We start from the raw sequence: 72,089 nt of genomic DNA on the forward strand, positions 1-72,089 counted from the left end.
GCAAGCTTGCTTTAACACATCTCTTAACATCTGAGTGTTCACATGAGAACTTGTACTTGTGAGTGTGCATCATGTTGCCACATTGCCTGGGGAAGAGGCCAACAAATCTCCAGGAGGGGTCCTAATAGGTGGACACCACTGTCATGTGATAAAGCTGCATATGGTAGAGTTCCTAATAAGCCTGATACTATTTTTATTTTTTTAAGATTTATTTATTTATTTGTATAAGCTCTGGGTACAGTCAGAAGTGCGGGAGGATGAGAGAATTCACCAGAGCCAGAGCAGGGAACAGAACAGGCAGACCGACGAAATACATTGCTGAGGGGAGCAGCGGGCGGCAGGAGAGGTCTGCACGCCATGTGGGACCCTTGTCTGGTGGCCAGGGATCAATCTGGTGCTGCAGAGGCTGTGGGCAGCTTCGCAACCCAGTTCTCAACCGCTGCACCACCAGGGAGGACCATAAACCTGATATTCTTAATAAGGAACCCATTCAAGCACATATCTTGTTTCCCTCTTAGAGTCTTTTGACAATCTCATGGATAAAGAATTCAAGTTGTCCTTATTCTAGTGCCCCACGGCAATTTTCACCAATCCACAAGAGACACAAGGTCAGGGTTGATCCAGAAGCCAAGAGGAGACACAATAAGTGATACTGAATTCTGAATGGGGAATTTGCCCAAGGTTAGGGTCATTAACTGGAATGAATGCTAATTTTGTTTCTACAGAGTTATAAATTCCCAATAAGTAACACTAAGTGGGGAAATCCTCTGAGGTTCTGTGAAATTTTTTCTTTTTTTATTATTTTTTACATCATTGTTCATTTTTAAACAGTGTTTGCTTCCCCCACCCCCTTAGGTGCTGTCCCCATAGAGTTTCCTTCACTGATGTGCCCGTGCACCATCACCTCAGTCCCCTGTGCTCCTCCCTCCCTCCCTCTGATCCCTCTCTCTCCTCCTCCCCTGCAGGATGTCTCTGGTTTATTATTGTCTGTTTTTACTTTGTTGTGTTTTGTACTGTTATTATTTTTTTTTACACTGATGTCTTATTTGGTTCCCCTATATTCCTGCTATAAGTGAAACCATCCAATATTTTTCTTTTTCCTTCTGGCTTACTTCTCTGTGAAATCTTTTCAATCATGCTGCTGTCTTACCTGGGAGAGGCACAGTGAACAGTTGTGTGTGGACCTTTCTACTTAGCCCCTTCTCTCAGCAGAGTAAGGACACCTGCTCCACCTGTTTGCTTTCATTATTAATAACATGTTCACATTTCAGATGGATGTTATGCCAAATTAATCTAATTATGTATGGCAGCTAATTTTCTAAGAGACAGCCAAATCTTTAGAGGATTTTTTTTTAATTGTGAATACTTAAATTTCATCTTAGATTTTTGTAGCAGTGGGATGAAGAGTGGTAGCAATCTGGCATGCTTCCAGGAGGAATCTTCTAAAAGAGGGGAGTTACTGTCCTTTTATATGGGAAGCTCATTTGGGGGTTTGAGGTTTGAATGAATATCATGTCAGTTAAAATGTTTTAGGAGAAACCTCCACACAGGATCCTTTTCCAGACTTATTCCTATTTCTTTTCATTGTACCCTCTTTGCTGTACCTCCTAATGACTACCTAAATCAGGTTTTTCCCAAATAGGGGTTTTTTTTTAAAGATCTATCTATCTATCTATCTATCTATCTATCTATCTATCTATCTATCTATCTATCTATCTATCTATCTATCTATCTATCTATTTATACAAGAACCGGGGTATATACCAGAGGCATGGGAGTGAGAGGATTCACCAAGACAGAGTGGGGAACAGAACAGGCAGACTGACGGAAGTACACTGCTGAGGGGAGCAGCGGGTGAGACAGGAGAGGTCTGCTTTGCCATGTGGGATTCTCATCAGCTGGCCAGGATTGAACCTGCACTGCAGAGGCTGTGGACAAGCTTCACAGTGCGGTGCTCAATTGCCTGAGCCACCAGGGAGGCCCCCCAAATAGGTTTAACTCAGTTAATAACTGGAAAAAATTGCTAATGACTGCCAGGCATAGCCTGGTAGTGTTAAGATTCAGAGAGAACATTGCTTTTGCTCCTTACCTCTATGTTAGGATAGCTGAAATTTTCCATCTAGGATAAGGGGAAGAGGAGGAAAAAACATTGACTTTTAACCCTGAAAATTCTGCACTGAGCTTGGAGAGAATGAATTTACCTGAAGGTAACTAGATGAAGTTTATTTATTTATTTTTTTATTATAAATTTTATTTTTATATTCCCCACACAATTGCAACCCCCTTATTTTGACCCCAATCCCTCCCCTCTCCACCCCCCACCCCCCATAGAGTATCTCTGGTTCATAGTTGTTTGTTGATTTTGATTTTTACTTTCTTATAGTTATTCTTTTTCCTGGTCCCTTATTTAAGTTTTCTTACCAGGCAAAATTGGAACTTAAAACAAAAATCAAGTTCAGTTATTGAAAGCTACTTATTTGCACAGTGCTGTAATGGATAATTCATGCAATTATAATTGATGTTAACAACACTTATACTGATGTATACTCTATAGTATTTTACAAAATTATGCCTATATGATCATTACAATGGATCTTTACATCAAGGGTGTGGTTTTGAATCCAGGTATTCTCTGTTAGTTCATATCCTTGTTCTTGGACCCTATGCTGCATCCTGGAGCACTCAGGGAAAATTAGAAATTTTCTAATTAGAATCATGAGGCCTGTCTTCATTGGAATCCTGAACTGGCTACCTGACTGCCAACATGACCTGTTGTGTAGCTTTGTCCAGAAGAGGTGGGTGGAGATTTGAGACATAAAGATGGCATCTCTTGAAGTGTCTTGGGCGGCCAGAAACTTGAGATCTTTCAGTATTCCTCCGTATCTCACTTGGCTGAGTGTCTGTGGGTGGATGGGTTTCCAGCAGCCTTTCTGGAAAGGGAGTTTCAGGCTGGGAGAGGTCCTGTAGCTTGGGCTGAGATTGTGGTGCAAGCATCCCCATGGTGTACCCAGGGATTTGAAGGGACTCAAATCCCTGAAGGGACTCCCCAGTGCCACATGGGGCTAGTTGGAACATCACTCTATTCAGGTAATATTGTGGACTCTTGCTAGACCATGGGGACCTATTAGATTGCTAATTCTTGCGTTGTCATAGCTCTCTCAATGTTGAAGTCGAATGGAGAAATCAATACTAACATTAATGATGATGTCACAAAGAGGAACATTTATTGTACATCTATTATATGCTAGGCACAATGCTAAGCTCTTTCCTGTATTAGATCATTTAATTCTTGTAATAACAATGCAGGAGTTACTATTACTGTTTTCATTTTACTGATGAGGAATTTGAGTCTTGGAGACATTTAGAAATAATGTGTAAAGTCACTTAGCCACACCTTGGTCTGTATGACTCTGGAGTGCAATTTGGAACCACTATGCCACACCTTACAATCATGTCCTGGTTATCAAGGCTGCCACTGTATACCAAGTGCTGAGGTGCTTTGTGACTAAGGTCAGCATTATAGTTACATGTAGATGCGTTAGTGGAAATACGTGGGTAACTCCACACCATTACTAACATGACACCACAGTCAGTTATTGACACCTGAACCAGACTCATCAGCTTCAACACCAGAGATGGTAAAGGTACCAAGAGACCTGGGCTGTCCTTCCCTTAATCAGTCCCTTTAGGGGAGGACTGATAAGTTTGTTGTGAACAGAATAGAAGTTGCATATCCACCTTGCTTTCTGAATGAGGCTATTACTGTCCCCAATGAATGCACTTGCCAGAGTATTCCAGAATTGGCTGAAACCTGTAATTATTTTGCCTGATAGGTATTGCTGTCCCCATTTGTCAGGTTGAGAATGTGAGACCCTGAAACCTTAAGTGAAATATCTGAAGATGTTCAACTTGTAAGTGATAGAACTGAAAGGTATCTGTCTGTTCTGGAGCTGGTGCTCATGTTATCCTCTTCTGCTGTAAACTCATTAACAGTCTTAGAAATGTTTTTCCTTTTATTTCCTTTCTTTCAGTATGGCAACAAGACAGATTTCAGGGGGTTGGGAAAAACTGCAGGCTATCCAAACATATATACGTGTATCATCTATGTTAGACTCTGATAAAAGTAATTTAATATTGTGTTCATAGAAATTTTACCCATGGGGCCTCCCTGGTGGCACAAGGGGTTAAGCACCACACTATGAGGCAATCCACAGCCTCTGTTGCATGAGTTTGATCCCAGCCAGCCAGGGAACAACCCACATGGCGAGGCAGACCTTTCCTGTCTCACCCACTGCTCCCTTCAGCAGTGTATTTCAGTTGGTCTGCCTGTTCTGTTCCCCACTCTGTCTCTGGTGAATCCTCTCACCTTCCCAATCTCTGGCCTGTACCCCAGCTCTTGTATGTATAGATAAATAAATCTTTAAAAAAAAGAAATTTCACCCATATTTCATAAGTAGTTGGTTGACTAAAATTTATTGGTGTGCCAATGGCATAATTTGCTGCAATGTTTTCACACCTGCTAAATTATCTAAGGAGCTTTTGGAAAAATATCCATGACTGGGCCCCCCAGAGTTTTGGGGGTAGAGGAAGTAATATTGTGTTTTTTTTTCTTTAGCCCCAAGCACATGATAACAAATCTTTTGTTTCTTTTTCCAGCATTTGAACTTGCCAGACCTCTTTGTTTAGTAATAGCTAATAACAAATCATTATCTCTGGACTGGAAGAGAAAATAGCATCTACAGTTAATATCCAAAGTTTGTGATAAATTAATTTATTTTTAATTTTGGAGCCCTAATCGAGTTTCTTTAACTTTCCTAAATAGCAGTTGGTTTTAACCAAGGGCTACATTGGAAAGAAGAGAGAACAGAGATGATGATTTAGCATTGTCTTTTTACCTTATCCTTCTTGACTTGAAGAACAGAAAATACATGGAAATGAGGAGGGAAGGTATTTTTTTTGAACCCATTTTGCTCACCGTCATTTATTTACCCTGTCTGAAAATAAAAAAAAAAATAATACTCAGTGCGTTCTCACACCTGAAAGTGCAAGTAGTTCACAAAATAAAAGCATACATAATCCAGTGTCAAAAACTGGTGACTTATAGAAATCACCCCTGTTTATTTTTTCCAACAAATACAAATCACTCCTGTTTATTTTTTCAAAAAAAGAGAAAAAACATGGTTCAATAATTCAGTGTTTGGGTCATTGGCAAATACTGTCAGCATCATTCAAGCTCAGTGTTCCAGGCTGTGGGCTCTGTGGCGTGTGTTCATGGCCCGCAAACCTTCCACAGTTCAAATACAACAAGGTATCCGCACATGGAGGTTATGTGAAAAACAAGATGCGCTATCACAATGCACATAAAAAGAAAGTCTTTGAAAAATATCCAAATCTTTCAAGGAATGAAGACACTCCTGTTTTACTGTTGGTTTTGTTCCTTTTAATTACTACTTTTTGGTTTTTGAAGTAAACTTTTTTGCTGTAAGGAAGGAACTGTAGGCCTTTGTGAAGTGGAAACCAACAGGCCACTGGCTAATACATACAGTTTTCCTCCCAGAGAGGGAAGGTATTTTTAACAAACCACACTCCTCCCAGATTTGGCAGCCATTGATAAAGACTATGGAATCTATAACTGTGGACTCCTGGGTTCCTACCAGGGGTCTGACAGCACTTGCTTTATTACTTCAATCAGTACCTTTTTTTGTTGTTGATGGTTTAACTATCAGATTAGGAGAGTTAGAGATCCCATGTTGTTTGCACCATACAAGTGGTGATATTAAAAATATTTCACAAGTACAGTGTAGGCACTCACCAAATCAAAAGATGCTGGCCATGGTGCTGAAACAGGATTCCTGTGACTGTATATTGGTTAGCTGCTGGACGATGGAGTCTGACAGGTTCTGGGAGGTTGTGGTGGTGGTGGTGGTGGTGGTGGTGGTGAGGTTATATGGAGTACCTAGGATAATGACTGACTACCAATTTAGTGGAAGGATTTCACAATTTCATCAACCCCTATAGCAGAGCTAGTGAATACTGAATACCAATCTTAACTGATACTATTATCATTATTTGGCTTGATTATTTTTCAAATAATAAATTTTAATCAATATTTAAGAATAGGGAAATTTTCACTTATTAACTTGGATGTACAGCTTCTCTTGAAAAAAATTATCTGTTATATTTTGTGTGAACTTTTGCCTGGCAACGATTACTTGTGATTTGGAAGTAATTGCTGCCTTGAACTGGCAAGTCCTTTCCAGGTACTGACAGAGCCCAATGAGCCACATCACCCATTCATGTCTCCTGCTGGCTACTAAAGAATTGGCTTTTGTGATTCCTTGGCTAATGATAATAAGATCATTTCCAGCCCTGAAGTTTGAGGGCTCAAAAATCCCATTCCTGAGTGAGGTGAAATGGGCAGGCAGGTGGAAACTGTTGAAAAACTAGACCCTGTAAGGAGTCGGTGACTTTAAGGTGATATTTGAGACATACTAAAGTCAATGACATCTTTTTAAGCTATAAATTACCCCCTGTCATGAATCGGGTGAAGCAGTCCTTTGGTGCGGATTAGTCCCAAGAATATTTCATTAAAATCTCTGCGTAGCTGGCAGTGGGAGGTGACATGCTGGCTTGACTTGTACTTTTTCCACAAGTGACACACCTGTCCTTTATGTCACAAACTATATCTACAGCTTCTCCGGCTTTCAGCCTCAATTATAAGAGTGGCTTGTCGATTTGGCTGTAATTCTGAATTAGCTCCTTGAGATTGTGTGCTGACTGAGGTCAATGCTTTCTGAAGTCTTGTTAAGTGTCTGTCACAAAGCTGACAACCTCGGAGGCTTTCATACTAATGTGCGAGTCACCTCTGCCTTTGAAATCCTGACTTGGACACAAGACAGGGCAGATATTACCTCTGATCCAGAAACCTTTCCTCAAACATCTCTAAATTCCCAAATTTTCCCTCGTCTTCCCTAAAAATACAGAGATCCCGGAACTTGATTATGTCCAAGAATCAGATATCTTGCTGACTCTACTCAGTAGAAAGTGGATTATGTGTTTTATATGGAATAACATTGATAATAGTAATAAATGGTTTTCTTTTTTCCCTTAATTATTGACTGGGTACCTCTTACCAGGTACATTGGTAATGCCATCTATAGTCATCATGAGGTTTACAATCTTGGGGAAGAAGCTGTTTTAGTGTGGGATGTCTCACAAGCAGTTACTAAGAAAAGGATTCTAGTGCCAGTAGTTTATTTGGAAGATGCAGAAGAAAAGGTGAAGAAATGGAGAGGTGACACAGGCAAGGGGAGGCAGTCAGTAAAGTGTGTACGATTAGCCAGATATTACAGCGAAACACTGAAACTTAAACATAAGAGAGACTGAGAAAATATGTAAAATGCAAACCTTAGGATTATGGAGTATGGAGTATTTATATGCTAAGGTGTAATGGAGTGGGGGTATTTATACACCAACTCCAGTGGCTCACCAGTCAAGGATTGCTGCTGGATGCTCTTAATTCTGTCATTTTGTCCTTTAGACAATAACCTTCCAGGGTTCAAGAAAAGCTCGTAAGACCAGAGGTACAGAAATTGGCTGAGCCCCCTAAAATGATAGGGTTTGAGGCATATGGGAGGGGCTCTGACAATATCTGCTGCATAGACAGGCAGATAATAAATACCAACACAGAAAAACCCATAAAATGTCAAATGTTTTCTAAGTAAAGATGCAACCAACAGGAATTTGTCCTGATAATGTTTATTTAAAAAAATCTTTATGCATGTACCTTATTGGATCTTTTGAAAATTCATGAGATTGAATAACTTGCCAGTCAGAGGCAGAGCCAAGACTTGAATCGAGGGCCCTAAGTAGGAAACTGGCACTTGGTTTCTCTCTCCACTTTTCCCCTATATAAACCATCTTCTCTTGGCAATATGCAGAGTGAAAATAGTAGGCAGCTGTGGTCAGAGAGAATTAAATAACAATGTAGTTGCACCTAAGGGAATCCTTCCTTCAGCTGTGTGCAAACTTAACTTGCCATGTTTGGATTCCTGTTATTGTATTTTTTTAAAAAATAGAGTTCAGTATATTCCATGAGGCAGAAATGGGTCAGAGTACCTCCAAGGGAGAGGAAGTCATCATTTTTGCCTCTCTGCCTTTTCATTAACTCTTAAAGCAGATCCCCAGCCTCTCAATGTCTAGGAAGCTAATAAAGTATCTGGCCACCCTGCCAAGGATTGCTGATCTTTATTTCATGAACTGGACACAATTTTTCATGACTGATTATGCACAAGCTCCAATGTTGCTATTATATAACCATCTGCAACAAAAATATTCAGTAACAGAGCATCCAAAAGATTATAGTGCCAGAGAATTAGGACCAAATGGAATGTCATGTTTCATAGTGAAAATAAATCCCTCTCTGGACATGGGCATTCCAGGAGAGTAAAAACCTGTTTTTGGATGTTCCCCCAACTGGTTGGTTTAATGGACATAAAGGAAATACTTCTGGATTTTTCCCTGTGTAAATAACCACCATCTAAATAATAGAGGTTTTAACCCCTGGAAAGAGAATCAAGGTCGTTCAGGCTTGTTTGTCTATTAACAGATACCAGCTTAGTTGTGTTAATTCTGTATTGTTTGTTTTAAAATCAGAGGCAAATTAGCAAACATTTACTGAGTGTAAAACCAGAGCTCTGAGGCATAGGTCATTGGGCATGATCTGCTTTGCTTCAGCCCACTGCCCGGGAAGCAGCACCTGGAAGCTGAGTGGCATCGGTGGTTTCCCGTCCCTGCTGCGCCATTGTGTGCTGGGGGCAGCTAGGGCACACCGCTCTGGAAGTGGCTGCAGTGGCAAGAATTTCCCACCCACCAACAGGATGTTCCACCGGCGGGCAGCCCTCCCCAGGTACAAGCTGGGTTTGAGCAGCTGAGTCATTAGTGGGTAGATGCAGAGTGGCTTTTCTGATGCCCACCTGGATTGATGGGCTGGGATTGATGGGGTGCCCAGCAAGAGCTGGATTTGAGAGCCCAGCCACCTCCGATGGCCAGCTCCAGGAATGAGCAGTGCCCAGCAGCCCTGACAGCCTGTGGGTTGTAAAATGGACAAATCAAGTTCAAGATAGCTCATTAGTTAATTATTCAGAACGAAAAATAAGAACAAACTGATTGTTGTGAAATGGTCCAGTCAGATGCTTAGTACTAAAAATGGTCCAATTAGGCTTGTAGGTGGTGGTGGTGGGGAACCCTGAAATGGGATATAAGGCAGGGGAGAGCCAGCCTGAGAACATTCTGTTCCTGGCCTCCAAAGAAAGAAGAAGGAACAACATCTGACCTGCCAAGAAGGAAAAGAAGCTGAAGACTTTCACAAAGACCTGGCAGCTGCACCTACCTCCAGCCTTGCCTCTGACATTTCCTGGAGCACCAAAGGCCTCAGCCTGGTGCCTCAAAGAGCTGTTGTGCCATTGGTTCAACCAATAGCTCGCAAAGAGCTGGTAATACTGGCATGTCTGACACCACTTCCTGGTGACCAGTGGTAACCAGCCCTACTTGCTAGTGCTGTTTAGCACTGTTGCCAGGTGGCAGGCACTCTGTATACTAGTCACCTTTGAGAGCTGTCCACTGCTTCTGCTAATCAGAAGCAATGCCACCTCCTGGTGCTGTTGTCTTCATTGTTGTTCAGTCCGGGTGCAGTGCTGTCCAGCCTGGCGTTCAGATTGCTACTGCAGACTGCTGTGATTTCACCTCAGTGGGCCCATCTGTGAGCATCTCCAGCTGCCACTGCGGATTGGATCCTGGCCTACTGCTTACTGGTGTGCCATGAGCTCCAGGCCCTCATTGGCAAGACAGCACCTTCTTCATGAGAAGACTTTGTTTGGGTCTTCTGGACACTGCGCATACTCTCTGGGGTGAGCTAAGTGGATATTTGTGGCCTTAGAAAGTCTTTGTTTCCCCAGTCTCCTGTTTGTTAAATAAGCCCATTGTTGTTCTCTGAGCCTGAGTTGTCTTGCAACTGAATGCATCGGTGAGACCCATAGATAGTGACCTGCCCTCTATGTTGGAGCTGACCCCTTATAGCACTTCTGTTCAGCACTGTTTCAACTGCACACGTTTTCTCTAAGGCAAACTTATCATTTCTACCAAGGGTAGTATTTGGTATTGGATTCTTAGAAATTAGTATCAGATGCTTTTAATTTGCAAAGGCTTTCATTGGAAACAGCAGGAAATGATGACTAATCTTTGCAGAAGTTACATCTTTCATTTAGATGAATGATTTTTTAAAAATAGTGGATAGCACATTCCTCTCTATTTTTCATCTGTCCAATGAGGGACTAGGTGATCTCTAAACTCACTCCCTCAAAAAGACTGGGAGCTGCTTTCTTCTTTCTTTTCTTCCTATCCATTTTCCTCCTCTTCCTCTAAATTTACAAAACAGCAACCAGGAACCAGGGACTAACTGCAAAAAAAAAATTACAAAGTAAGACAAAGTAAGTACAAAAACAATTACACACAATGTGGTAAGTGCTATGAAAGAAAGAAGATGATAATAGGGCAAAACCGTGCGAGCAAGTAAGACTGGGATAGCATTTCAGTAACTTGTGGACTGCAGAGGGAAAACATGAGACTAGGGAGTCTGGGATGATGGTAACTTGGGGAGCCAGCGAGAAAAGAGACTTGAGATGAAAGCAGAGGCCTGGAGCTGCCTTTCATTGAGATCGGAGACCCAGGAGGAAAAGCAGGTTAATGTTTTAGGAAAAACTGAATTAGTTCCTGGGAGTACCTGAGTTCTGGCTTTTCTTCTCGACTTCAAGAAAGTCACTCAGTCTACAGGAACTTCAGCTTCCTTATCTGTAAAGTGGAAATAAGAATAATACCTGTATTTCAAGGATAGTCTAAGGATTAAATTTCACCTGTGAGAATGCTGTATAAACTGGCAATCCTCTCCAGGTATGAAGTGTTACTTTTATTAAAGTGCAATCTTCAGTCTGTTCAGAGCATGGGGAATGACTCAGGAGACTGAAATTTGAGTTTAGTCTATGCCTCCTGCTAGCAGTTGGATAGCTCTGGCTAAGACATTGCCCACCTGCACAAGTATATTCTGGCAACTACGTGCTGAATGTGATCCGAATATATATTATGCCTGAGTCATGCAGCTATATAAAAGAAAATTATTTACAACACTTAAAGACAAAGATTTATCATAAAATCTTGCTTCTTAACCCTCCATTCCCACATGCAATGGTCAAATGACGCTGAATGGAGACTGCTTATGTAGGCAGGTGGGGTCTCCAGTGCAGCCGAGTACCCACCACACCTCCCTCGTCCTGGTCCCTGAGACTGAGTGTCATCGGCCACTTTTCATTGCATTTATGCAGTGCTCTCCCCAATCCTGATCCCTTCACACATTCATGTTCCCATCCCGGCTCTGTATGATTTTGGATTTGTGACCCCCTAAATATTTGGTCTTCTCTAAGGTCACATATGTCTTTAGTATTCTATGACCTTGTCTCTAAAGATCCTATAGTTGGCATCTTGCAGACTTGGGATGTCTGACATGCTTTCTAAGCCATGTTTCTGAAGTGAAGGACTGCTTCCTGATGATTTTTCACCAAAAACCCCTTGTTCCACTTGTCTGGTTTAAAGCATGGAATAGAGAGAAATGAACTAGACAGGTGAATCAGTTAAATTTTCTGCTTCTTCTGAATGAAACACTTGTGAATCAACCTGACTTGGGATGAATAAAAATAATTTAAGTCACATGATGGCAAAAAGAGCAGTGTTAGTATAACTCTTAATGCAGAGGCTCAAACAGTATCATTGGACTTGATTTTTCTCCATCTTTTGGGTATTCTCTTCTATTTTGACTACATGATTAAACTCTAAGAGTGGCAGCTAGTGCCTCAAATCTTTCATGGTTTCATGTTTAAGACTGGTGAAAAAAAACAGCATCTTCTCTTCTCAAAGAGAACAATAATATCTCCTCACCATTGCCTGGCTCTGACTGGGCAATGTGTCTCTCCTCTAGTCTGTTGTCATGGTGGAAATTTGTGATGCTATGACTGGTCAGTCCTTTGCTTGTGACATCTCTTGCAGCCAAGGGTGGAGTCAATTGTACCTGGCATCCATGAATTGAGAATGGGAAGGAGTCATTTTGTATAGGAAAATTATGGCAAAATTGTCCAAAGAAGGGAAAATGGAGGTTGTTTATCACAATCAATGTACGTCTACCCACTGCATATAGTTCTTTTATTTGGGAAAAGTGACCATTAGATTATAAGTACTTAGAAAACATTGTATTTATGGGTGAGGGGCTTATAATGCTTGTATCACTAGCAGTGGAATACATCTTTTATAATAGATATGAAATTACTAAAACACACACCTGTGAGAATGACCCATATTGAAAAGATGAAAAACAAGTGCTGGTGAGGATATGGAGAAAAGTGAACTCTTCTGCACTGCTGGTAGGAATTCCAACTGGATCAGCCCCTATAGAAACAGTATGGAGGTGTCTCAAAGGATTAAAAATGGATCTGCCATACAACTCCTAGTCAACTACCTGAAAAATGAAAACATACTCATTTGAAAGGAAACTTGCACTACCATGTTTACTGCAGCAGTATTTACAATTACAATAGCCAAATTATGGGAAGCAACCTAAATGCCCAATAATGGATGAGTAGATTAAGAAGATGTGTTATATATTCACAATGAAATAATACTCAATGGAATAATACTCAAAAGAGATAAATTCATGCCATTTGTGGTAACATGAATGGAGCTGAAAGGGACAATGCTAAGTCAGAAGGTGAAAGATAAATACCAGATGGGCTCACTAATACTCTAAAACTGAAGCATCCAGAGGGAGGGAAGGGAGGGAAGGACTATGGGTAATTTGGTGGTAGGTGCACTATAGTGGAGATACCAATTAATGTTATAGTGGAGATACCATCTGAATGTTACCTAAATTAAAAAAAATCAATTAATTAAAATTATTAAAATAACCTCTCAATTTAATAAATTTTTAAAAAAGCATCATCAAATGAATAGTTTGATATTTCTTTTTAAAAATATTTTATTTTATATAATTCTTACATCATTTTTTCATTTTTGCACAATGTATGCATTTTCATTTTGGTTATATTCCCCATACAATTGCACCCCCCTATTTTGACCCTAATCCTTCCTCTCCCTACCCCCACCATAGTGTGTCTCTGGTTTATAATTGCTTATTGATTTTGATTTTTACTTTATCTTAATTAGTCTTTTTCCTGGTCCCTTATTTAGGTTTTCTAGATTCCTGCTATGAGTGAGACCATCGGTATTTTTCTTTTTCTTTTTGACTTATGTCGCTGAGCATGATCCCTTCTAGCGCCATCCATGTTGCTGCAAACTGCATGTGTTTATGCTTTTTGATTGCTGAGTAATATTGCATCATGTATATGTACCACATCTTCATGATCCAGTCATCTATTTTTGGGCATTTGGTTGTTTCCATAGCTTAGCCATTGTAAATAGTGCTGCTATAAAAATAGAGGTGCAGGTGCCCTTTGGAATTAATGTTTCTGCATCATTTGGGTAAAGGGTCAGTAAATTTTCTAAGGGTCAGTAAATTTTTTTCTGTAAAGGGGTAGACTATGCAAACCACATGCTGTTTTTTTATCACATGTTCTTCTTCTCTCTTCACAACTATTTAAAAATGTAAAATCCATTCTTCGCTCTTGTGCCAAAACTCGATGGTGGTCTGAATTTGGTGTGCAGGTAAATTTTCCTGACCACACTCTGGGTGATATGAATTATTCATTGAACAAAGCAGATGGAGATATCTGCCCCTATGGAACATTTAATTCTCACAAAAATCCTAGCACAGATATCATATTTAGTCCTATCTTAGAAATAAAAAGAACAAATAATTTGTCCCAAATCACAAAACTAATAGTAAGAAAACCTGGGCTATGAGCCAAGTTCTGATTCCAAAGATTACAGTTTCATCCTTTGTGTTTTACTCCCTGTCACTTGTCCCTTTTCCATGACAAACTTGGAATTTTGAGTTCAAGTCAAAACATTAAACAAAGATAATGGAGATACTACATGTATGGGACACTGTCCTAGGTACTGAGAAATCGGCTAGCCTGTAATCATAATTTGGCTTATGGGTTGTGTTTGATACTTTAGGAACGAGAAAGATCACCCAGAAGAAATTCAAACAAAGAGCCAGGTCTAAATCTGGAGAAACTTTGATATAGAAAGCTGGGTGGAGGAGATGATGCAGAGAAAGACATTAAAAGGTTAAGGGAAAGCCAGGAATAGAGAGCTCAAGAAAAATATCACATGCTTCCAAGAAAGCAAGGAAAGTGGGAATTAAAATGTAGCCAGTGGGTTTAGAAATATAGAGGTCCTTAGTGCATTTGGTAAGAGCTCTTATGGTAGAATCTTGAGACTGAACCCAACTCTGAGTGTACTAAAGAAAGAATAGGAGTTAGCGGGCATAGACACAGTGTGTGTAGGTGACAGAAATCTTTTTGAAGACCGACAGTGAAGATGAAAGAGAAATAGGACAGTCACCTTAAGGAGAATATGTAGATTGTGCATTTTCCTGTTTTAAGCTGGGAAAGACTAGAACATTTTTTAATGTTTATAAGATAAATACAAAGAAATGGGCTATAGGGCCTCCCTGATGGTCTAAATTTTGGTCTCAGCACTATTACTTTTTTTTCTTTCTTTTTTTTTTTTTGTGGCCCCTCCCTGCCACACTATCTGAAAAGCTTAATGTGTAAAGGGAATGCACTTATGGACTTAAGAAACTGATCATTGTGTGACCTTGGAAAAATGTCCCAAGTCCTCTGAATTTCAAATTTACATCACAATGGGTAAGCTGTACTAGATGAACTCCACAATGGCTTCCATCTAAATAGTCTAAAATTCATTGTAAGTTGTTTGATTTGGACAAATCAGCTCTTCTGGTGAATATTGTGCTTTGGTGTACTGTGGCTGTGCAGTCCAAGTCGAAGCTAAACTGTGTGGTTAGAAAGAACAGGCCACTTATTGTGCTATTCTTCTTAACTTGTTAACCTCCCAAAGACATCTCAGTAGTTAGAAACTAACATTTCCAGCTCCACAAGATAGAATTTATTTATTTTTTTTAAATAATAAATTTTATTTTTATATTCCCCATACAATAGCACTATTACTTTTGAGTTCGATTTCCTGCCAGGGAGCTAACCCATTTGGTGCAGCAGACCTCTCCTGTCTCACCCTCTGCTCCCCTCAGCAGTGTATTTCAGTAGATCTGCCTGTTCTGCTCCCCGCTCTGTCTCTGGTGAGTCCTCTCACCCCCTGCACCTCTGGCCTATAGCCCAGTATTCTACACACAAATAAATAAATAAATCTAAAAAAAAAACTGGGTATAAAGACACAAGAGGGGCAGAGAACAATGAGCTAGTTGGGGTCCTCAGAAGAATAAGGGGTTTGAAGCCCATATCATAAGCAGGGACTGGGTCTTTCATACAGGTGGGGAAGGGCATCTTCTTCCATGGTCAGAGGACAGAGAGGAAAGGCACTGATGCAGCAATGTTTACAGATTTGGTAGATGGAAGATAAAAAGTTTCCATCTAATAGCTTCTTTTTTCCCTCTGAGAACTACATATTTCTAGTTTTATTTCTCCTGGGCTCACATGTGTGAAAGGATTGAAGTGCAGCCTGCATAGGAGTAAGAGAGGGAGATGCTGAGCTGAACACTTACAAATTATCAGCTATTCTATTTTCAGCTTTTATCTTTCACTGAAAATAATCCTCATGAATTTGGTAGACAAAAGAAACTTGTTCTTGAAAAAGAAGAAAGCATGATGTTCAAAGCAATGCATGCTCATGTCATAGGACTGAATAGGCTGACAGCACTTGGGATGTTTGTATTGTTTATCAGAAGCAGTGAGACAGGTGTCTACCATCCAAGATCTCGGCGAAAGAATTTTACTGCATAAATCTTTGAGTCAAATTTGCAAAAATATCTAAAGGAATTCTTCTAAAGCAAATAGCAAATCTAAAACCCAAGTCAAGTGTACCAGTCTGCATTGGACCATCCGCCCATGTTGCTCACAGCTCAATCTGTCTGCCTCTGCCACAGTGATCAAATCACTAGCAGTTGAAAAGTGGAATATCCCTGCTGAATTCAAAATCAAGTTCTACTACTATGAAGAGTGGTCTTATTGAGCTATCTGGCCTGCCTGTGCCTATACTGTTGCTCTTTTTCTTTTTCCTGTCTTTTTAAAATGTAAAAAATAGTCTTAAAAATTAATTAATTTTTTAAAAGATTTATTTATTTATTTATTTATTTATTTATTTATTTATTTATTTATACAAGCACTGGGTACAGTCAGAATCACGGGAGGGTGAGAGAATTCACCAGAGCCAGAGCGGGGAGCAGAACAGGCAGACTGACGAAATACACTGCTGAGGGGAGCAGCAGGCGTGACAGAAGAAGTCTTCGCACCATGTGGGATCCTCTCCGTTGGCTGGGGATCGAACTGGCGCTGCAGAGGCTGTGGGCAGCTTCACAGCCCAGTGCTCAACCACTGCGCCACTGGGGAGAGGCCCCAAAATTAATTAATTTCTAACCAAGGTAACATTGGGATATCCCCATCAGGTATTACCACCTTAGTGTTCCCACCATTCCCCCTATTACACTACCACAGACCATTATGCCTTCCTTTCTCCTGTTGGTGTTTCCTCCAGCCCCCGACCCTGGGTGGCTCAGTTCTGTAGTCAGCTACCAAAGGATATGTGGAATATAAAGCAACTAAATTATTAGTCAGATAAAGACAAGCTGAAAAAAAGTGGCTTTATCCCTTGGAGAGTCAAACACTGAAGATTAGTTCCTTATATTTTTCAGGTCACCTAATCTGAACTCTAATTCTGTTAGATATAAAAATAGGGAAAAATTAAAATTATTTTTACACTTCCAGCCTGCATTTTTCTTTCTTAAGAAGCACAGAGTATAAAGAAAAAGACTCCTAGGAATTAAAGGAACAGGGGCTTCAGCCATGAGAATCTTAGAGTCCTAGGGTTGCAGAGGAACTCAGAGGTTCTCTGTTGAAACTTTTCTTGAAGAATCCCCTCTTCATCAGTCTTCATGAAGTCCTTGGCCTGACCATGGCAGTGAAGGTGGGGGGGGTGTCCCTGTGATGTTGTCCTGTTCCTGGAGGGTTCTTCTGGTGATGGAATCCTTTTTCATATGGAGTGACTTCAGTTCTCTGGTAACCCACTAATTCTGTGCTACTGAGTTATGTGGAATACACTGAATCCTCTGCACACAGACGATCTTCATATATATATATATATATATATATATATGTATATGTATATATATATGTATATATATGTGTATATGTTTTTGCTTTTAGAGTATGGAGGCTTTCCCTGAGGTAATCCTGTGATTAAGAACAGATACTTAAACACTAGTTAGTGAGAACATTCAGTTGTCTCAGTTTTGATTCTGGTCAGGAGTCAGGCATACATTTCCCATATCACAGGCTCATATTGCAAATACCAGCCTCTTCTATGAGAAGACACATCTGGCTCTCCCAACTGCCTGAGGCTCCAGTTGTTCTAGTTTGGGAGCCTAACCCCAAGCCAGTAGTCATTACTCTGTACACTTCCTACTAAAGTTATCAGCAGTGCACACTCTACACTACATGATAACAGTCTGCACCCCTTCCTCCAGTGCTGTTTCTGGTCTCCAAAGTCCTCAGTGTGGATATGTGCCCAGTAGTTAATAATGGCAGAGACATTCACACAGCAGCAAGATGGCTGTAGAGTAGGTTACACTGCCGTGATATCATGCCAAACTCAGTGTGACCACGGTTTTTCCCTACCCCTCTCTGTTGCACCACTGATACCTATAGTCATCCTTTTATCTTTCAGGGAGTGTTCACTTTGTTTTGTTGTGATTTGGTTGGGAATGTGTGAAGGAGGCACCTTTACTCTACCACCATCTTGCTGGACTCTGGACTGAGTTTTATAATGAACCTAAAGGTCATAATACAGTGCTCTGAATTCAGAGACTCCATATGCCATCATAAATCCATCACTCCCAGCTGACTGACCCTGGCGAGCTACTTCATCTGTTGGTATATTTCCTCATGCACAAAATGCCCACCATATGAAATTGTGAGACTAAGAATAAATTGCTTAGATCCAGCAAGTGCTCAATAAGTATTTAATTTATTTAATAGTTATTAGTTAGATTAATTATAAATCAAACAATAATTAATATTTTATTTTTACTTATTTATAGAATACTGGCACCTTGTTCTTCTATCTTCAGCTAGACCTTTAGCAGGTATGGTATCTTCTTGAGACTTGCAATTACAACCAGCAAAATTCTAGGTTAGTTAATAGTCACCCCATCAAAACTAGCTAATTTTCCCTAAAAAATTAACTGAAGAAATTATTGTATTTTTTTTTCCTGTTGGGCCTTTGTTGAATGTTTTTCCAGAAAGCATTCTCCTTAGCAAAGATTTGTAGGCATTTTTGAAATGCAAGAACAAAAGCAGGTGGCATGTTTGGTAATAAAAGAATGTGGCTTGGTCTCTAGAACTCCTAAAAATGAAACTGTGGCCAAATAACCTACCTTTCTGGTTATCATCTTGAATACTGATGGTCTCCAGAATTGTGGTCCATATGTGAACTGGAGAATGGATGCCCAGGAACATTGTTAACAATATCCTGTTCCCTTTCCTTTTCCATCATGAACCTGAGAAGGGTCTGGGTTTTCTAGGTCTGATTTATGGAGTTGAGATAATTTTCTCAGGAGATATTTCTGTAAAAGCATTGCTATCTTTGTCGTTGTGAAATAAAATTTCATAGTTATAGTTCATGAAGGTTTCAGGGGAGACTATAGTAAAAAGATGGTGTTGAACTAAAACAGTTCACTGATTCCCACAGGTGCTCGCATTTTATTAGTAAGCACTAGACTTCTCATCCCCAAGCTGATTGATCTTGAGGCATCTCTATGGATCTCTGCAGGGAGATGATCTCTGCTTTTGCATCTCTGACCCACTGAATCTACCCAGTTCCCTCCTACTGACTGGTTGGAGACATATGAAAATAGAAACTCTGTTCTCCAAGTTGTTTGCATTTCAATGCTTGCTGATTCTCAACAACTGAAAGTTTAACTTGAGTGCCAGCAGGAGAACTGTTGTCATATCGAATGTGAAGACAGAGGAATTTGTACAATATGAAGATAGTGGACCGGTATATTTTTGCTGAATGGATAAATTTTCAGATAGAATAGTTATACTCTTCTGGTGGGGCCTTTTCCCCATATTTGACCAAAAGAATCATCCATCCATCCATCCATCCATCCATCCATCCATCCATCCATCTGTCCGTCTATCCATCCACTCATCCATGGCTTTATGTAACCAGATTGACAGGTGGATAAAATCAGATTAACATGTTTAGATCAGACCTGGAAAGACAACACAACTGACAATTCTGTTTTGATGATTCACAGGCACCTCAAGTTCAACATGTACAAAAAAAACTTCCTGCCTAGAAATTTTATTTCTCCTGAGGTGTTCATATGTCAGCAAGTAGCATCACCATCCTCCCATTTGCCCAAATTAGAATCTCAGAATATTTCTAGACTTCTACCTCTTTACTCCAGTACCTAAATCCTATTGATTATTATGGAATATTGGTCACATATGTCAGCTTCTCTCTGTTTCTACTGTCCATTAATACTGGCCACTAACATTTCCTGCCCAAATTATTGCAATTATTCTTGTGGCAGGTAGAATCTAAGTTGACTCACTAATTCCTCCCGCCTCCCTTCTGTAATACCCATTCCTTCTCCCTTGAGTATGGGTTTCGGCATAGTAACTTGTTTCTAAAGATTAGAATATAGCAAAAGTGATTTGATGCCATTTCTGAGAACAGATTATAAAAGACCATGACTCACACTTTGCTAGTACACTCTCTCTGGCACTCCTCCTTTGCTCTGATTAAGCACACTGCTATGTTTGTATGCTTCCTGCAGGGCATCTGATCAGCAGTCAGTGAAAAATTGAGGCCCTCAGTCCAACAGCCGTAAACAACCGTGATTGAACTTAGAAGTAAATCCTTTTCCAGTCAAGTCTTGAGATGACTGCAATCCGGGATGACATTTTGATTGCAGCTCTGGGAGTGACTGTGAGCCAGAGGATGTCGCTAAGTTGCACCCGGATTCCTGATTCACAGATACTGAGATAATAAATGTTATGGTAAGTCCCTATGTTTTGCAGTAATTTGTTACATAGAATGGATAACTAAATACAATTTCCTAATTGGATTTCCCACACCCATTTTTACTTCCCTTCACACTGCAGTCAAAGTTTGCAGATTTACTAACATCTGCTTGTTGCTTAAGCTTTTTAAATGGCTTCCCATTGCATTAAAGCACTTAACATATGGTCAAAGACCCTTTGACTGACTGTTGCTCTCCAAGCTCATCTCCCACGATTTCTCTTTAGAATCTATACCCCACCAGTCTATCTTTTTCATTGTCTATGGTCCCATGTTTTTACCTGCGAACCTTTGTACTTTTCGCGTCTCCTGCTAGAAGCTTTCTTTCTCCTGGCCCTTTTTCTGCCTATTTTGTAGACACCTTTATTGTTTTAGCTTAATTGTCACTCCTCAAGGAAATCTTTCTTTCCTGACCCAACCCTATAGACTAAATTAAGAACTTACCATGATTTCTCTATCAAACACTGATTGCTCTTTAATATGAAAATTTCTTTGCAAGCCTCTCATTCTTGCTCAACTGGAAGGTGTATGATGTCACCTTCCTCACAGTACTGGAACATTGTGGGAGCTCATTGCTCAGTGTTTAAGAGGAAAAGGGAAGTTTAGTTCCTTCACAAGGGGTAATTTGGCTGTCCAAATATATTTTGGGCACAACAAATTCAACTTGCCCTATAATCATGGAGTTTAACCTTCAACTTTCTATTGACCAGGCATGTCTGTGATTTTCTCCTTTCAACAGGTAGCTGTAGTTTACAAGTAAGATAGTATTGAAGTAAGGCTGAATGCTATGGAAGGAAATAAAAAGACACCTCTTTCTTGTGAAATATAAAAAGATGTTTGGGGGGAATTGTGGAGAGTAGCAGTTTTTGTTCCTAGGTCTCCAGCATGAAGGGGCTATTCCAACCATAAATGCTTTGATTTGCTCAGGCTTTTTTTTTTTTTTCCCATGAGCAGATAATCTTACTTATGCCTATATGAAAGACAGAGTATGTGAAATAGTGTCAGATCTGAACTGTAGTCTTCCATCAAAACTCTGCCAGAAAGTTATGGTGGCCAACATTTATAGACCAAAATGAGTAATTTCTACTATATGCAATTCTTAATGAAGAGAGTAGGGGCAGTGCACTTTGTGATTTTATATGGAATGTTAATATTTTATGTACTTACAAGAACAACTGGTAATTAGGTTATAAGCAAATCCAAAGTTGTGTGTTTTGAGGTTCAACTAGGAGATTGCTTATGTGGGAGTTGGGTATACCCTGTGTTATGCCCTGGATTATTTTCCAAATCTAAATGTTCCTTGCTTTTCATGTGTATTGGAGTTGTCATTTGTTCCTGTCTCCATCATAAAACAATTTGTAAAACACATTGAAGAAATGGAAAAATGTAGTGTTGGCGATACATTGCATAGGCATGGGCAGGAAGGTCTACCACCACTGACCTGGTCATGAAGGAAACTAACAAGCTAGCCTCCAACATGGTCTACAGTTTCTGGTAACAAAAGAATATATGGGATATTGATCAACTTTGATCAAAATTGGGTAAAATGTATGTGTAGGATTTATGCCCAGAAAAAACACTGATCTCAATATAATATAAAACAAGTTTCTATTAACATGAGCAACCTGAATTTGAATATACAGAAATAATCTTAATAATAATAATTTTTACAGTTCTCATTCCATTCTTCCATTAGTTCATCCATTAGTTTATTCATCAATTTAATTTTTACTAAATAATAACATGGATATTTACTATAAAACTTAAATAGGACAGTTAATTTAGCATAGGCTAAATTATGCTACAGTAATACATGGCATCTAAGATTTCAAATTATTTTAGGTTCCTATACACCCTGGGTTTACTGTGGCTCTCCCAAGTCCACCTCATTCCAGAGCTAAGGTAGAGAAATGACTTTCATCTGCTCACGCTGGCTTCACTGACCCTTGGCAGACCATGTCATGGCTCTTAAAGCTCTACTCAAAGGGTCCACCACTCACATGTCGCTGGTCAAAGTGCCCATGGAGTGAGATGGACAATCGTCCCATGGTTTCCTTTCCCTGGTAGTAGAAGCATGAATATTTTGAACAAATAATACAGCTTATATCAACATAAACAGCAGAAGATTTTAAATGAAGTTCCCAATTTTAATGAATAGTTCAGCTTATTTGATAGGGATACTTATGAGATGTGAAGAATTCGTGGTTCTGCCAAGAAGTTTCTTTTGTCAAAATCACTGCCCTGATTTTTGAACAAAGTAGCATTTTTCCATTGCTCTGACACCCCCCTAAACTGATTTGTAGAGGCACAAATTTTCCAAGATCCTCAGTGCACAACAACAGAGGGGGCAGCTGAAAACTTTTGGAAAAAAGTCGTTCCTGGAACTTGTAGATCAGATGCTGAGTTTGCTACTCTCTTGGGATTGTATCCTTTGACTTCATTTATGCAAAATTTTTATACCTGCAAGTCATTCACTCTTGAAGTAAAGTCATTAATCTTACACTAGCAAATTTAATTAAAGTTGCTCATTGTTGATATCTAGTGTAAAACTGGCAAACTTTATTAGTCATAGAAAAAGTGATGACAGCACATGCTTTTTTATAGCATGAATGGGATTTTATTTATACTTTATGCAAAACAAAGTAGCCAGTATAATTAGATGGTAATTTGTAACTTCCAATGTAAACATTTTAGGAGCAGTAGTATCAAAAGTGAGTGCTAATTAGAGAGCTGGTAGAAAAAAATATATAAGTAGTAACAGATTGACAAGCTATACCAAACAGCAGGCTATTTATAAGTGCATGCTGTTTTTAACCTCTATTTTGTTTAATAGTCTTTGGACAACTCAGAAGAGGGGAGAACTTCACAACTTGATTTGCAGTTTAATTTCTGTAAATACAAATAAACCTTGCAGACGTGATTGCGGTGCATCTAGCTGTGATAATTAAAAAGTATTATTAACTGGATGACTTTCTGACTGTGTCATCTGAGATTCTAATGTCTTCTGTGCTCCATCTCACCAAAGAAAGGATAAATCCAAGCATTATTTAATTATGTTTTTTACAATAAAGGGCACATTAATCAGCAACCTTTCAGGAATGCTTGCCTTGTTCTCATTTATTCAAACAATAAAAAAGCCAAGAAATATTTATGTGAAAGCAGGGGTGGTGGTGAGTCACAGGCACTCATCTGGGCTACAGTTGACCCTGTGGATACTTGACCTCTAATTTCTTTAGTGAGGATATTGTTTTAAATTGTCTGGAGACTGAGAAATGATTTGCTACCAAGTTTATAGCTATCTTCTGGATTTCTCAGCAAAAAAAAAAATGTCCTTTATTGCAGAAGGAAATGAATTACAATGTGTAAGAATTTTTCTCCCATGGTCATCTCCTATGGAAACAATTGTCAGAATTCATAAGCTAAGGAAAGATGAGGGTTTGTGAGAAAGGGAAAATTTTGTATCATTATTGTTATTTTTTTAAGTTGAGTTAAAATTCACATAAAAATAAATATTCTTTAGGTATAAAAATATTTTTAGAAAGAACATAACCATTTTAATCATTCACCATTTTTATGATTTTCAAGTGTAAAATTAAGTGATTTTTAGGAGATTCACAATGTAATGTACCATCACAACTATCTAATTCCATAATATTTTTATCATCCCAAGAAGAAAATGCATGTCTATTAAGCAGTCATTCCACAATTACTGCTCCCTCAAGCTCTGGCAATCATTAATCTACTTTCTGTTCCTATGAATTTGCCTATTCTAGCTTTTCACATATATGGAATCAAAAATATGTGGCTTTTAATATCTGACTGCTTGCACTCAGCATGTTTCCAAGGTTCATCCACGTTGAACATGCAACATGTTATGACTGAAAAATATTCCATTGTATGGCTATACCATGTTTTGTTTACCTATTCATTCATTATGGACATTTGACTTGTATCCACTTTTTAATGAATCATATTGCTAACAACACAAGGGTTGATAGCAATATGTGTAACAGCACTTGTGTTGTCAGCAATATGTGTAAATTACTGTGAAAATGTTTTCGTTTCTCTTGGGTATATACCTAAGAGTGGAATTGTTGGGTCAAATGGGAATTCTATGTTCAACTTTGTGATGAACTACCAAACTATTTTCTACAGTAGCTACATGATTTTACATTCCTATGATCAATGTATGAGGATTCTAGTTTTGTAACTGAATCCTCTTGGGGCCCAGAGGCTATGAGGCAAGACAACAGCCAGCCTCAAAAAGGAGAAGTGACTGAGCAGCTGACCTCCAAAGAGTGAAGGAATATCAGCAGCCTTTGCAGAGAGAAGAAACAGGGAGCAGCTGGCCTCTGAAGAGAGAAGAATTCATCTTTCCACCTTTTAAGAAGGATTCAGTAATCAGTCCCAAAGAGAGACACACATCAAATAACCGACCTCTGTGGGATTCAGTGTCCCTCCAAAGACCACAGAGATTTGGTCACAGCACCCACCTTGGCCCTACTTCTGATATCACCCACCAGGGGTACCATCAGCCTCGGCCTGCTCTGTCAAAGAGCTGTTTGCTGTTGTTGTATGCCAACAGTTCACAAAGAGCTTTCCATAGCCTGTGGCATGCCTTCCTGGTGCTGTTGAGTCCATTGCTGTCTGGTGCTGCCTCTGGCCCAGTCTTTAGACTGCTGCTGTGGGCTGCAGTATCACCTCATCTTCCATGAGCAGCCTTTGTTTGGGACTTCTGGACACTGTGGACACTCTGCAGTGACACAGTCAGCCACTTGTGGCCTTTGAAATTCTTTCCTTTTTCTCAATCTCCTGTTTGTTAACTAAACCCTGTTGTTGGATGCTGAGTTTTAGTATTCTTGTAATTGTGCACATGGGTGAGAACCCACTGACAGTGATCTGTCCCCACCTTGCACTGTCCTTTGACCCTGTTGTAGCACTATGTTTTAGTACTGTTTTAATTTCTTCACATTCTTATCAATAATTGTGTGTGTGTACATGTGTGTGCATGTGTGTGTGTGTGTGTGTTTGTGTGTGTTTGAGTTTGGTTAGAGTCACCCTAGTGGGTGTGAAGCAGTATCTCATTGTGGCTTTGATTTGCATTTCCCTAACAACTTATGCTGTAAAATTAGGTGTCTTAATTTGCTTATTGACCAGTTGTGTATTTCTCTAGAAACACCTATTCAAGTGTGTTGCCCATTTAAAATCACGGGCTTTTCTTTTTGTTGTTGAGAATTATTTATTATGATTATGAATTCTCTATCAGATACATGATTTGTATTTTCTTAAATTCTGTAGGTAGTTTTCTACCTTTTCTTGATACTGCCTTTGATGGACAAAAGTTTGAAATTTTGATGATGTGGGCATATTGTGAGTATTCTGCGACCCTTCCTCCCTCTTGGTCTACCAGGCAAAAGAGCAAAACCATATGTTAAGGCTTAAAGTCAGAACAGGATCTACCCTGTTATGTGAAGAAGTCATTCAGGAATCTGGTGCCTGCAGAAAAATTTCTACTTGCAACCCCGGCTTATGGCTAAAAAAGCCAGTGAAAAAAGAGCTAGGCAGTGGCTCTCTAGCCTCTGCATCTCTACAGCAGATTCTTTGAAGTCAGGGTTATGATTAAATGCCGGCATGTACCCTCCTCCTCATATAACATGATGTAATTTAGAAATCAAGACAATGATACCCACAGACAAAACGTGGAAGTCTTTGTCAAGAATAATTGCATTTTTGATGAAAGTGACTCACTGTTCTTTTTCTTTTTTTTTCATGTACGCAACCCTGGAACAAGGTATATAAACTGAGCACAAATGTCTACGAGTTGGAGCAATTTCCACAGGGTAAAATCTGTTGGACTGTTTCCCAGACTCAGATTCTCACTATGATTATCTAATAAACTCTTTATTATTGAGACTTTTACTTCAGTCAACAAAGAAGTCCATTTTTGTTGCTTGTACTTTAGATATCATACTTAAGAATCCAATAAAAAAATACAAGGTCATCAAGATTTACTCCTATGTTTCGTTAGAATAAAGAGTTAGGAAGGTTTTACCTCTTACCTCTTACTTTTAGGTCTTTGATCTATTTTGAATTAAGGTTTATATATACTATAAGGTAAGGATAAAACTTCATTGTTTTTCATGTAGAAACTCTTGTTCTTGATCCATTTGTTGAAAAGACTATTCTATCCCCATTGAATGATTTTAGCACCTTCTTGAAAATTAATTGGTCAAAGATAGATGGGTTTATTTCTGGACTGTCAGTCTGTCCTATTGGTAAGTTTGTCCTTATGAAAGTGTTAGGGGGAAAGGATGTTCTAAAGCTAATTCCATACAGGCTTTGTGGACTCCACCCCCACCCCAGGCCAAAGCGAAAGACACTGGGAACTCCAAATCCCATCACCACCAAAGGGAAGGTGGCTGGGACCTGAGGGTGGCGTTAAGCAGCCAAGTTGGTATAAAGCCAGACACGTGGGCTTTGGAGGGGTTCCCCCATTTTGGCTCTCCGCCAGCTCACAGCGTCCAGCCAGCTCTGAGAGTTCCTTTGGGTTTCCAGGTCGGCGAAACAGGTAGGACGCATTAAAGACTTTATTTCCCTATTTTCTCCCTGAGTTGTACATTTTCCTTTTCCCTTGTAAATAAACCTTTTATTAACCTTTTGTGTATTCCTGTAGTGGAGTATTAATAAGTCCCTTTTAAGTGCACGGGTGAGGACCCACAGCCAGGCAACCTGTTCAATATCGGGGCTGCCCTATAACAAAAGTACCATACTATTTTGATCACAGAAGTTTGTAGTAATTTCTAATTTTTTTCTTTTTCCAAGAACAATCTTGGTCATTGATAATTGCATATAAATTTTAGGATAAGCTTGTTCATTTCTGCAAAGAGATAGTTGGAATTTTGATAAGGATTTCATCGAATCTGTGGATAGCCTTGAGTAATTTTCCTTCTTAATATTGTTATCCAGTCTGTGAATACATAATTCTTTATTTCTAAACATCCCACTAATTTTTCTGTTTTTTTTTTCAATGATGGAAAATATTTCAGATCTTGCAAATCTCTGGCCAAATTTATTACTGGAATTTTATTCTTTGAGATGCTATTGTAAGTGTAATTGTATTATTAATTTCAATTTTGGATTATTTATTGCTAGTATATAGAGAGGCAATTGAATTTCTGTATGGCAATCTGGAATTTAGCCAATTTGTTGTATTTGTTATCATCACTAATAGCTTTTTTTTAAATGTGTGGATTTTTTAGGTTTTTCTACATGTAGGAGTGTATTCATAGTTAGTTCACTAGTCCATTTACAATTTGGATACCTCACATTAATTTTTCTTCCCTACTTTCTGTTGGCTATAACTTCCACTGCAATGTTGAAAATAAGTGCTAATATCAGAATTCCTTTTTAAAAAAAATTGAAGTAACATTTTAACATAGTGTAAGTTTCAGGCGTACATTGTTAATTTTTAATTACGTTCATGACTACATTAAGTTTACCACTAAAAGTCCAATTCTATCCTTTGTAATACAATTCACCCCTTTCACCTGATTTATCTACCCTTTCAGGTAACCACTAACTTGATCTTACAGTCTAAAATTTTTTTATTTTATTTAGTTCATGTGTTTGTTTCATTTCTTTATGTGGACCACATATAGTGAAATCACACAGTATTTAGACATTCTTTTGTTATTCCTGATCTTATACAGAAAATTCTTCTGTCTTTAACCATTAGTTTGATGTTGGTTGTGGGGTTTTCATAGATGCCCACTGAGAAATTCTTTTATCTCTAATTTGTAAAGAGTGTTTATATGAAGATTTTTGGATTCTGTCAAGTTTTTTCCACAATGGGATGGACCAAATTTTGTCCCAAATTCATATGTTGAACACTTTAACTCTCAATGTGATCATATTTGAAGATAGTATCTTTTAAGAGGTAATTAAAAATGAGGCCATATGGATACGAGTGTAATTCAACAGTACTGGTGTCCTTATAATAAGCATGAGAGATACCAGGAGTTCGTGCACATACAGAAAAGGGTGTCATGTGCAGAAATTCATTTCTTCTGAATCTCAGTTACTGGATCCATATGTACTCTGCTTGATATCATTTCCAATGCACATTTCAGCAGATTACAGAATGAATTACAGAATGAAGGATTTAAAAATCCTTTAAAAAGAAGACATACTTTTCTGCTCCTGTCATCACCTCTCATAGTTCTAGCTATGTGGTGGTAGCTCTTAAGAGAAGATCAACTAAAGGCTTTTCTGAAGTCCTTGAGCCCTGGGTGCCAGCAGGAGCCTAAGAACTGGTTGTCAGGAAATGCTGTACATAGGCCCTGAGGCAGCTGGGCAGCAGAGTCTTTTCAGCATTCAGAACTCAAGTAGAGAGGAGGAAAGTACTTTCCCTTCCCGCGCTGAGCACCTCCGGTATTGGCCTGCCAGTCTGGTGTCAGCACCCTGATTTTCTGTCTGGGACCTACTTCTCCCCTTCTTATGCAGGTATGTGGACTCTCCTCCCCTCACATGCCCAGGAAGGGACAGATGACCCAAACCAAGTCAGTGCAGGGGCTTCTGTCCCAAGGTGTCCTCCAGAGCTTGCAGGGGTCACCACATAGATGGTGACCTGTGACGTAAGCAGGGGAGATGAGAGACCAAAGCAACACTGGAGCCCCAAGAGTTTTCAGTTACATTTATTTATTTATTTTTAAAGTTTTATTTATTTATGCATACAAGAACTGGGGTACAGGCCAGAGGTGCGGGGTGGAGGTGGTGAGAGGACTCACCAGAGATAGAGTGGGGAGCAGAACAGGCAGATTGACTGAAATACACTGCTGAGGGGAGCAGCAGGTGAGTCAGGAGAGGTCTGCTGCCATGTGGGTAGCTCCATGGCTGGGGCTCTAACTTGTGCTGCAGAGGCTGTGGATAGCTTCATAGGTTGCTTAACCCCTTGCACCACCAGGAAGGCCCCTCAGTTACATTTACAAGCAAACTCCCATTCATGCTCTCTCTTAAATGTTGTCACAGTGTTTTTAAGACAGTTTGAAAAGACTTCACAGCACTTGCCACTTAAAGAGCCTGAGTAACAAAACTTCCAGACAATTTAAATAGAAATTTTAACTGGTAACATTCATTACAAAATCACTCCTTGTTTAAAGTAATTTCATATGTATAGTCTCATTTCATTGTGAAATGGTAGGTCAGGATATTTATTTTGACCCAAGACCCAGAAGGTTCTATGGGTTGTGCAAGGTCTCGGGATCCCACAGCAGGGCTGCCTGTACCAGGTCCTGCTCACCTCTGGGACTTCTACAGAGCATCACCTCCAGGTTTTATAAGGTCAGGCTGAACTTATTCCTTATCAGTAACACTACTCGAAGCACCGTTTTGTATTCTGGCAACTGTGTTTAGATAAAGCACAAGCGAAATCTTCACAAGCAGTTTCTTTCCCGACATTCTGCTCTCATAACCGTGCATGCTCTGCAATGCTTAACTTACTGATTTCCTGAACTCACTGGGAGAATAAGAGGATTAGTAAGAGATTAGTTTAGACATCTTGAATCTTTGTAGAAAAAATAAAACAGTCATTCTTTAATCTCCTGAAGATTCTGTATCTAGGGAGGGAGAGAAGAGTTGGTATCTGGCCAACACTTTGTTTTACTAAATTTCTTGGATTTAAACGTGCAAGAAAAGATTTTTACAAATCTTAGGGTAATTGCTAAATATGTTTTGAACTATGCAGTTGAAGATAAGTCTCTAAAGAATTTTGTTTTATAGGTTTCTGGGGTTCTGTGGACTTTGGGAACTCTAGGAAAAAAGTTTCATCTATAATGTGGATGATAATGCTGATTGTCTCACACATGCTGAGCTAGTTAGGATGGGTTAGCTTTGTTGCAATAGCCAACAACCTTAATTTCTCAGGGCAATAATAGCAACATTCTTGACAGTGTTCCAGGACAGTTGGTTATGCCAGGGTCTCTGCTATTAAAGATCACGCACACCCAGACTGCCCAGGAGCTAATTTTGACATGTGGTCCCACAATTGCTACAGCACGGGGAGGGAGCACCGGCGAGCTTTGCACTGGCTCTTATAGCTTTCACCCAGAAAGGACACGTGACCCTCCCAGGAGCACATCACTGGCTAGCAAATCACACTACTGTGTCCAGCTTCAAAAAAGGAAGGGAAGTCACCCTACCTCATGCCTGAATAAAAAAAAAGGGGGAACATACTTGCTCACAGTGAAACATCTTGTGACCCTCACAACAGCTCTATGAGGTAGGAGAATCAGAGATGATTCTTCCATGGTTGATGGAGAAAGTAACAGAAAGTCATATGTAAGAGGAGGAAGGAACCCAGGTGTCCTGACTCTAGACCAACTTTTTTTTCATTATATCATGAGTCCCTTATTACCAAAGATTGGGGTTACCAGTCCTGGTGGGCAAGCAACATAGGGCCATGAGAATAAGTTTTAACTATGTCCTAGGAAATCGAAGTCATTAGAGGTGAATGGAGTGATGGGAGCATAGCTTGAAAGTCTATGGGCTAAACGGTATCTAAGTGTCTCGGGGATACTGTGTTGATTCTGAGAGGAGATGACCCCAAGGTGCCAGTCCCCTGCCAAGGAAATCAGAGGTTAAACACTAGATTAATTTGAAGAAAACCTTCAGCATATATATATATACATATTTTAAGATTTATTTATTTATGCATAAAGAACTGGGGTACAGGCAAGAGGTGTGGGGGGTGAGAGGATTCATCAGAGACAGAGTGGGGAACAGAACAGGCAGACTGAGTGAAATACACTGCTGAGGGGAGCAGCGGGCGAGACAGGAGAGGTCTGCTGCGCCATGTGGGTAACTCCCTGGCCAGGGATCGAACTTGTGCTGCAGTGGCTGCGGGTTGCTTCATAGGTTGCCTCTTAACCCCTTGAGCCACCAGGGAGGCCTTCAGTATATATTTTAAAATAAAAACCTCTGGTTCTAGTCCAAGCACTTCATTTTATAAGTGGAGAGAGTGAAGCTCGAGGAAATGAGGAGACCTTCCCAAGGGAGATGGTGGCAGAGCTGGGACGGATCCTACATTTCCACTTGCCAGTTACTAGCTGTGTCGCCGCAGGGAGACTCTTAACTTCTCTGAAACCCTTTCCTCATTTCATTTGTAAAATGAGCATAAAAATGTCTGTCTTGTCAAATGTAACTAAAAAGTAAACACTGAGGAAGGATCGATTCCACAGTAATGAAACTTCAGATGAGAATGCTAATGAAAATCATTTTTCATGTATTAAATTAGAATTTAAAAAATCATATTTCCTAATTCTGACAAGCAGATGGAGAATTGGTACAAATGAACCAATATGTATGCTGTTTGCACAACCTTTGGAAAAATAATTTAATAATAAAAATAAAAAGTTCTAAGAAATGTTCATAACTCTTATCTCAATAGTTCCAATTCCAGGAATTCAGTCTTAGAGAGAAAAAAATCTTAAATACCAAAAATTGTGTGTCCTAAGATGTTCCTCTCAATATTTAGAATGACAGAAAAATTGAAGATGAATGAAATGCAGAGAGAAATATAACTCAATTAAGAGTTATGACTATAGAGTATAGAAAAACACAGGCAAATGGTTGCATTACAATATTAGATGGGGAAATCAAGATCCAAATTGATTAATAATAATATAATAAGAAAGATTCATTTTAAAAGACAAATGGAAATATGGAATATTGCTTTATTTTCCCTATTTCCTCCATTTTATAAATTCTCTGCTATGCACATGCATTGTTTTTATAATGAAAAATAAATATAATAAAATATTCCCAGTATCTGCCCTACTGCAAAGGTTACTGGCAGGAATAAATTACATAATTGGTGTGAAAGTACTTTGTCCTCCTTAAAATGTGGTCTGTGGGCAAGAGATCATTATGATCAATGTTAAATTATGTTTGGTTCCAACCCACTTGCTTTCAGTCGAACAATGCTGTCTCATTTTTTTCTTTTCTGGGAATTAAAGTAAAAGCATAAGAGGGCAGATTCTCACCCACTTCCATATTTAATTAAGCTTTTAAGATACATTTCTCTCCTAGGTTTGATTAACGGCAATTCACTGGAGGCTCATCCTTCTAGTGAACAAAATACAGGAGATAATTCTTTGTGGTTACAACATGTGTGATTAAAAGGATTTGAGTAAGTAACCCATGAATTCACGGCCCCAAACAGAAGCTCCTCCAAGCATTTTCCCAAGCAGGGCCAGCCCCTAAATCCATGCTTGGCAGTCACTTCCTCAAGTTCAGAGCAAGTCAAAATGCTCAGAATGACCATCTCATGGGAGCAAATAGGTGATGGGTGGACCATGCTCCTTGGCACCTAGTAGGTGCCAGCATGGAGTGCACACTGAACAGCCCTTCATCTGTCACCCTGAGATTCTCAATCCAGAGTGGAAGCTTGCTTGTTTGGCTCCCTCTCCCCTGCCCCACCCCACCTAGTACAGCCATAACCCACCAATCAGGCTGCTTTTTTGCCTTCAATCATCTGAATAACTTTCTGTTTCTTATAACAATGTCATTTTCACATTAATAATGTCTACCACGCAATTATCCAGATGTTTAGGTTTTACTATGCGAGCAGGTAAGCACAGGAACAACAGGTGGGTGTAAGCGTGGGAATGGAGAAAGGTAGTCAGGAAAGAGCAGAACTAAATGAAGACGTTCAAGAGATTGGACTGAATATGAAACAGAGGCAGTAACACTTCTGGATTTTTGTTCTTAAACGCAACCCCTCATCTCAGCTTGCATTTGATGAGAAGAGCAGAGTGGTCATGTCAGAGTAATGGGAGGATAGGACAGATGTGGTCCAGCTTTGAAAGCCAAGGGACAAAAGGCATCCACAACAAAGATAAACAGCACACACCAAAAGACTGGCAGTTAACAAGCCCCAGTCACCAGAGCTACCTCTAATTATTCAGAGACTACAATTTTCCTCCTGACCATCTTTCTTTTTTTTTTTAAGATTTTTTTTTTATACATACAAGAACTGTGGTATAAGCCAGAGGTGCAGGGGTGAGAGGATTCAGCAGAGACAGAGTGGGGAGAAGAACAGGCAGATCCACTGAAATACACTGCCGAGGGGAGCAGCGGGGACACAGGAGAGGTCTGCTGAACTATGTGGGTATCTCTGCGGCAGGCCGGGATCGAACCTGCACTGCAGAGGCTGCAGACAGCTTCACAGTGCTGTGTTCAACCACCTGTGCCACCAGGGAGGCCCCTCCTGACCATCTTTCTGCACACAAAGAGAATGTGAACTCTGTGCATCTCTCACCCTCACCACCTTCCGTGTCTCCTGTTCTCAAAAGCAATGCAAGCTCCCCAGACCCAGCCACAGTAGGGGTACTAATCAGACTTCCAATTTGCAAATGGGGGTCTGGGCTCAGAGACATTAAGTTCCCCTGGATAGTAGTGGCAGAGCTGAAGCCTGACATCTGCTTCATCCTCAGCTACTCCTGCAATAACTTTGACTCAAGGTTATTGCTGGCAGTGACCTGGTCCTGACTTTTGGCTGGGAAGATCCCCTCTAGTCACTGGTTTAGCTATAGGCTTGACAGCTGCTTTAAATTAACATTTTTTAGTGGTTGAATGTTCTTTATATTAAAAGTGTTTTTCACATTAAAAAGTGAATTAAAATTTTGAAGTTTAAAAATAAATGTTTTAAGTTCGATTGTAATAAATGCAATACAGAAAACTTTCCAAAATATTGACAATTTCTGTTTATATCATAGGTTAAAAAAATTATGACTGTGAAATGAAGTTGTCTAGGAAATCAATATCGTAACTCCCACTGGCCTGAAAAAACTAGTAATATAACACCATCTAATGCTAGATGTGCAGATTACTGGGTTTTTTATGGTACAATTCCTTCTGGAAAGAAGCACATTTGTGTTTAGCACTTAGGATCTGAATTACCTAGAGTGAGAAAATGCTCCATTTTATTTAACCTACCATTTCATCACAGTTGAAACTGAAACTCAACCAAACATGCTTTAAACAATACAGGATGTGTTATCCTAACAAGAAAGTGAAAAGTTAGGTTAGTTACAGGGTTTAATCTGTGGTTCAATGATGACTTCAAAGATACAGGGGTTGACATCTTTCTGTTGTGTCACATAAAGCGTATCAACTCAGTCATAGACTTTCCCTTTCATGGATACAAGATGGTAGCTGATATCCCAGGCATCACACCAATACACAAAACTTTCCAGCTGCAAAAGAAGGATCATTTAAAATGTACCTCTATCAGAAAATACATTTTCTTTAGAAGAAATCCAGCAGAGCTTTCACATCTTATTAATTAGCTATTCCATTGTTTGTTTATTTAGGGATGGGCATGTGACCTAGTTCTGACCAAACACTGGAAAGTAAATGAAATAATTATGATCTGCAAGTACCAATCAGCATTCATCTTCTGTAGCAATAGAGTCCCTTTACCCCTTTCTTAAACAAAATTGTTGCTCAACACCTAAATAAGTACAAAATCCTGTGAAAAACAAAATGAAGGTGAAATGGCTGTTGGGAGATAACCCTCAGCATCTGCCGCATCCTTAACCCCTTGTCTCTAGGGGTTAAGGATGAGTGCATCCTTAACTCCTTGTCTCTAGGGGTTAAGGATGAGTGCAACAGAAGTTAGGGAATCCCAAATGTTCTCTCCATTAAACTAAGATTATCTCCCCACCTCCATCTTTATCTTAAATATCTAGCTATTTGGCATGAACACCAGGAACCATGTGTCCTTCATCACTTCATCTGGTATCTCTACAGCATTGTCTCATGGAGGCAACAAAGCCATGCCATCTCATTGCTGACAGAGTCCCTGGAGGCCATCAGGCCCCCACTGCATTACAGATCCTGTGTCAGTTAGTGGTGAAACCAGGAGAACCCAGGCATGAGGACCGCTTGCCACAAGGAGTTGTCTCCTAGAGACTAGTTAATGTAGCTCTGGACATAAATAAATAATAGTGGAAAACCTGGGCGGCTTTTCACATTGTGGAAGGTTAACCTACCAAGGTTAATCTCCTTAACCTACCAGCTTCATTAAAATCCCTCCCATCCTTCTTTACCTGGAGAATGTCCTCAAACGCCCTGTGATTGCATCTGTGCAGGTGTGGCTGCCAGCTCACCATGGTCACTGTCATTTGTGAATGAAGACTTGGGGATGGCATTTTGAGTCTTCACTAAAGCCTAACTATCACCTAACTGCAGCTGCAGTGAAATCAGCTGTATGTTCAAGGGAGTGTGCGGCTGGCAGGCGCATGGGGCATGGGACAGATGAGCAGGGACACCTTTTTCTCATTTTGTCCTTGGGTTGTGAGTCATTTTTTAATGTGTGCAATCAGTGCAAGTTTGCTCAAATACATTTTTACAACTGAGCAATTTCTTTTCTGAGTTCTCGATGCAAGTGATGGAAATTCCAGTCGATTGTGGCTTTTTTCACACCATGATTGTTGAGTTTAGTGTTTTGGGGCTTCTGTGTGTTGAGTGATCAGGTAATCAGTGTGGTCATTATCCACTTCTTAGCTGGGTTCCTGGAAAGACCTGAGATAAAGACTTCTGTGCAGGTAGTTTATTTAGGAGCTGAGCCCAGGGACTGAGTAAGACAGGGGAGGAATATGGAAAGGCCAGAACATGTGTGTTATAGAGTTAGTCAAACTGTGGGTAGTGGCGCTCAGTCCCACCAGGACGCTCTGAGGAATAACTGCCTCTCAGAACGGTCTAGGTGAGTCCATTTATCCATTGCTTGCTTGTCTGTTGGTTGAGTCTTGTCTTGTGAGTAAGTGGGGGTAACTTTGTACTTCAGACTACTCCTGAGTTCATATAGCTGGTTCCCACCTATCCCCCTCCGCCACCTCCTGCACCCTGCTTCTGGCAGTGTTGGAGAAGCCCTAGTGTAGAAAATAAAGGAAGCAGAAAAAAAAGGAAGCAAAGTGTGCATTTGGACAAGGCACTGTCAGTCTGGTTAGTCAAAACCACTTGCAGCTGTAGTGAAATCAGCTGTATGTTCAAGGGAGTGTGCGGTGGGCAGGCTCATGGGGCATCCTACGACATTGGCACCTATCTGGGTCTCTGTCTCAGATCTCAGATGTCCTCTGCCAAGTCCTTGCTCCCTGGGTGCCCTCCTCCCATGCTGCCAGGACAGCACTGTTCTGCGGTTACAGTGTCTGTGCTCATTGGAGCTGTGTACAGCTGCCTAGTGTGCTCAGCCTGGACATCCTAGGCAGATGTGTTTATTTTTTCAGCATCTTGGGACCTCCCTGACTTGCTACTAGGAGAAACCCAAGATCATCTGCTATTGGAGAACCCCAAATCGCCAGAGTTTTTATTTTTCTCTCTGCTTTGATCAGAACATTCAGCAGGGAGGTAATGACAGTCCTGGACTTTCCTTTCTTAGCTAGCCCAAGGTCCTAGCTCTGTGGGTAGGAAACAGCTTTTACTGATCGTTATTATATTATGCCTTGAGTTTTTGGTGTCTAAATTTTAAGGTTCAAAAATGAAGAATTGACATCTGCTGGCTTCCTTCTAGGAAGAGACCTTGGGGCAAGGGATTAAGTGCAAGTGATTGAAATCACCATTGGAGGTGATTCCAGGAAGTGCCATAGACAAGTGGGTACGATGGGGACATCAACAATATGTGTCACTGAGTCAGAAACCACAGTGGGCAACTAGGATTTCTCCTGCTGGGAAGACTGGAGCCAACGCAGAGCCAGCCTCAGGGGAGTCACTTGAGAGGGGCTGGGGCATGTTGCCATCAGCGACCACAAGGTGCTGGGAGGGAAGTTACTTCCCAGAAGTTGGTATTTGCCCACAGGTCTGGAATTCCCTTGGGCATGGGAAGAGCAAGCTTGCAGGTAAAGAAATCCAGATATGGCAGCTGGACTGGGGGCTGGGAACACAGACATAGTGAGGTTTGAAGGACGAGGGTGCGTAACCAACAGCACCTGCTTCAACTCCCTTGCTTTTTCTCATTTTTCTGTCCATCTTTTCCCTCAGGCAGTTAATAGGAAATGACCTATTGATTGGAGAGGGGGAAAGGAAAGAGATAAAATAAAAATAATGGAAAAACTGTCAGTTAATGTATGAGAATATCATTTTAGTAATCTTGCTCATTGGGAAGAATAGCAGAGTCTTCCTGTGCTTTCATTTGTCTGATTTTAGAGTCTAGAAAAACTTCACAGTGATCAAGTGTTTGAGGGGCCTGCAGGACCAGTGATTTGTCAGCTGGGATGTGGGTAGGTATCTCCTTAGTGAATGGCAGTGTTACACATTAACCTTGCACATCAGTGAAGGTCCTTTGGCCAGTGATTAAGAGCTGGGATTAAGTCACTTTGTGAACTTGGGCAGAATATACAGCCCTCACAGCCTCATTTTCTTCTATGAATGAGAATAGCAAAGTCCCTTCCTCACAGAGTTGTTTTGGAGATCAAATGAGATAATACATTGGATAATGTATTATATATATCTTGCAGCATCGGTCCTACAGTAGATACTGAAATCAATGCTAGACAAGATAAGAGCCCATTTCTAACTGGTATATATTGATTGTTTATGGCCAGCGTCGCTTCTGATTATTGTTATTAAAAATAATATCTACCACTATGTTCCCTCTCTAAGGGGATTGGGGTATATTATGGATTGAATGTTTGTGTCCCCCTCGAATTCATACATGGAAAAATCTAACTCCCAATGTTCAATTATTAGTAGGTGATGCCTTTGGGGGGTGATTAAATTATGAAGGTGGAGCCCTCAAGAATGCGGCAGGCCATGTTTAATGTAAGCACTCATGGCCCTGATAATGAGTGTTTTACTGCTGGCCTGAGGGATTTGGTTTTGCAAAATATTCTGTTATCCTCACTGGAGTCCCTCATGACAATTCTGGTGCCCTACATAAGACCTCAGATAAATGACATCATCACAATGGTAGCCAGCTTCGGTGAAATGAGAGCTGGTGCTCTCAGAAGGGAATACTCAATATTAGACAACCAAAAAGGATGCCAAAAAAGGCAAGTAAGCCTCTTAAGGCCAGTAAACCTCTTAGAGTCACCTGTGCTCAAATGTGGGTGGATTTACTTAAAGCAGGTATAGATCACACCAAAACAGATGCACGGCCCAATGCATGCTTGTTAGACTTATGGAGGCAATTGCAAGAGGACCAGCAGTTCACTCCCACAAGAAGACCTGCTGCAGTGAATATGGCCCAGAGGGGAAAAAAAAATCCCTGAGAGGGGAGTGTAAGGAAAATGAGTAAATCAGGCTATTTTTCTCCATAAAAAATGTTATTTTCAATCCTTCCAACACCTAGCAAACAAAAGAGGGCTTGCATTTGGAATAGTGTATCAGTTGTGTGGCTGTGGGCACTTAACAGTGTAAGGGGGGTGGAGTTGCTGTTCTGCCTCTCTCAGTGTTGGAGTGGCTCATTGCTCTGTCTTCCCGCCTATGTACAGTCCCCTGTCTCAGCATAAATGACTGCACAGCTCACCCAAGGCTCCAAATTCTTTTTTCTTCTGTGGGAACTGATAATGAACCTACCCAGCCTAGGGTAGCTGCATAATGCAGAGCAAATCTTCAGTGGGGATGTTGTAGGGTAAATGATTTTCAGGTTTTTCTGCCCTCCTGCCTTTAGGATTGCATGCCTAATGGTGGGAGTCTGCATTATGTTACATTGTTATATTTAGTTGTATTGTTTACTTCTGTGGGCCATGACTGCAGTATGGATATATCCACCAAGAGAAGCAGAGGCAGGAGAGAGAACAGGAGAGAGAAAAACAGAGAGAATGCCACAGAGCCCAGAGAAGAGTGAAGACTTGCCAAAGGCTGGGACACCTGCCGGCCTTCTGGCGCCCCCCCCCCCCCCCCCCCGTCACCCTTGCCTGTCGTGTGCTGGTTGCTGCACTACATATAAAAGCTCAATAAAAGCCTGAGAAAGCCACCGAGGACTCCAGGACTCTCCTTTACCCATCTGCATAGAATCATAGAGAATCAGCTCTATGCCTCCCTGGCACTACAGGTATAATTTCCCTTTCTTGGAAACGAATGTCTGACTTTCAGGCCAAGTCAATGCCAGATTTCAAGGCTTTTCAGAACAGAGCAATGGTCTTATTTGGAGGTCTTGTTGCAGACCATAAATGTGCCCTTTGTGACGTGGCAGAGTTAGAACCCCAAGACTGCCAATCATATTAAAAAGTCACACACTGCCAGTGTACTACAGGGCTGGTGAGAAGACACGGATAACCCAGCTCCTCTTCCAAGATGCCCTCCTGAATTGCTATGCTTGTAAAGTGGAGAAGTTCTGCTTGAAGAATAAAATACCTTTTGAGATTTTACTTATTTTTGATGATGTTCCTCACATTGTTAGGGGGAAAGGATGTCCTGAGCAAACTCCATACAGGATTTGTGGACTACACCCCCACTCCATCAAGACACTGGGAACTACAAATCCCATGATCACCAAAGGGAAGGTTGCGAGGACCTGAGGGTGGGGTTAAGCAATTAGGCTTTCTGTTTGGGTATTTAAGTGGCTGTGTGTGTGTGTGTGTGGGGGGGGGGTCGCCCTCTTGGCTACGCAGCATGCTGGTTGTTCTCCAGCTGGGCAAGTCATTGGGATTCCAGGTCAGCGAACGGGTAGGATGCATTTACAAACTTATCTCCCTCTTTAAGGGGCCTCCCCTGGTGGCGCAGCAGTTGAGCACCAGGCCACAAAGCTGCCCGCAGTCTCTGCAGTGCCGGTTCAATCCCCGGCTGCCAGCGAGGGTCCCACATGGCGCAGCAGACCTCTCCTGCTGCTCCCATTGCAGTGTATTTCGTCAGTCTGTCTGTACTGTTCCCTGCTTTGGCTCTGGTGAATTCTCTCACCCTCCCACACTTCTGACTATACCCAGTGCTTGTATAAATAAATGAATAAATCTCAAAAAAAAAAAAAGTCCACTTTAAGGCCGTGGGTGAGGACCCACGGTCCATGTAACCCCGTTTTATATCAGGGTTTTCCCTGTAATATCATCATCCTTTAATTGGTGATGTTCACCCCAATATCAAAATGGAATTTCTCCCTCTAAACACTACCTCTTTGATCCAACCAATGGATTAGGAAGTTATAGTGGTTTTTTTTTTTTAAAGATTTATTTATTTATTTATATATACAAGAACCTGGGTAAGGCCAGATGAGCGGGAGGGTGAGAGGATTCACCAGAGACAGAGCAGGGCACAGAGCAGGCAAACTGATGAAATACACTGCTGAGGGGAGCAGCAGGTGAGACAGGAGAGGTCTGCCACGCCATGTGGGACCCTCGCTGGCCAGCTGTGATCAAACCAGCACTGCAGAGGCTGCGGACAGCTTCACAGTGCAGCGCTCAACCACCTGCACCACTAGGTGAGGCCCAGAAAGTTATAGTGGTTTTTAAGGCCTACTACCTGAGTAAACATTTGCTAAACCTGTTGTTGCAAGTGAAGAAGATACTGAGAAGAACTGATACACTTCTGGAAGGACTACATTGATGACTGCATCCAAAACATTGCTTGGGGCTTGGACTGATATAACCAAGGAGTGTATAAGCTGCATCTGGAAGAAGACACTTGAGTGTTCATGTCGCCAAAAGATTTGCATTTGCCAACATGCTTGAGATGGCAAGAACTTTAACCTGGGTGTGGATGAGGATGACATTGAGGAACTGACTTGAGGAGTTGTTGAAACTGCAACAGGAATGGACAAGGAAGAGCAAAGAGAAAAAGACACTGCAGAAGAAAAAGAATTCCAAAGTTGAAATTCCAAATTCAACTCACAGTGAAGAGGTTAGCAGATGATTTTGCAGACCTCAAAATATCTCCTTCAGAAGTTTAAAAACATGGACCCCAACACTGAAATGTTTTCATTAATAGAGAGGCATGTTCATGGTATGTTATCTTATAAGCAAATCTATTGTGGAAAAAAAAAGAAGCAAACCAAACAATGCACCATATTTCTGAAAAGAGTGACGCTTCAAGAAGAGCATCAGGCAGGCCCTTCAGGACATATTCCAGAAGAAGGCATTGTTATCACAAGAGGTGACAACTCCTGTTGTTGCCCCTAAAGATCCTTCAGTGGGTGGAATATGGAGTGGATATAGTGAGAGTGTCCACGCCCCACTCTGTGGGGACCTAGGCTAATGTGTGCTTGTTTCTTAGGTTTTAACAAATAAAGTTTAAAAAGTTAAAAAAAATTAAATAGGAAAAAACAAAACAAACATATGAAGATAGAAGATATAAAAAGAGTCAAAAGCAGCCAAGACAAAGAAACAACTCAAATACTCCAAAATAGATGAATGGATCAAAAAGTTGTGGTATATATGCCAAATGGAATATTATTCAGCAATAAAAAAGACAAGCTCATGCCATTTGCAGCAACATGGATGGAGCAGGAAGGGATTATGCTAGACAAAATAAGTCAGAAGGGAAAGGGAAATATTAGATGGTCTCACTTATATTTGTAATATAGAGAAACCATATAAAAGGTCAAGAAAAAGTCAAAACTAGCAAACTGACCATGGATCTGAGGCATAGAGCAAGGGAATGGGAGGGATGGCATCAAAACAGGTAGGGAAGGAGAGAAGACCAAAAGGGAATATGGTGAAGGTTCATGGGTAATGTGGTAGTGGGAGAACTATGGGGACTACAATGATGTAAGACAAAAATTTAAGTAATTTGTTTAAAATAAACTTACTCTATACTAGGTTTCCATAGGAGAGCATTTGAAGGGAAAATAAAGGATTCCTAAATCATAAAAAAAGAAAAGTTAAAAACAATAGAAAGTTTTTAAAGTAAAAAAAAAGTTACAGTAAGCTAAGTTTAACTCATTATTGAAGGAAGAAAAATAGTTCGAAAAATGCCTGTGTTTATAATATGTTTATATAGTCTACTCCAGTCACTTCTTCACTGACTAGGAGCAACTTCCGGTTGCTTCCAACTTCCAGTTCCAATATATACGGTGCATATATTGTAATCTTTTATATTGTTTTTACTGTACCTTCTCTATGCCTAGATATGTGCATCTATGCAAACGCCATTGTGTTCCAATCATCCTCCATGCGCAGAAGTGACATGCTGTACAGGTCTGTGACCTGGGAACAACAGTCTTGGCATGTTTCCCAGGAATGTATGGGGCTACAACATCTAGGTTTGCCTAAGTAGATTTTATGATGTTCACATGGTGACGAAATCACCTAAGGACACATTTCTTAGACACTGTTTGATAGTTAGTGATTCTTTAGGACAGAGCTGGATTGTATTCAACTCTAATAGGTAAGAAAGCTAAGGATTGATATTTTTCCTGCTGCTTGGTAATGGGTTGTTGCCCTGAGCTACCAAAATACCGGCCCCTACTTGTCCAAACTTTACCAGCACCTCTCCCAGAATCCCTGAAAAATCCAGTAACCTTGGAGACCTGGCCCAGCAATTTGGACAATAACTATTGCTGTAGGTCAGAGGGAAACTTTACCTGCTTAAGTACTTTGAATATCTGTCTGGGCACATGCTAGGTGCCCAGGAAACAACTGTTGAATTAGTGTCCTGTGGATGGTGGTCTACAAGGGTGATTTTTCTAATTAAAAAGTACCCTCTTCCAGTTTCCACTGGGAATACCTCCCCTCCATTATTTCTGCTAGTTCAAGCTTTATTCATTTTTATGACCCAGTTCATACAACAGAAAGTAACAGCTGGGTGAGATCAACTCTAATCCAACTTCTTCATCTGACAAATTGGGAGAACCAAGTCCTGGAGCCAGGAGATGACTCATTCGGGGTGCCAGGCTCCATGAAGCCACTCTGACTTTGCTCACCAGCTGGTGACCATTTGTACCTGGAAACACATGCTCACTCTCTGCTCTGCAGTCTTGAAGTTCCCAGCTTATTAGGTGCTTATTGTAGTGCGGACCTGAAGAGTTTACATAGATTATAGCATTCCTAAATGGTAGGTTCATGAGACTTAGAGTTTATTTATTTATTTATTTATTTATTATTATTTTTAAAGATTTATTTATGCATACAAGAGCTGAGGTAAAGGCCAGAGATGTGGGAGGGTGAGAGGATCCACCAGAGACAGAGTGGGGAACAGAGCAGGCAGACTGACTGAAATACACTGCTGAGGGGAGCAGTGGGCGAGACAGGAGAGTCTGCCTTGCCATGTGGGTTTCTCCCTGGCTGGCCGGGGATTGAACTCATGCTGCAGAGGTTGTGGATTGCTTCATAGTGTGGTGCTTAACCCCTTGTGCCACCAGGGGGGCCTGAGACTTAGAGTTTAAAAAAGTCACTTGTCAAAGGCATGTAGTGAGTAATTGCAGTTCTTTATTACTGTACTTTTAATTTTTTCCAGTCATCCTTATGCTAAAACTCCAGACCTTGAGAACAGTATCATCTCAGCATCACCTCCCTCCCCAGGCACAGCTCGGCATTCTTAGCAAGTGTTTGTTGAGTCAAAAACAGAATGTATGAATATGAAGTGCTGCTGAGCTGTTACATGAGGATGCAATATATTCATAGTTCATGTTTACTTGGGTTGGAGGGAGAACAGGCAAGATAGACCTGGATATAAGCTAAACAGGAACTGCACTTCACGAGTGCTTATGGTGGAACCAGAATGACTGTCACTAGACAAGACGGCCCTTTTCCAGCCCTGAGGCTGTAAATGCCATCTTTGCAGGCATGTGTGGCTTTTCCCAAAGCTTTCCTGAAAACCCTGCATTGTAGGTTGTCTAAATGAGTTTTCTCTTAGTTGCTAGATGGTTTGGGAGGGAATTTTCACCCAGATTTGTCATACATTTCACTGTCAGAAAACTCCATCATCTTTTCTTGCATCAGTGTGCAAATTTTCTCATCTAATTATCTGAAGCAGTGGCTGAGGATCTCAGTAGAAGCTTGAGGGTTTCTGCATAGTTGCTATAGACTACCTGTATGTCACTTAAGATAGTGGTATGAAATTTGAGGAGGCATTGCAGAGCTCTTTCAGCAAGTCATCTCCACTGTGACCTGCCATGGCTATTTATATATGAATGAGAACATAATTCAACATCAACAGTAGTTTAATTTTAGTTCTCCAGGAGAGAAAAGTTCCCCCCAAAATGACAGTTCTGGCAACTTTGACTGCAGGTTTTGATTTTATTTAAATGGATGCCCATTGTTGACAGGGTGTCCTGATGAGCCCACATCTGCAAGTTCAACCCATAGACATAAAACATGGGCCAACTATTGCAAAGGAGGCTTTGATGATAGGAAATTGCCATATTCAGTAGGTAAATGTGCATTCTTTTTCTGTTACCGGAGATTCTCTATATTTTAGCACAAGTGCTCTCAATTTACACAGGAAAGAATCATTTAAAGATTTCTTGTGTCAATAGCAGCTTTATGAGCATAGATGGAATTTAAAGGAAAGCACAGGCTGTGCATAATACCTGGGGTAATTCTGCACTTTGATAGAAGGCTTGAGTGTTTTTTTAAGCCAAATTAACTGATTGCAGGTGCTCGATAAATAAGAATGGGTAATAAAGACCCTCCTTGTATTCAAAATCACTGAGTTTTGGAAAAATAGCCCAACATTGGCCATGGAATCACCTAGGGAGACAATATTATTTGGTCCTTAAGTGTAAAACATTGGCCTTTGTCTGTACTTCCTTCCACCTATCCATCCACCTATCCATCATCCATCCATCCATCCATCCATTCATCCATGTGTCCTTCCATCCATCCATCCATCCATCCATCCATCCATCCATCCATCCATCCATCCATCCATCCATCCATCCATCCAAGCAGCTTGCATTGCATTGGAGGCTTCTCTTTTTGGGACACTCTTCCAGGTGTTGGGTTGGTGAGTCAGACACTAATCTCACGAAATTTCACTGTAGAACATCTGTATGTGGGACATCAGAAACAAATCCAGTAAATAAATGAATAACTAATGAATTTTAGAAAGTGAAAAGGGCTATGAATGAAAATTAAACTGGTGTATCATGTAAGAGTGACTTGTGGGTTGCAGTGGCTACATTCTATGGAGGGAATGGAGAGAGCTTTTGGAGGAGGTGGCCTTTCAGCCACTATCTGAATGACAAGATTGATGTCTCATTAAAAGATCAGAGAAAAGCACTTTCCCAGTAGCAACAAGTAGGTAGAAAAGCCCCAAAATGAAATTGCACATAGCTTCTTGAGAGGAACTGAACTGGATTTGTGGAAGAATCAAAAAAGCATAGCATTTTTGTATGAGTGCCTGGACAAAGAGGAAAATCAGGGTGATGTGAATCATTCTCATCTAAGTATTTTCGCTCAGAATTGCACTCTTGGAAAGGGTTTCATCAGGCATTAACTGGTTTCTTCTTTTGGCCACTTGGTGGCAATGTTGCACTGTGTAATTTTGCTAGATCCCTGTTGGGTTTTGTGTTGGAAAGTAGAAATGAAATGTGTCTTCTTGGGACTGACAGACTATCTTTTCTTGTCATTTAAACAGCACTTTCTTACATGGAACTTCTTTGCCCCTAGGAAGGGTTACATTCACCCCAAATCTTAAAAAAGATTTGCCATGTCCCCAAGCCTCCCAAACTTCCTGTTTCAATGAAACTGCCTAGTGACTCACCTCATCCTGAAGGCAGAGTTGATGCTCACCTTGGTGTCTAGGGAGCAGGAGAGGCTGCACATTGTCTTCTGGAAAAGTAGGCATGATAATTACATAATTAAGGAGCTACCCAATAAACCTTGGGTAACCCACTCTGAGACAGGAGCGATTCCTTTCACTCTCTGGATTAGATAAATATCATGTTACCGTAATATCTCGTTTAATGTTATGCTTGTTTGCCATGGAAGGACTTGGATTTGCAGAGAGCACAGGTGATTGAGGGACTGCACATCTCTGCTAGTGCAAACCTGTAAGCAAGGTGAGTCCTATTTTCAAATCTGATTCCCAGCCTATCTCCCATGGACAAACTGCACTCCACAGATACCATCAATTTCCCCTTCAGGTTGAGAATGGCTCTTGGATCCCTGCAGCTCTGTGAGCAGCATTTCTGTCATAATCTGTTGTGCTTTGAAAAGTAAATTAATCTTTTTATTTTGTCTTAACAAAATGAGGTGTTAGAAGAGCAAATGAGAGAGTCAGAATAAAGACCCTGTTCTTGTTTGGATGTGGCAGAAGGGTTCAGGCTGTACAGTTAGGGGGACCAGACCAGACCCCAGCTGAGCAATTTACCAGCTCTGTGATTCTAAGCCAAACTGCCTCTCTGAGCTTCTGTCTTTGCCTCTGAACAAAGGAAAATGCATCTTTCTCACCGGGAGGATTAAGCTAGTCAATAAATTTGAAAGTAGCATATAATTGCTAAAGTGCTGTAGAACAAAGTATAGTTTTCATAATTACTGATTTATTTCCTTTTGTAGTTTCTTACCTTTATTCTCAAAAAGGTAGAAAGTTACCCCCTCCCCTCCCCGCCAGCAATAAGCTAGGGATTGTAAAAGTTTATAAGCCAGAAAACCTGCAGGGTAGAGGGGAGGAGAGGACATTTGGCAGTGTCTTTCAGCATTTGCAGGTGCTAAACAACCTAACTATTCCTTTCCTTTTAATTACTGTTCTTATTAAAACATAATTGACATGCCTTAAAATTCATTTGCAAGTATACAATTTAGTATTTTCACAGAGATGTGCATCCAAAACTATTACCTGATTCCAGAACATTCTCATCACTCCAAACAAAAGCCCCCTATACTTGATGGCGTCCCACCGGTCTTTGAGGTTCTGTTAGTTTTTCTTCATTTCTTTTCCTCTCTGTTTCTCAGACTGGATAATCTCAATTGATCTGCATTTAAGTTTGCTGGGTCTTTCTTCTGCCTGTTTAGATCTACTGTTGAGACCCTCCAGTGAATTTTCCCTTACAGCGATTGTGCTTTTCAGCTCCATTATCTCTACTTGGTGCCTTTTGTCTTTGTTGTCTTTATTGATATTCGCCCTTATGCTTCCTGTTAGTACTATCGACATGATCTTCTGGAGGTTTTTTTCATATTTTTAAAATTGCTGATTTGAAGTCTTTGTCTACTAAGAGGCGGACATCGAAGTGTCCTCAGGGATAATTTGTATCGATTGACTTTTTTTCTAGTATATGGTTCATAGTTTCTTTGCAAATCTAATAATTTTTTTGCTGAAATTGGACATTTAAAATATATAGTATGATGTGGTGACTTTGAAAATCGGATTTTTCCTATCACCCTAGGTTTGTTGTTACTATAGTTTAGAGACTTTTCTGAACTAACTCTGTGCAGTTTGTATTTTTTGTTACGTGTGACCACTGAACTCTCCTCTCATTTAATGTTCAACTCAGTTTAGTGCTCCCAAACAGAATTGAATTTAAATATCTGGAACCAAGAAGTCTCTCAGTCATTTTAGAGGGTCCCCCTCGCGCTGCACAGTCCACATGCACCTGCACCTGCGGGTCTGCCCTCACCTCCCTGCCGCCTTAGGATAGCAACAGCCTCTCAGCTTGACAGGTGTGTTCACAGGCCATATGCAGACTTCATGGCAGCTTCAGATTCCCAGGGACATGGTGGGAAAAGCCCCTGATGGAAAAAAAAAACAAAACCTTCATTCCTCAACTTTTTATTTTAAGCTTGTCTACTGACTAACCTGTTTGACTAGTTTGTCAAAACTTTTTGACTAGTTTGATTCAGCTGTTACCCATCCCCTCACACAGCTTTTCCTCTTGAAACACTCGCCAGTGAAAATTTTAGACGAATGCTTTGCCTCCCTCAAGGCTTTTAACACTGGGCACTTAACACTTCTTCATCAGAAGGTGAGTCTTTCTCACTGGGTTTTCAGGGACCCACCAGGCGGGCCAAAGAAAGACTTTGGAAAAAGGTCTATTCTGTTTCCTTCAGCACAGAGAATGCAGCCTGCTATTTTTAAGGCTACCACTTAACTTGAAAGTGGGATGGGATTAGGGTAAGTTAAATGCTACAGCACTCTCTGTTCTTACTGAAGTTCAGCTGTTTTCTTTGTAAACTCTCCCTGGGTTTCGATTGTCTTTGTAACCAGAATTCTGAAAAAGTTGATTCTGACAATTTTTTTGCCAGCTTTTTCATTGCTTTTATAAAGGAGTGAATTTTCAGAGATATGGGCATCTTCATTTTCACTGATCTTCACCTGCTCTTTTTCTTTCGAAATTGCTACGAGGCCTGTCTGTCCACGTCAGGGTCATGTCTAAAGTAGCATCAGAGAACTTATCGGTTTAGGCCAATGAGACCAATTTTGCACTGACTTTGCTACACAATATAGTCCTCTCTGTCTCATTACCCCATAAAGGTACAGAGAAATCTCCAAAACAAAATGGAATTTTATATCACAATTGATAAGGGAGAACTACAACCCTAAATGAACTACAAGACAGAGGGCACTCCAAAGTTAAAATTGTCAGAATTGACAATTAAGGGACAGACATGGCACTGCAGCCCAGTATTGGCACTGGTCCAGTCACTCAGTGAATCTCTGCTGAGCTGGTGTCAACCGGACTCCATACTTGGTGATGTGCAAGAGCCAGAGGAGCCAGACAAGATGCTGTGGCTGCAGAGGTCTCAAGAGGGCCAGGGAGGCCGCAGGTGGTCCCATGCCTCAGAGGAGAGGGTGGGCAGTATCTCTGGACTCCCTGCACGAGGTACTATCTGGGCTAATCGAGTGTGAGCAAAATTATTTTTTTGGCTTATGCTCCTGAAGTGGGGGCTTATATTCTTGCCTTTTCTTCTTCCAGGAACTTTTTTGCTTCATATGCTTGGATTCCTTCCCTCCACTCAGGTCTCAGCGCAGAGACCTTCTATGTCATTAGTCTCTATACCACCTTTTAATTATCTTTCTAGAGCTCACAGTATTCTGAAATCCCTTATTTATCTGCTTATTATTATTTTTTTTTTTTGCTCTCCCCCTAGTACATTTTTTATCTTCATGTCCACTTGAACATAAACTTCCCAAGACCAGGCACCTGTCTTATTAATCTAACTTTTTATCCTCTGGGTTCAGACCATTTTTGCACATGGTTGGTGCTCAATAAATATTTGTTAAGTAAATGAATAAAATGATGGAAAGAGCATGTTAGGAATCACTCAGCTTTCTTTGCCTCTACTGCAGCTATCCCCCATGCCCTGCAACCTCCCCTGACTCTGGGCCTGGTGTGGTTGACTGAGGGAATAGCAAATTAGAGTCATGAGCAGCTCTGCAGAGTACGGACCTGAGAGAGGACTGAAGGAACCCAGGGCTGGTCTCTTTTCTGTGACAGGGCCTAGTGTCACCAGTAAGGAAAGGACCCAAGCGCTCTGAGCAGAAGGGCTCTCAGCTGCTCTCCTGCACCTGGGTGTGGGCTCACCACTGACACAGCAGAAAGGAAAGTCCCTTTTTTTCCTCTTTCACCTTTTACTTTTTTATTTAAATCAACAAAAATGAGAAGAGCTTCCAGATTGGGAAAGATGGGAAAAGAAGTGACACAGAAAATACCTAAGTGAAGCAATACAAACATGCATGAGGGAGGCATGCTATTTTGTTGCCTACTTGGCTGAAAACAATTACCAGGTGGATTCCTGACTGTACACAAATATGATAGTGAGACCAGAGGAGGAATGTCATCCCATCACAACAGTGAAATTTCTCAGGAAGTCAGTGAGTATTGGGCATGTGTCTGTCTGTCTCTCCCTCGCTCTGTGTTCATGTAACTGCTTAAAGTACATCCCACACATCATGAGTAATGGTTCCACACACTTGCCCATGTTTTCACATCTTCACGGTCATTACTTGGTATTGCTCTGCAGTTTTGGAATACAGATCAACCCAGAAAGTTGTCATGATAGATAACCAAGGGCTTTCTAGAAGGAGTCTAAGATCCCTCAGGTGGACTCCAGGGCTGGCATGGGTGCCATGTACCTTCATCTGAGAGAGGGAGCGTGCTTCAAGGGAGAGGGAGGCCAAGCAAGAGGGATGGGTTTTGTCTGGGAAAGCCAAGCCTTGGAGGACACCTCTCCAAGGTTAGCAGGTAGGAGTGGAAGATGCAGCTGCTTTTCACAGTGCAGGTATGGGATTTGCTTGTAAGTAGGGTGGACAATGGCAGACTTGTGGGTGCTGAAATGTGACTGGTGCAGTTAGGTGTGGGGAGCAGATTACTAGATGTGTAAACAAAAGTGAAACCATAGATGGATTTTATCCTGGTTTCAGAAAAGCTCTTTCACCTTCCTTCCTGGCGTTCTGACTTTTAGGCAGTGGACAGAGACCAGGGGGCACAGGCTATTGGAATGAATTCAAATTGTCTAATTCAGAGAGTGTGAAGAAAGAAGTGGCTTTGGTGTGACTCCCACCACTGGAGAGCCATTCACCACCGCCACTTGGAGGAGATGGACGAGGCTTGTTGGGCACGACCTTCCCACAGCGGGGGCTGCAGTGCTGACATCTGTGAAAATTTGGGGGAGAGACCTTCACCTCTGGCTGCCTCAACAAGTACCCCTTGGTGAGTCTGACCATTAGCACCCTAAAGTCACTAAGGAGGATTGGGTCCAGACATCACACAGTTAAATAGGATAAAATCGGAGGCTCTGCAGTTATGGGTGTAATCGGAAGCAGTGTTGCAAGTAAACAGAGATAAGGAGTTTTTTCAACACTCTTTTCCAAAGCCAGGTTTTAGTTTCCTTGTCTATTTCTTCTTAAAATTGAGGCTGAATCTTTATTATCATTAATCTTAAAGATTCAGCCTCAATTTTAAGAAGAAATAGACAAGGAAACTAAAACCTGGCTTTGAAAAGACTAATTATAATAAAGTGAAAATCAAAATCAACAAGCAACTATAAACCAGAGACACACTACAGGGATGGGGGGCAGAGGAGAGAGTAGGATCAAAACAAGGGGGTTGGGAATTGTATGGGGACTATAACCAAGATGAAAATGCATACATGGTGCAAAAATGAAAAATGATGTAAAAAATATGAAATAAAAAAATGGAAAAAAATAAACCTTTACAAGTAAAAAAAAATTACAAATTAAAAATTAAAAAAAAATTGAGGCTGAGCCTTTTTGGTGGCGCAGGGGTTAAAATTTCAGTTATCAAGCTATCACCAGCCACTGAGCCTGAGTTAAATCCCTGGCCAAGGAGGTGACACACATGGCACAGCAGACTCCCCTGCTACTCCCCTGCTACTCCCCTGCTACTCCCCTCAGCAGTGTATTTCAGTCAGTCTGCCTGTTCTGCTCCCTACTCTGTCTCTGGTGAAACCTCTCACCCCCTGTACCTCTGGCCTGCACCCCAGTTCTATGCATAAAAATATATATAAATCTTTTTTAAAAATTGAGGTAACATGACTTTCCAGCACTGTAGAGGTTGCAGGTGCATCGTTTCCCACCCTAGCAGCATGTATCACACCTCTCCCACCACCAAATGTCCAGTCACCATCCACCACCAACCGCTCAGCCTCCTCCACAGCCAGATTTTTACCTCCAGGCTCCAAGTCTAGAGTGTTTCATTCCCCCCTCTAAGAAGGGTTCTCAAGCAGGAAATCTGAGGTGTGTGCCAAGCATAAATGTCGCTGTATTTCAGCAGGCAGAATCCGAGCTGGGGTGGTTCCCCAGCTTGGTCCCGAGGGCTGTGTACTCTCAAGGCACACCTTGAGATCAGGAGCTTCTCATTACAAGCAGAGCAAGGAGACAGTTGTTTTATTTCTGAGAAAGACAGAGGGCAAAGTGGGGACCTTTCCTCAGATGTAGGAATACTGATGATCAGGGCCCTTATTTTCTTCTTTCCCACATTCAAATGAATGACATGGGGTTTTCCTCCCTGGGGGTAGTGTGTGGTCAGTATAAATCTTTTTTTTTTTTTTAAGATTTATTTATTTATACATACAAGAGCTGGGGTACAGGCCAGAGATGCGGGGGGTGAGAGGATTCATCAGAGACAGAGTGGGGAGCAGAACAGGCAGATTGACTGAAATACACTGCTGAGGGGAGCAGTGGGCGAGACAGGAGAGGTCTGCTGCACCATGAGGGTTGCTCCCTGGCCAGCCGGGGATCGAACTCGTGATACAGGGGCTGCAGATTGCTTCATAGCGCGGTGCTTAACCCCTTGTGCCACCAGGGAGGCCCTCAGTATAGTTCTTTCTGCCAGGTATGGAGACCAGTGTGCTCCTGGCAGGCCTTCCCTACCCAACCATTTCTGCCTGGATCTGGTCGGGGTGGATGAAGATGTCTGCCAGTCTGTTAAAACTAGTTTTCAACTTATGGGTTTTTGTGATTGATCCAAGGATTCGATGCTACTTGGAGAAATTCCGTTAGGGCTGGATCAGAATGCAGAGAAAAGGAGACTCTAAAAGAAACAGGTGGCAATGACTTAAATTATAGCCCAACGTGGAGGTGTGCTCACTACAGAGGGTTTGATGGTGCCTGTATATTCTGACACCTGACAGCAGAAATTCTAATTTTAATGGCGGAGAGGGTCCTCGCAGAGATGGAAATGGATCTGCATATAGCTGTAGAGATATGCATACAGATATGTATCCACTTATAGACATAAATAGATGTTTCTAGCATCCCTTTCCCTTCTTCTGTCTCCTCATCATCATGATTGAATCTAAAAGATGCTAAAAGTATCAGCTGAAAAGTAAAAACTCATTCTAAGTTAGTTAACTTCATCTACTCTGAGTATTTATAGGGTATTTTTTAAATGTCTAAATTTTCTCAGCTTGAAAGGGGAGCATATTTGTTCCTTCCTCTTTGTCTTCTTTTACCTGATGAGGTTCAGGAACATTCTAGGTCACACTGGAAATGGCCTTGCCACTATCAACCAGTCAGTCTCTGACTGATTGAAATTTTAGCAAATTTTCAGGGTGGGGCCTTGAGTCTGTGCACATGTGCAGATGCCCATCATGGTGTGAGGCTCTGGAAGACCAAGCAGGGCCCCCAGGGTATCTGATGCGGATCTGTATAAAAGTTTTTTCCCTCTGAGGCATCCTTTGTGAATCATAGAGAAGCAAAGGCTAATGATGTGTGTGTGCCATCCACAGTGTGTGTGCATGTGTGTCAGCCACTATGTGTGTGTGATCCAATGTGTGTGTGTATGTTGTGTCATCCACTGTGTGTGCATGTGTGTGCCATTCACTGTGTGTGTGTGCCATCCACTGTGTGTGTGTGCCATCCACCGTGCATGTATGTGTGTGTGTGTGTGTGTGATCCATATGCATGACAACCTGGCTCTGAGTGCCACACACTGAGCTGAACTGGGCCTGCCCAGCAGCTGCAGTGCTGTGGGATCTGTAGTTACTTTTGTGTTGAAGACCTTCTCCCTTAGTGAGGCCACTTCAATTGCAATTGTAACTTTATCTCTGAAAAGCAAAGACTTAGGCTTTTATTTCATGAAGTAATAAAACTAATTAGCCACAACAAATCCTGTGTATGCTTAGTTTGCTAGGGACTACATGTTGTATATCAGTTTGCCTCTTGGTGGGAGCCTCTTGGTTGTGATATGACTTCATTGCAGCTTGAGGGCCCAAGTGGGCTGCTCCAGCCCTAACCAGAAAGAAAGCAGGAGGCCCATGCATTTAAGGTCAGGGGCGGCTTCAAGACACCGACTAACCACCCAGAACTGTGTCCTAGCATAACGGTGTCAGATTTGCACCTTGCAGCCTGCAACAGAGTTCTCAGCACAGTGTTTAGGAACAAAGAACAGCTCTTGCTGTATAAGGGACCAGGCACAATCTAAGGTGGGGAAAAAGAATTCTATATCATGTTTAAACCCAAGAAGAAAGAGAACAAAAACATCAGCCAGGCACACTCACCACAGAACTCATCTCTGACTGGGCTTGCCTCTGGGCTTCACAGGAGGGCATTGGGAAGAAAGCACCTGGTGTGGGGATAAACTTCCACCTGCTCTGGCCCAGGGTAGTTCCTAGAGGCAAGAGAAATGGAATAGGAATTAAGGTGACTAATAAAATGGAGCCTGCCGTGTAAATTAAAAGCAGAAAGTGTATTTTAATTAGACTTGGCTACTGCTTTCACTTGATTTCCAAATATTAAAATTTCCCTTTCATTTCTTGCGTGAGTAATCCTGGCCCTGATTAATTGGAAACACTAGGTCCTTGCTACTCCCACATATTATCCCTGGAGGGGACTGTGCTTCAGTGACAAATGTTAAGGGAATGTGCTGCATTATCTTTCCTTGGCATAGCAAATAAAGAGGGGAAATCATTTATTCCAGGCCTCAGCAAGCAGCCTTAGGGGATCTCCGTGGATCGGTTCTGAGTGGAGTTGAATGATGGGGCAGCCTGGCCTCACTCACTTTACGGGCAGACAGAACCGCTGCCCTCTCACTCCGTTAGCTGAATCAGTAACATCAAACTTTTATGGAATCCATTCCAGATAAAACAACAGACTCCTTTATCATTATAGCAAGGGTGTTGGGAATTATTTTTCCTCTGGAGAATGAATACCTTGAGTGCGCCAAGTGGATAATTCAGATTGTTCTTTTTTGGATGGTAAAATGGTTGAATTTTTACCCTGAGGAGAGGGAAAGTGGAGCTGGAGGACTCTATGGGTTTCCTGGGGTGTTTTATAAACAAGGTTCTGTGCACTAAAGTGCTTAGTACTTTGGAGATGCTACGGGTCAGGCCCCAGGAAATGCTGTTGTCCTACTTTTACTTCCAAAAATTGTCTGTCTTTGGAGAGCAATCTCATAAAACTCAATTCTTTGTGTCCCTTCTTATGCTTTTGAAGATCTGTTTTCTAAGTTAACATAATTCTGTTTGTTTTTTTTTGATATGAAAGTGAATGCCATAATAATTTTTAAAATCCTAAACCATTTAGTCAAGTTGGGGTGAGACGTACACAGGTTGCTATGGCGACCAGATTAGTTATGTGAGACAGCCTTCTGGGTTCCTCTTGAAGTGATGGTTACTTGATTATTTCATTCAGTGCTAGGCAAATGGGTCAAAATGTTAGCTTTTAGCCTCTTTGATGCTGTTTGGGATGTGGAAACCTCTCTAAAGGGTTGTAAATATTTTATTTACCTCATTGATTCTTAAAGAAAATGATAGATTTTATTTTCCTCCTCATTGGGAACAAATGTTTGAGAGGTCTTTTCGCTTCTCACTTTCCCCAGAATGCAGATTAATATACCCAGGGACAGGGTGTAATGCTTTGAAATTTCTCAGAAGGTGAATCCTGTTGGCCAAGAACAGTTCACGAAAGAGGGGCCCCAATGCAAGTGTTGGTGTAGAATCACTGACCAGTGAGGATCTTGCCCAGGGCCAACTGCACCTACTGATTTCTAGAGAACGGATCGCCAGTTACTGGAGCTACAAAGAGATGTGGCAGTAAGAGTGTGATAGACTGACATCATTTTGACACCACCATTTTCTCAAGTCCCAAGGTTACATCTGTTGTTAGTGTCTGCAGGACCTGCTCTCCCAGGCAAGGCTTCTTGGCACTTATACTAGATATTTGTTGTATGTGGCCTCCTGGCCTCCAAATTCATTTCTTCTGCAACAATAACACCTTCCTTTGGTAAAATCACCACTCAGTGCTTGCGGGCGGTCTTGGTGGGGCGCTCAGTCAAGGGGCAAGTCCTCTCATGGCTGATGGCTGGTCTCCAGGGCAAGCCCAGATTCTTTCCCCAGAGCCTGTGGGCTGCTCCGGTACTTGTCCTGTTCTGATCATGGATTTTCAGACTTAAATTTTGTGAGCACCACTGTGCCCTTCCAGTATAGATGTTTTTATTCTATTTAAGTTGGCCATAGTCAATTTCTATTTTTTTACAACCATGTAAATCCTAACTGAATGACTGTCTCTCATTTCAATGATTGCTGGGACTTTTCTGTGTTATAACCGTGAAGTAACTTGGCTGATTTAAAAATAAACCCCTCTGAATTTTAATATCAAAGATATCTCCTATAATTGTTTTATAAAAGAAAATTAAAGAAAGGTTTCATAAGTTCTATAGTATTATACATCTCTCATTGGCTCTTACAACAGATACTGTAGGCAGTCTATCACGCTCTTACTACCTTTTTATTTGCATTTACAGTTTTGTCTTGGTGCTTATTTTTCTCCATGAAGTCACCTCCTCAAGGGAGGAGCCCGACCTCTACTGCCACTGGATGAACTTCACTAGTCTCAGGCAATCATGCTAAAATTCCATTTCCTTTGCTAGTGTTCACCTTAGGAAGGGCATGAGATACACAAAAACAGTGAAACTTGAGGAAACGATGGTGGCTGGCAGCATCTAGAAAGCTTTCTTGGCTCTTACATAGAAACATATGAAAAAATAGTTCTTTCTCAGCGTCTGTTCATTGGAGTGTGACAATGTGATGCCTAAAGCAGACAGCCATTTTGGAGCCATGAAGAAAGCCAGCCGAAGTCAAGGCTGATAAGATGGGAATGTCAGAATATCAAAGTGGAAAGAACCTCGGTGTTTTTGTTGTGTGTCTGAATTACCCATTCTGCTTGCTATATGAGATAGCAATTCCCTTATCGTTTAAGACATGTGAGTTGCATTTTCTGTTACATGTTGTGCAAAGCATCCTTACAACCCTGTTCAAAATAATTTTTTAATTAAAGTAACATTCCACAGTTGAATTATACAAATTTCAGGTATGCATCTTTGAAAAGCAACATATGTATGTACTACATTATCTTCATCTTTAGAAATCCAGTTTTATCCTTCACCATATAATTTCCCCTTTCTCCTGCATTACCCACCCTTGCTTCCCCCTTCCCTTCTGGTGACCACTTATTCATTTATAGTTCAATTTTATTTTTGTTTATTTAGTCTATTTATTTGTTTTATCGATATACCACATGTGAGTGAAATTATACAGTATTTTTCTTTCTCTGTCCAGTTTATTTTACTGAGCATAATGCCATCTAAGTCCATTCATGTTGTACTAAACAGCAGAATTTCACTTTCTTTTTATACCTGAATGGTATTCCATTGTGCATATTTTTATACAACTTCATCCATTTGTCAATTGATGATAGATGTTTCTTCCAGATTTTGGATATTGTAAATAATGCTGCAGTTAACATGGAATGAATTTATTTCTCTGATTTATTGTTTTTAAAATTTTGGGGGTCAATGCACAGAAGTGGGAAAATTGGATCAAAAGGAATTTCTATTTTTAAGTTTTTGAAGAATCTCTTAACTGCTTTCCAAGATGGCAGCAACAGTTTACATTCCCACCCACAGTGTATAAAGGTTCCTTTCTGCATCCCCCCTAACACTTGTTTCTTGCCCTTGGGAGGATAGCCATTCACACAGGTGTGAGGTTTGATTTGCATTTCTCTAATAATGAGAGATGATAAACATCTTTTCACATCCTTATTGGCCACCTGTGTGTCTTAGAACAAGTGTCTGTTCAGATCCTCTGCCCATTTTTGATCAGGCCTCTGATTTGTTCCATTCTGCTTCTGTGGGTTTCTCTTGAGTTCTTGATATCTTTTACTAAGTTCTTTGCACACTGAATTTCTGTTATTTTCTTCTTTAAAGTTTCAATTTCTACTTTCTTTTCATTAATTTTATTTCTGAGATCATTAATAGGTTTTTCTGAGATTTGTTGGGGCTCTTTGATTAGTTTTTCTAAGTTCTCCTCAACTTGCCTCCTGAATTATCTTCTATCTCTTTGAGTTTTTTTTTATTATAACAATTTTGAACTTTTCATCTGCTACAGATGATTTTTCATGTCTTTGTGTTTGGAGAGATCTTTTCTCCTTGAGATGACATGTTCCCTTGAGGTCCTGAGTTGTCACGTGTTATATATTTTTAACTTTCCATTTTGCTATTTTGAATTTCCTTCTTCTTTTTTAAAAAATCTGCATAGCAACTTAGAGAATTAAATTTTCCTCTTCCTGCAGGTCATGCTGTTTTTTTGTTTTGTTTTGTTTTGTTTTTGGTACTAAAGTTTCTTTTTTGTTTTATTATTTTATTTTTCAATTAATTAATTATTTTTTACATCATTGTTGATTTTTGTACAGTATTTGATTGCTCCCCTCAGGTGTAATCACTATAAAATTCCCACTACCCTATCACCCGTGAACCATCACCATAGCCCCTTGTGGTCTTCCCTTTTTTGGACCTTTCTCCTTCTCCCTCTTCTGTTGTATGTCTTGGATTTATAACTTGCCTGCTAGTTGTATCTTTCATTTTCTTTTTCTGACCCCTTGTTTGGTTTCCTTATATTCTTCCTATAAGTGCAACCATCCGATAATTTTCTTTTCCCTTCTGACTTATTTCATGGAACATAATCCCTTCCAGCTTCATCCATGTGGATTAATGAGGAAATCAAAGAAGAAATTAAAAGGTACCTTGAGATGAATTACAATGAGGACAGAACTTTCCAGAATGTCTGGGACACAGGAAAAATAGCATTAAGAGGAAAGTATATAGCAATACAGGCCTATATCGAGAAACAAGAAAGAACCCCTCCCACAAACAAACCTAATCTCCCATCTCAAAGAACTAGAAAAAGAACAACAAAAAATCCAGAAGCCAGTAGGAGAAAGGGAATAATAAAAATCAAGGAGAAATAAATGAAATAGAAATAGAAAAGATAATCTGAAAGATCAATGAAACAGTAGCTGGTTCTTAAAACAAACAAACAAACAAACAAACAAAATAGACAAACCTCTAGCTAGGCTCACAAAGAAAAAAAATGGAGAAAGCTAAAATAAATGAAAAGAGAAGAAATTATAAGAGACATAGCAAAGATAAAGAAAATAATCAGAGGTTGCTATGAACACTTACATGCAAACAAGTTCAACAAACTATTAGAAGAGATGAACAAATTCTTCGACCTTTACAATCATCCAAAACTGCATAAAGAAAAGATATAAAACCTAAACAAACCAATTAGAAGCAACAAAATGGAAACAGTAGCCAAAACTCTCCCCAAAACAAAAGTCCAAGACCAGGTGGTTTCACAAGTGAGGTCTACCAAACATTCAAACATGAACTAGTGCTTATCCTACAAAAACTCTTTCAAAAAATTGAAAAAGAAGAAATACTACCAAATACATTTTATGAAGCCAACATTACCCTAACAGTAAAACCAAAAAAAGACAACACAAAAAGAAAACTACAGACCAATCTCCCTAATGAACATTGATGCAAAAATCCTTAAAATTCTCAATAAAATCCTAACAAACCAAACCCAACAATGCATCAAAAGATAATACACCATGGCCAAGTGGGATTTATTCTAGGGACACCAAGGATGGTTCAGCATCCTTGCTGGGGTTTTACTTTATTTGCTGACTTCATAGTTAGTAAGGTATTTGCATTTGCTGTGACAGTAGGGTGAGGCATATACGCTGTTGCAAATGTTATGGGGAGCCTGATTCATGTTTATGGTACCTCTGATATGTGGGATCCTAGTTTTGAGACTCAACAGTCTCGAAGTGCAGTTAGTGCACTTTACAAAGTCAGTACCAGTCCTGATGGGTGAGGGAGGAAGAGTGTAGTCTAGAGTCCTTCTCTGTTGTCTTTCTTATGGGGGTCTCAACTTCTAATGAAGCACACATCTCCTCCTTGTCCCCTCTGGTGTAGACTGTTTTGGTCTCTCAGTTGCATGGGGTGCTTTAGTCTTAGCCTGAGCCACAAGACTTTCTTGATATAATTTCTGTCCAGTTCGCTATTAATTTTTTTTCCTCTTGGGAGAGAAACAAGGAACATGCTTTATTGCCATCTTGGTAATGTAAACTTCCAAAATAGTTTTTTCCTCAAACTTGGGAAGTACATCATTGACTTTTGGAGGCCATTACCCATGAAGATAAATGTTCATCCTTTGAGAGAAGATTTAATATTTGGAAGAAGTCAAAATATCTTAAAGTTTACCTAAATGGAAAATACTGTGCTTGATTTAACACAATGTATTCTTTTTCAGTAGGTTTCATTAGGCAAAAATGCTGGTCTGGAAGCATTATCAAGAGAAGAGGTCCCCCAAAAGTCACACCACTGGAACAAGTGTATAGTTCCTCAAGGTAACATATTTGAAGGACAATATTTATTGACTATCTACTCATGTATTTGTTGAAAAAAATATAATCTCTATTATGTGTCATCTTAAAACTTATTGGGGTTTTGGGGATAACTGACATTTAGGTGCACAATCCATATTCAAGAGCCATATGGCACTGATATGCGATATGACTAGAAAAGTTTAGTCTTCATGCACGAATATTGATTGAGGTCACTTGGCTTTGGAGCAGAACAAACAGTAGGCAATGGGTCTAGAATTAAAATCTGTTTGGGTGACATTGTAACTTAAAGTTTCATTTCTGTCATCTATAAAATGGGATAATAATAGTGACTACACTTGAGGGAAGAAACCCTATATTGTGAAAAAACAAACACGGATATAAAATAAGGGTACATCATTAATAAAAATAAAATATCTGTGATTGGAGAAAGAAAACAATGTGGACCACTTTGCTTGCTCTAACACCAATTTCCATTATCATTTGTACTTCTTTTTTTTTCTCAGAAATTATTTTATTTTTTAAGCTCAATATTTTATTTGTTTATTTATTTTTAAATATTTTATTTTATATAATTCTTACATCATTTTTGCACTTCTTTTAAGGAGACAAAGTCTATTCAGTAATGGATACTTATAGTTTTAAAGAATCTGTAAGAGGAGTGTGCCTGGCTCCACTGAATCTTCTGTATCCACTCCCAACCAGACCACAGGGTGCAGTGTGAGACTGATCTACCTAGTGTGAGTGGCATTTGAGATGCCAGTGGGGTTTCAGTACTGAAACTGATCAGTTTTGAAGATGTGCCAATCAGGTTTGAACCTGGCTAGAGCCATTCAGGTTTTGAGATCTGCAGGGTTTTATAAATGGACCAGTGTGGTTTGAAAGGCAGACACTCTGAAGGGAATGTAAGCGGGGCAACAGGTGCATTTATTCATCCAAATTTAGAACTTCATTCACAGAGACCTTCATTCAGATCCAGTCACTGAGACCTTTGCTTCAGAGACATGCATTCATTGAGGTATTTACTTCAAAGAGACTTGTTGAGATCTTTGCACCTGATCTCTGCTTTGAGCTGCCACCTGTCCACTGCTCCTACCTCTGGCTATTCTTCCATATCACTGCTGATAAGTGCCACTGGTCTGTGCTCCAGAACCTTGGAAAAAGATATACACCAGTGCCTGATCCTCTGACACCACCTCTAAAAGAGCTGTTTGGCACCATCTCTAAAGAACCTTATCCTCCACATGGCTGCCTGTTGACTGCCACTGACCGGTTGTTTGACCATCTAAGAGATTTGCACCACTTCTAACCTTCCAGCATTGCCATCTGACCAGTGGTCCTGTGTCTAGTACATCCCACACCATCTCCTCTTGTGTGCAGTGCTATAGAGACCAGCCCTTGGATTGCTGCTGGCTGCTGCGGTGTTGCCTCAGCTGTGCCACCTGTGATGACTTGTAACTGCCACCATGAGTTGGGTTTTGTTCTACAAATTATCTACATCTTCAGGCTCCCATCAAAGGGACAATGCCATCTTGCATTCACAGTTTTTGGTTTGGATCACTGGACACTAAAGGCACTATATAGGGGAGGACACATAATTATTTGTGGCCTTAGAAACTCTTTCTTTTCCCTCAACTTCCACTGTTGTTGTTTCACTCTGAACCTGAATGTGTTTTGCTGTTGCAAGTGCATAGATAAGGACCTTAAACTATGACATCCCACAGGTTTGCATGGTTTCAAATCTAAACGCAAATTATGATAATCTTCTTTGAGGTCCTAGATGCTTTAGAATCTAAGAAGTCCTATATCAGTATCACTTACATTTTCCTGACTCCTGCTTCCCAAAACCTACTGAATTAGAATTTCAGGGTGTGGAATTCAGGGCTATGCATCTATCAAATCTCCCTGGTTATTCTCATGCATGGAAAGGTATATGAACTACTAGATCAAGAATCCTTGTTTAGAAGATGGAGGGAAACAATAGCTAATAGATAATTGAAATTTTACTAGATCCCAGGTCTTCCCTTAAGCATTTTACATGTGTTATTTTGGTGAAATCCCATTAGCACTTCTTTGAAATATTATATGCCGGAGGCCAGCTTTCGGCAGAATGTCAGGTCAGGTATCCCTGAAATGAAGAGACAGCTTTGGGGAAACTTGAGGGCTGAGGGGAAGGGGAGTGAGGCAGACACAGACACTCTTGGCACAAGTATCTCCTGCTGAGGGTCTCAGCAGGTCTTTATTTATACATTAAGGCAAGCGGTGGGATTACATCATCGTATGCATAGAAGCAAAACAGAAACAATCAGTACATTCCTTTCCCATAGACATTTTGGCACCTACGTGTTTTGAGAAAAGAAGCAACCTTAAAAGTTAATAGATAATTAAAACTTAGACTCATTATTTCAGCCTAAACAACTACCTAAGACAGCTTATAGTCCTTGGTACATCCCTATCGCCAAGGCTACGGTATCAGGAGACTCCTCTATCTATATGGCCTGTAGCTAGAGACCAGTTGCTTCCCAGTAATCAGTTATTAGAATTTTTTGCTACCTAGAAACTCCTAGCATAATCAACTTTATGATTCATTACAAGGCTTCTTTACAGAACTTCCATATAAGGAATATTGTGGCCAGCTCTGGGTTGCTTATCAGGCATGCCCTTGCACAATAATTATTTCCCATTGTCAAGTGGGCCAAGTTATTCAGTGTTTAATTTTTAAGTAAGTAATTTTCCATGCTATGTACTTACAATATTCTTATACGTATTATTTATTGCCCAATGTATATTCCATGAAGTTTTCTCTTTTTCTGACCAAGAACAAAAAACAAAGGGATGTTTAATCTTCAGCCCCACAGTGTGAGGCACAGGGAATCTTTGACCCCATGGTGTGAGGCCCTTTTTCTTCAGCCCCATGGTGTGAGGCTCTTTGAGCTTTGGCCCTATGGTGTGAGGCCCTTTTCTTAGCTGCTTGCCAGTGTTTTACCTGTCTGGGGCAGCAAGGCCCCCTGCAGCAATTATAGTTATTTTACATAGCATTTGTAAAGGTAAGTGTGCTAACAAAGGGACAGAGACTCAGAGATGCCCACAAGAAAGAAATCTGCCTCAAAGCCAGGCAGTAGTACATTGGTCTTTGTGCTAATTAGTGTCACAGAGCCCCTGGTATCCCCTTGAGCTTTGGGGGACAGGGATAGGAGGGTCAGTCACTTTATGGGCCTTAGGTCCTACATACAGTTTTACCCCTGAGTTATATAGGCAGAATTACATGGGATTAAGAATACAAACTGGGTTCAAATCCAGGATATGCTATTTACTAGCTGAATGACCATGGATGGTGACTTAACCTAGCTGGGCCTCACATCCTTATGTGTAAAATGAAGATAAGGTAGTTCCTACCTCAGAACGTTGTTGTAAGAATTAAATGAGTTAATAGTTATAAAACATGAATAGCAGCATTTCATTTACAATATGGAAGTGTGTCAAATAGATAAAATTAGTCCCACAAACGCTAATTCTCAGTAACTATAGCTCTGAATGGAGTATATGATCTGGGAGCATGTTTATCTTTTCCTCAAGACCCCAAGTGGACAGAGCAATATGGTCCTGCAGGGAGAAATGCTAGTTGGACATCTATGGATTTCTTCACCATAGGGACCTGGGACACTGCTGCCTCCCTCCCGAGCAGGGTCCAAGTTCAAATGAGCACAAAGAGGTCAAGTAGGGTAGAGGTACACTTTCTTGATGGAGTAATTTAAGACATGGAAGAGGAGTTGTAGAGACATCTGCAGTTGCTATCCAGAGAGCCTCAAAAACAGGGGAGGAGGGAGAGCTCAGAAAGGTGGCTTCAAGTACCTGTACTGCTGAATCTGTGTAGCATTTTGCAAACTTTTGATACAGGCATAGGCAACTGGTCATGGATAACTGCAGAGGCAGGAAAGGACTTGTGCTTAAAAAAAGTCATTGGAATTCTTGGAGGGTGGAGAGACCCAACACATGTGTTTAAATACACACCTCTGATGAGAGGTAGTTGCTAAGGTAGGGTAAGCTCAGGATGGGACCTCCTGTCTGACTTCCTATAGGAGCCATATTGAAATTTCCATATGTATTTAGTAACATGTTTTGACTGAATCAGAGAGAGAGAAACAGTCTTCTGTTGAATTTTTGTCTTAAGATTGTTAAGTATTTTAAAGTGACTGGATCTTGTTCTTTTTTTTTTTTAAAGATTTATTTATTTACGCATACAAGAGCTGGGGTACAGGCCAGAGATGCGGGGGGTGAGAAGATTCACCAGAGACAGAGTGGAGAACAGAATAGACAGATTGGCTGAAGTACACTGCTGAGGGGAGCAGCGGGAGAGACAGGAGAGATCTGGTGCGCCTTGTGGGTTGCTCCCTGGCTGGCTGGGGATTGAACTCATGCCGCAGAGGCTGCAGATTGCTTCATAGTGCGGTGCTTAACCTTTTGCGCCACCAGGGAGGCCCCTTTCACTTGTTTCTTATAACATTTTATGATCACTTAAAATACAAATATCCATTGAGACTTGAATTTTAGAATTATAGAAAGGTTTTGAATTATTCTTAGTCTTCTATTTATAGATCCACCAAGGGTAGAGTTTATTTATGTATTCATGCATTATGTATTCATTCATTCATTGAGAGAGAGACACATACATCCAATCTATCATTATCTGTTCTTTGGATGTGCAACATTGCCTGACCCTCTGCTCTGTCTTGTCCGGGGTGTCATGAAGAGACAGATTGGACACAATCTTAGTCCTCAAGAAGATGGTCTAGTGGGGGCAGGACAGGGCAGCATGTGTGACAACTAATGAACATTCAGGGTTGAACCTGATGGACATCATTAGAGGGAAGATAATGGGCTTTATAGCTGGCTCCTTATCCTTCAAGTCTCACTTCCAGTGCTGCCTCTTCAGAGAGTGCTTTCCTGACCCATTATTCCAAACTTCCAACCCCTACCCTCATCCCATTGCCCTGCCCTGTCTATCATTATCTTGTTGAAGTTTTACTTATCACCATGTGAAATGCTCTTTATTTGCTTATTGCTTTTGTTACTCACTTATTGCCTATCATCCCCAGCTAGCATGCAAACTCCAAGAGAGCAGAATCTCCAGTCATGAATCCATGACTTCATGGCACAGATAAAAGTTGGATAGAGTTTGATAAATGTTGGTGATTGAATGATAACATATTCATGTTTCCTTTATGAGATTTCCAGAAATAAAAGTAACAATCCCAATCACTGGTCCAGGAAGAGAACAACTGTTTCAAAGTAAAAAGCTCTTCTGATTGCAAAGAAGGGCCCACATGATGGTGACTATAGCAGATGACCCATGTATTACATCAAAGTTCACTTTCTTGGGGCCTCACTGGTGGCACAGGTGTTAAGTCTCAGTTCTATCACACTCTTACCTCTGTGGCCTGGGTTTGATCCCGGGCCAGGGAACTAACCTACATAAGGTGCAGCAGACCTCTCCTCTCTCACCTGCTGCTCCCCTCAGCAGTGTATTTAAGTAGGTCTGCTTGTTCTGCTACCCGCTCTGTCTCTGGTGAATCCTCTACCCACCCACCGCACCTCTAGCCTACACCCCACCCAGTTCTTTTATGCATAAATAGATAAAAAAAATCTTTAAAAAATATTTCCCTTTCTCACAATTACTGCTCAGTCCTCATTGGCCCCATATTCTACCCCAAGTGCAGCTTGGGGTGTTGCTGGCAGCACATCACATTGATGACTCATTCCTGACCTAAGACTCTCAGTTTATTTTGACACAATTTATAGTTTCTGCAGAACTAGAGATCTGACATTCAGAAGAGCTGCTTTCAGCAAACATCAGTTATTGGGCGGAATTTAATCAGTAGGGAGACCTGCGTTTAGTTATTTTCATTGCCACATTATTGGAAGAAGAGTATGGATTTAAGATTATCAAAGAATAAAGAGATATTAGGGCCAAAGATATTTCTTTAACTGTTGATGAGATATTGCTTATATCTTTTCCTTTTGAGAACCAGAAATATGCCCTAGTTAAAGATGACATCCTTGGTTTGTAAAATGGTAGGGCCAAGGCTTCTACTGGGGGTCTTATAAGGATGTGTGTATTGAGCTTTGGAAATGGGATTTAAGAAAAGCTGTTGAAGTGGTGAGGCTGAAGGAAAGAGAGGGAATATTTGGAGATGACTCACTGAAGGGTATCATTTAAAGTCTCAAAGAGAATGCTCTGTGCTGCTGTCTCCATTCCTGGGAGTTTGAGGGGTGGTGTTTGTGTCCCTTTAGTCTCTCAATAGCATGTTCCTATCCAAGAAAGTCACACATCATGTGGAGTCTGTCTATGGTCACTGGTCACTTCTACAAAAGAATGTCTGCAGTCATCCACTTCATAGGGGAGTGTGTTTATGTGTGTGTGTGGGGGTGTCTGTATAATATCAGTTCATCTCCATATAGAATATGGAAACTGTGTACCACCTTCTTAATGGGAGAATTAAATAGCAAAGTGTTTGATAAGAGCTTAGATAGAATAAAGATAGTATAAATAAATAGCTCAAAAAATGTTTCTGGCAGCACATCACATTGATGACTCATTCCTGACCTAAGACTCTCAGTTTATTTTGACACAATTTATAGTTTATGTGTGTGTGTGGGGGTGTCTGTATAATATCAGTTCATCTCCATATAGAATATGGAAACTGTGTACCACCTTCTTAATGGGAGAATTAAATAGCAAAGTGTTTGATAAGAGCTTAGATAGAATAAAGATAGTATAAATAAATAGCTCAAAAAATGTTTCTGGGCCTCCCTTGTGGTGCAGGCGGTTGAGCGCAGCACTGCGAAGCTGTCTGCAGCCTCTGCAGCGCAGGTTCGATCCCAACTGGCTGGGGAGCTAGACCTCTCCTGTCTCCTCCTGCTCCCCTTGGCAGTGTATTTCAGTCAGTCTGCCTGTTCTTTTCCCTGCTTTGTCTCCGGTGAATCCTCTAACCCTCCCACACATCTGGCCTGTATCCTGGTTCTTGTATGCATGAATAAATAAATCTTTAAAACCAAACCAAAACAAAACAAATTTCTTGCTTTTAATACTATTTTATTTGAAAACAAAATTTCACTTACAGAAAAAAGCTTGAAACCCAATGGATTAGACAATCTTCCAGCTGCAAATTTCTATGCTTTCATTTTTAAAAAAAATTTGCATAGAAGAACTGGGGAGTAGGACAGAGGTACAGGAGGTGAGAAGATTCACCAGAGACAGAGTGGGGAGCAGAATGGGCAGATCTACTGAAATACATTGCTGAGGGGAGCAGTGGGTGAGACAGGAGTGGTCTGCTGCATGATATGTGATTCCGCTCCGTGGCCTGGGATCAGACTCAGGCCATAGCAGTTACGCATTGAGACTTAACCCCTAGACCACCAGGAAGGCCCTATGACTTTAAAATACAAAGCATGTTGGTAACGTTTTTCATGGACAGATTTTCATGTTTGGTTCCTGGAATTGATCTGTGTAACAAGTAACAAGAACTGTAACAAGGTGGCCCATCAGATGTGTCACTACTTTTGTGCTGCCTAATATCCCACCTTGTGACTCATTGCAGGAAGGACCGACCCATTGTCCTGACTCTGACGGCACTTATTTTAGTTCTAGTTCCCCCAAAACAAAATTTTTAGTGCAAGTAGTAGTTTATTTGGGAGGTGAGGGCAGAAAGCACAGTGGACAGGGGAAAAAATGGAAGGGAAGGGAAGGGGAAGAGAGGGCAGTGAAAGGGAAGTCACTGCTGTACACAGCCAGGGATCGAGCTGCTGGGAGTTCTGAAAAGCAGTATAGAACACATGGCTCAGAGTGGTATCTCCTGTGGAATAACTGTTTATTCCATTCCTCACTGAGAGATCTGGGCTACTTATCCTTCAATCTTATCTCTCATTGGCTAAAATTGTGCTGTTGGCATTAGCCCTTCCACTTTCTGCTTGCTTTGTGCAGGGCCCAGGGATGTTTACAGAACTACTCTCAGGCAGACAGTGTCAGGCACTCAGAGTAGAAAGCTGACAGCATGCACTGGGCTAATGAAGGGAAGTGGATAAGTCTCCTAGAGAATCTCTGGAGAACTCAATGCTTTCTATGGTTTAGATGGCTTCTAAGAAGCCAGGACTGTATGCCCATGTCCATTTCAACGGTATCAGAATCTGAAGTCGAAGCATCTGAAGAATATGTTAGAGTGCTGATAGCAGCAGCAGGGAAGTTTAAGAGTGACAAGGACCTTTTTGAAAGCGTACCTACTATTAGTCTAAACCCACATTAGGTTACTTAGGACACAATAAAGAAACAACAATCTTGGGACCAATTTGCAGTAGACTCACTGGTGTTATGAATCCATGTCTTTGCTAACCACAGACTGGGGGTGGGGGTGGGACACTTGATGGCCAGGTTTGGATATCATGCCTGACTTGAGTCCACTCTGCTCTCACCCTGTCGCAGACAACTGAGGCAGGAGGCATGATTTTCCCAAATAACATTGGGCTGGGCAGGAAAAGGTCATAGATACTCACCTATCTGGTCAGTAGACATGTGCCATCACTTTTAGGAGAGAGGATTTTTACAGATGCAGAAACCATGGCTCAGAGAAGTTCAAAGTGGTGGAGCTGAAGTTGGAACTCAGGACTGATCTTGGAACAAAGCCATTGCTGCAACTTTGAGTTAGTCTCCTCAACATAACCTTGACAGAATCCAAGAGGAGGCATTCAGAGAAAGCATCAACATTTCCATGGAGACCAAGCAATGAAGTCCAGGCAGGTGTATTTTCATTGATACATTACGAAAGTGAAACAAGAAGGATGATGGAGGGATTGCGTTCCCCATGTTTGCTTCTGTGGAGATCAGCTTTCAGTTTTCAAATTGACAGCAACTTGAATACACTGTCTTTTGTTCTTACTTCTCTGGGTGAACATTGATCTTTGAGAGCAGTTATTCTATGGGCTGGGTAGAGGAAGAAACGGGGAGAATAGATTTTTCTGGATTCAGATCAGATCTATATGAGAAAGGAGTTGGAGTCTCATCCTCTTGTGAACAAGGGCAGATTGTGCTGGTAGAATTGAGGGAAGATTCTAGTCTGCTGTGAAGGAAAGGGGGTTTAGAAATCTTGAGAAGGGGACAGAAAGAGGGTGCAAGGGAGAGACTGTCTTAACTGATATCACAGTTTTTCCATGGCAGAAGTCTATGTTCCTGGATAGCCAAGGGTCTACTTTCTTAAGAGTGGAAGCAAAGCTTGGGATGTCTGTTTGGTGATTGTGTTTCTCAAGCAAACCTGCAGTAAGAGGTGTGTGTGTATCTGTGACCCTCTGTGGGCTGTGTGGTCTTTTTGATTATCTGCTAATCAAACCTGCCTCTCTGACAAGAAGAATAATGCACAGAGTGTTATTGCGAAGAAACTTGAGATTGGTGGAAAATTCTGCTTTCTCCCTGCCATATATTTAGACCGAACTGACTGAGTGATTCTAGAAAATACATAAATCATTGAAACATGATTTTGTGGCCTTTAGGAGTCCTCAACTTGAAGGAGTCAACTCTGCTGGCAGAGAAATGGCAGCAGTTTATGAAACACAATGAGATGACAATGCTGATTTTTCCTTTCAGTCCTCTGAATGTTATAAAACATGACTTGATAAAAGCCCTTCTTTGGTTTGTAGCAGGTTGGAAATGAAATGTAGTAGAAACAAGGGAGAAAAAAACCAAGGCCTGTTATATTAAAACCCAGAATTACTGTGATTGGCACCAGTGGCCCAGGAGATCTGACTGCCAGAGTTGAAAATGGAATAGGTTTCTGCTTGGAATGGATCAGGTTCCCAGGAGGAAATAAGGCAATCTGTCTTATGGGTCATTATAGGCTCTGAAACAGTCTCTCCATCTTGCAGCCAGGCCCAAATATTTCACAATCAAGAATGCTTACGATTGTCCAAATTTTCATGTGCAACAGCTTGGCATGTCAGCAGAATCTTTGCAACTGCTGAAACAAGAGACCACCTTTCTTTTCCTAGTAAGATAAGAACCTTGGGGCACTAGATTCTTTTAACAGGATCATCTCAAATATGGAAATCATCCAGTGCAAATCACTGGATTTTTATTGTTTTCCCTGGCTTGTTTGAGAGCAAGACAAAAGAGAAGGGAGGTTAATGCTTATGTCAGCATGGGTGGCCTGGTAGCTGAGCCCGCCAGTCAGTTGGAGAAGGATTTGAGGTCACCGTGCTCTCTGTACTAAGAACAGCACAACTAATTAGTCCTCTTGACACCCAGGCCCCAGGTGGTTTGGTCCCAGTCTGCATGCCACAACTTTTCAAAATGAGCTGAGTTAGAAAGGACTGCTGGTCACCAGTGACTTGAGTCCAGAACCAACTGGCTTACTCAGCAAGGGCATTTATTTGCTTCCGTAACTGAAAAGTCCTATGGCTGGGACCCAGGGCAGCTATATCACCCTCCAAACACAATGGCTTGAGAGCAGAAGAGGGAGTATCTGGCCCTGAGGAAAGGTACCAGGGCATTGCAGGCATGGACAGGATCCTTCCGGGCAGGCAGAGCCCATCTCTGTCCTACATTCCCATCTTAGCCAAGACACGGTTCCCATTAGTTTTCTTTGCATGTCTCCTCTCTCCTGGAAGGTAAGACTGACCACTTGCTTTCATTAACTTTACAACTCACCATGTATTTAATTTGCTTTGCTTAATCCTTAAAACCATCTTATACTGATAGTGCCCCCATTTTACAGAAGAGAAAAACAGAGGCGTTGATGGGGTCAATGATCTTCCTATCACATTTCAGTTTACTGTATCACGAAGGAGATGGACGCTGAGATGTGGCTAACTTGGAGTGAGTTATTCAAGCCTGTTTAAAAACAAGTTAGGAAGAAAATTTATTCATAAATTTTGTCCTTCCAAACTTGTAAGCTGACCATAGATCTGAGACAGACAGCAGGGGGAGGGGGGGGTCAAAACAGGGGCGGGAAGACACGCTTCATTCTGCAAGGGACTGTGGTGATGGGTCACGGGGGCTGTGGTGGTAGGACAACTACAGGGACTACACCTGAGGGGAGAAATCAAATACTGTCCAAAAATGAACAACGATGTAAGAAAATAAACAAATAAATTTAATAAAAATAAATAGATTAAAAAAAGAAAAATTGTCCTTAAGTTCTCCGAGCCTCAGCTCACTCACCCTCTGGGCGCTCAGCTAGGACGTGGGTCCTGGCTGCATGATGGCTATCAGACCCTGCTTCATTCCTGGTCCTTTTTCTGGGTTTTCCTCCTGAGAGGGGGCCAGGAGAAAGGGCTCAAAGGTGTTGCAACAGGCAGGTCTGTGTTGCAGGAGGGTCACAGCTGGGGTAGATCACACGTGGTCACCTTAGGGCTGTGCCCCAGGAACAGCCTGCAGAGCTGGACAGTGAGTGAAGCACAAATCTCCTGAGGGGAGAGCACAAATCTCTCTTCTGTCTAGCCTTTGGAGAAGGAACTCAGAGATCCTGTGCCAAAAGAACCCCACATTGGGTTCACAAGTCATGGTTGGCTTCTGCTCTGTGCTTGGCCTGTGAGCGTGTGGAATGGGATACGGCCAGGAGAAGACTCCTTCCCTTCATTTCTGTAGTATGTGCAGCCCAACAACATGCTTGTAGGAGCCAGAGCAGTTCCTATGTGTGCTTGATGGGTGAGATGGATGCGCAGAGTGGGGCTGCACACGCTGGTGGGAAGAACAATCCAGCATGGAATGTTCAGGTGTCAAAAGTTGAGAAAGAAAGACGAGAATGTGG

This window comes from Talpa europaea, assembly GCF_964194135.1.
Source record: "Talpa europaea genome assembly, chromosome: 16".
NCBI lineage: Eukaryota > Metazoa > Chordata > Mammalia > Eulipotyphla > Talpidae > Talpa > Talpa europaea.